This window comes from Salvelinus sp. IW2-2015, unplaced genomic scaffold (assembly GCF_002910315.2).
Source record: "Salvelinus sp. IW2-2015 unplaced genomic scaffold, ASM291031v2 Un_scaffold2770, whole genome shotgun sequence".
Taxonomy (NCBI): domain Eukaryota; kingdom Metazoa; phylum Chordata; class Actinopteri; order Salmoniformes; family Salmonidae; genus Salvelinus; species Salvelinus sp. IW2-2015.
Genome location: NW_019944072.1, coordinates 38931 through 93783, shown reverse-complemented (window position 1 = coordinate 93783; position 54853 = coordinate 38931). Strand labels below are relative to the sequence as shown.

Below are 54853 nucleotides of genomic sequence, written 5' to 3'. Positions count from 1 at the left end.
GAGCGAATAATTTACAATTTAGCAGATTAACACTGGGGTGATAATCATCAGATGATCATGTGCAAATAGAGATACTGGTGTGCAAAAGAGCAGAAAAGTAAATAAATAAAAACAGTAGGGATGAGGTAGGTAAATTGGGTGGGCAGTTTACAGATGGACTATGTACAGGTGCAGCGATCGGTTAGTGCTCGAGATAGCAGATTTTTAAAGTTGTTGAGGGAGATAAAAGTCTCCAACTTCAGAGATTTTTGCAATTCGTTCCAGTCGCAGGCAGCAGAGAACTGGAAGGAAAGGCGGCCAAATAGAGTTTTGGCTCAGGGATGATCAGTGAGATACACTGCTGGACGGCGTGCTACGGGTGGTGTTGCCATCGTGACCAGTGAACTGAGATAAGGCGGCGCTTACTGCATAGCCTTGTAGATGACCTGGAGCCAGTGGGTCTGAGACGAACATGCAGCGAGGCCAGCCGACTAGTGCATACAGGTCGCAGTGGTGGGTGGAATAGGTGCTTTAGTACAAAACGGATGGCATGTGATAAACTGCATCGAGTTGCTGAGTAGAGTATTGGAAGCTATTTTGTAGATGATCGCCGAAGTCAGGATCGGTCGGATAGTCAGTTTTACGAGGGTTAGTTTGGCGGCATGAGTGAAGGAGGCTTTGTTGCGAAATAGAAAGCCGCTCCTAGTCATTAGTGTTAGGTCTTCAGTCTCCTGGTTTCTCCTCTCCTAGGTCATTAGTGTTAGGTCTTCAGTTCCTGTTTCTCAGCAGCAGTGGCTGTATTGGGGGAGTGTTTCTCTCTAGGTCATTAGTGTTAGGTCTTCAGTCTCCTGGTTTCTCCTCTCCTAGGTCATTAGTGTTAGGTCTTCAGTATCCTGGTTCTCAGCAGCATGGGCTGTATTGGAGGGAGTGGTTCTCCTCCTAGGTCATTAGTGTTACGTCTTCAGTCTCCTGGTTTCTCCTCCTCTAGGTCAGTAGTGTTAAGTCTTCAGTATCCTGGTTTCTCACAGCGTGGCTGTATTGGGGGGAGTGGTTTCTCCCTACTAGGTCATTAGTTTAGGTCTTCAGTCTCCTGGTTTCTCCTCTCCTAGGTCATTAGTGTTAGGTCTTCAGTATCCTGGTTTCTCAGCAGCAGTGGCTGTATTGGGGGGAGTGGTTTCTCCTCTCCTAGGTCATTAGTGTTAGGTCTTCAGTATCCCGGTTGCTCATCAGCAGTGGCTGTATTGGTGGAGTGGTTTCTCCTCTCCTAGGTCATTAGTGTTAGGTCTTCAGTATCCGGTTTCTCAGCAGCGGTGCCTGTATTGAGGGGAGTGGTTTCTCCTCTATTTGATAATTAGTTATGTCTTCAGTCTCCTGGTTCTCCTCTCCTAGGTCATTAGTGTTAGATCTTCAGTATCCTGGTTTCTCAGCAGCAGTGGCTGTATTGGGGGGAGTGGTTTCTCCTCCTAGGTCATTAGGGTTAGGTCTTCAGTCTCCTGGTTTCTCCTCTCGAAGTCATTAGTGTTAGGTCTCAGTCTCCTGGTTTCTCACCATCAGTGGCTGTATTGTGGGAGTGGTTTCTCCTCTCCTAGGTCATTAGTTTAGGTTTATAGTTGTTTTCCTCTCCTAGGTCAGTAGTGTAGGTTTTCATATGGTTTCTCAGCAGCGGTGGTTGTATTGGGGGGTGGTTTCTCCTCTAAGGTCATTAGTTTTAGTCTTCACTCTCTGGTTTCTCCTCTCCTAAGTCATTAGTTTTAGGTCTTCAGTATCTGGTTTCTCAGCAGCGGTGGCTGTATTGAGGGGAGTGTTTCCTCTCCTAGTCATTAGTGTTAGGTCTTCAGTATCCTGGTTCTCAGCAGTCAGTGCAGTATTGGGGGGGTGGTTTCTCTCTATTGGTAATTAGTGTTAGGTCTTAAGTTCTGGTTTCTCCTCTCCTAGGTCATTAGTGTATAGGTTTCAGTCTCCTGGTTTCTCCTCTCCTCGGTCATTAGTGTTGGTCTTCAGTCTCATGGTTTCTCAGCAGCAGTGGCTGTATTGGGGGATGGTTTCTCCTTCTAGGTCATTAGTGTTAGGTCTTCAGTATCATGGTTTCTCAAGCAGCAGTGGTTGCATTGGGGGAGTGGTTTCTCTTAGGTAATTAGTGTTAGGTTTCAGTCTCCTGTTTTCTCTCTCCTCGTCATTAGTGTTTAGATTATATATGTTTCTCAGCAGCAGTGGTATTGGGGGGAGTGGTTTCTCCTCCTAGGTCATCAGTGTTAGGTCTTCAGTCTCCTGTTCTCCTCTCCTAGGTCATTAGTGTAGGTTCCAGTCTGCTGGTTTCTCACCAGAGTGGCTGTATGGGGGAGTGGTTTCTCCTCCTAGGTCATTAGTGTTAGGTCTTCAGTATCCTGTTTCTCAGCAGATGGCGTGTATGGGAGGGAGTGGTTTCTCCTCCTAGGTCATTAGTGTTACGTCTTCAGTCTCCTGGTTTCTCCTCTCCTAGGTCAGTAGTGTTAATCTTCAGTAATCCTGGTTCTCAGCAGAGGTGCTGTATTGGGGGAGTGGTTTCTCCTCTACTAGGTCATTAGTTTTAGGTCTTCAGTCTCTGGTTTCTCTCTCCTAGGTCATTAGTGTTAGGTCTTCAGTATCCTGTTTCTCAGCAGCAGTGGCTGTATTGGGGGAGTGTTTTCCCTCCTAGGTCATTAGTGTTAGGTCTTCAGTATCCCGTTTCCATCAGCAGTGGATGTATTGTGAGTGGTTTCTCCTCTCCTAGGTCATAGTGTTAGTTCAGTATCCTGGTTTCTCAGCAGCGGTGCTGTATTGAGGGGAGTGGTTTCTCTCTCTTGAATAATTAGTGTTAGGTCTTCAGTCTCCTTGTTCTCCTCTCCTAGGTCATTAGTGTTAGGTCTTCAGTCTCCTGGTTCTCAGCAGCAGTGGCTGTATTGGGGGGAGTGGTTTCTCTCCTAGGTCATCAGAGTTAGGTCTTCAGTCTCCTGGTTCTCCTCTCCGAAGTCATTGTGTTAGTCTTCAGTCTCCTGGTTTCTCACCATCAGTGGCTGTATTGTGGGAGTGGTTTCTCCTCTCCTAGTAATTAGTTGTTAGTCTTCAGTCTCCTGGTTTCTCCTCTCCTAGGTCATTAGTGTTAAGTCTTCAGTATCCTGGTTTTCAGCAGCAGTGGCTGTATTGGGGAGTGGTTTCTCCTCTACTAGTCATTAGTTTTAGTCTTCAGTCTCCTGGTTTCCCTCTCCTAGGTCATTAGTGTTAGGTCTTCAGTATCCCGGTTTCTCATCAGCAGTGGCTGTATTGGTGGAGTGGTTTCTCCTCTCCTAGGTCATTAGTGTTTAGTCTTCAGTATCCTGGTTTCTCAGCAGCGTGGTGTATTGAGGGGGAGTGGTTTCTCCTCTACTTGATAATTAGTGTAGTCTTCAGTCTCCTGGTTTTCCTCTCCTAGGTCATTATTAGATTCAGTATCCTGTTCTCAGCAGCAGTGCTGTATTGGGGGAGTGTTTCTCCTCTAGGTCATCAGTGTTAGTCTTCAGTCTCCTGGTTTCTCCCTCCGAGTCATTAGTGTTAGGTATTCAGTCTCCTGTTTCTCACCATCAGTGGCTGTATGTGGGAGTGTTCTCCTCTCCTAGGTCATTAGTGTTAGGTTCTTCAGTCTCCTGTGTTTCTCCTCTCCGAAGTCATTAGTTAGGTCTTCAGTTCTCCTGGTTTTCCAGCAGCAGTGGTTGCATTGGGGGAGTGGTTCTCCTACTTGTAATTAGTGTTAGGTCTTCAGTCTCCTGGTTTCTCCTCTCCTAGTCAGTAGTGTTAGGTTTCAGTATCCTGGTTCTCAGCAGCGGTGGCTGTATTGGGGGAGTGGTTTCTCCTCTACTAGGTCATTATTTTAGGTCTTCACTCTCCTGGTTTCTCCTCTCTCTAGTCATTAGTTTTAGTCTTCAGTATCCTGGTTTCTCAGCAGCAGTGCTGTATTGTGGAGTGGTTTTTCTCTAGGTCATTAGTGTTACGTCTTCAGTCTCCTGGTTTCTCCTCTCCTAGGTATTAGTGTTAGGTTTCAGTCTCCTGGTTTCTCCTCTCCTCGGTATTAGTGTTAGATCTTCAGTATCCTGGTTTCTCAGCAGCAGTGGCTGTATTGGGGGGGAGTGGTTTCTCCTCCTAGGTCATCAGTGTTAGGTCTTCAGTCTCCTGGTTTCTCCTCTCCTAGGTCATTAGTGTTAGGTCTTCAGTCTCCTGGTTTCTCACAGCAGTGGCTGTATTGGGGGAGTGGTTCTCTCCTAGGTCATTAGTGTTAGGTCTTTCAGTATCCTGGTTTCTCAGCAGCAGTGCTGTATTGGAGGAGTGGTTTCTCCTCCTAGGTCATTAGTGTTACGTCTTCAGTCTCCTGTTTCTCCTCTCTAGTGTCAGTAATGTTACTCTTCAGTATCCGGTTTCTCAGCACGGTGGCTGTATTGGGGAGTGGTTTTCCTCTACTAGGTCATTAGTTTTAGGTCTTCAGTCTCCTGGTTCTCCTTCCTAGGTCATTAGTGTTAGGTCTTCAGTCTCCTGTTTCTCCTCCTAGGTCATTAGTGTTAGGTCTTCAGTCTCCTTGTTTCTCAGCAGCAGTGGCTGCATTGGGGGAGTGGTTTCTCCTCTACTTGATAATTAGTGTTAGGTCTTCATCTCCTGGTTTCTCCTCTCCTAGGTCAGTAGTGTAGGTTTCAGTATCCGGTTTCTCAGCAGCGGTGGCTGTATCTGGGGGGAGTGGTGTCTCCTCTACTAGGTCATTAGTTTAGGTCTTCAGTCTCCTGGTTTCTCTACTCCCAGGTCATTAGTGTTAGGTCTTCAGTATCCGGTTTCTCAGCAGCATGGCGTATTGGTGGAGTGGTTTCTCCTCTCCTAGGTCATTAGTGTTAGGGTTCAGTCTCCTGGTTCTCAGCCAGTGGCTGTACTGGGGTGTGGTTTCTCCTCCTAGGTCATTAGTGTTAGGTCTTCAGTATCCTGGTCTCAGCAGCAGTGGTGTATTGGGGGAGTGTTCTCCTCCTAGGTCATTAGTGTTAGTTCTTAGTCTCCTGGTTTGTCAGCAGCAGTGGCTGTATGGGGGGGAGTGTTCTCCTCTACTTGGTAATTAGAGTTTAGGTCTTCAGTCTCCTGGTTTCTCCTCTACTAGTCATTAGGTTAGGTGTTCAGTCTCCTGGTTTCTCACCACATTGGCTGTATTGGGGAGTGGTTTCTCCTCCTAGGTCATTAGTGTTAGGTCTTCAGTCTCCTGGTTTCTACTCTCCTAGGTATTAGTGTTAGATATTCAGTATCCTGGTTTCTCAGCAGCAGTGGCTGTATTTTGGGGAGTGGTTTCTCCTCTCCTTGGTAATTAGTGTTAGGTGTTCAGTCTCCTGGTTTCTCCTCTCTAGGTCAGTAGTGTTAAGTCTTCAGTATCCTGGTTTCTCAGCAGCGGTGGCTGTATTGGGGGAGTGGTTTCTCCTCTCCTAGGTCATTAGTTTTAGGTCTTCAGTCTCCTGGTTTCTCCTCTCCTAGGTCATTAGTGTAGGTCTTCAGTATCCTGGTTCTCAGCAGCAGTGGCTGTATTGGTGAGTGGTTCTCCTCTCCTAGGTCATTAGTGTTAGGTCTTCAGTATCCTGGTTTCTCAGCAGCGGTGGCTGTATTGGGGGGAGTGGTTTCTCTCTACTTGGTAATTAGTGTTAGGTCTTAAGTCTCCTGATTTCTCCTCTACGAGTCATTTGAGTTAGGTCTTCAGTCTCCTGGTTTCTCACCAGCAGTGGCTGTATTGGAGGGAGTGGTTTCTCCTCCTAGGTCATTAGTGTTACCGTCTTCAGTCTCCTGGTTTCTCCTCTCCTAGGTATTAGTGTTAGGTCTTCAGTACCTGGTTTCTCAGCAGCAGTGCTGTATTGGGGAGTGGTTTCTCTCTTAGTCATTAGTGTTAGGTCTTCAGTCTCCTGGTTTCTCTCTCCTAGGTCATTAGTGTTAGATGTTCAGTATCCTGGTTTCTCAGCAGCAGTGCTGTATTGTGGGGAGTGGTTTCTCCTCTAGGTCATCAGTGTTAGGTCTTCAGTCTCCTGGTTTCTCCTCTCTAGGTCATTAGTGTTAGGTCTTCAGTCTCCTGTTTCTCACCAGCAGTGGCTGTATTGGAGGGGTGGTTTCTCCTCCTAGGTCATTAGTGTATCGTCTTCAGTCTCCTGGTTTCTCCTTCTCCTAGTCATTAGTGTTAGGTCTTCAGTCTCCTGGTTTCTCAGCAGCAGTGGCTGTACTGGGGGTAGTGTTTCTCTCTACTAGGTCATTATGTTAGGTCTTCAGTATCCTGGTTCTCAGCAGCAGTGGCTGTATTGGGGAGTTGGTTTCCTCCCTCTAGGTCATTAGTGTTAGGTCTTCAGTCTCCTGGTTCTCAGCAGCAGTGCTGTATTGGGGGGAGTGTTTCTCATCTCCTATGTCATTAGTGTTAGTTCTTCAGTCTACTGGTTTGTCAGCAGCAGTGCTGTTTGGGGGGAGTGGTTCTCCTCTACTTGGTAATTAGAGTTAGGTTCTTCAGTCTCCTGTTTCTCCTCTACTAGGTCATTAGTGTAGGTTCAGTCTCCTGGTTTCTCCTCTCCTAGGTCATTAGTGTTAGATCTTCAGTATCTGTTTTCTCAGCAGCAGTGGCTGTATTGTGGGGAGTGGTTTCTCCTCCTAGGTCATCAGTGTTAGGTCTCAGTCTCCTGTTTCTCCTCTCCTAGGTCATTAGTGTTAGGTCTTCAGTCTCCTGGTTTCTCACCAGCAGTGGGCTGTATTGGGGGGAGTGGTATCTCCTCCTAGGTCATTAGTGTTAGGTCTTCAGTATCCTGGTTTTCAGCAGCAGTGGCTGTATTGGGGAGTGGTTTCTCTCCTATGTTATTAGTGTTACGTCTTCAGTCTCCTGGTTTTCCTCTCCTAGTCATTAGTTTAGGTTCTTCAGTCTCCTGGTTTCTCACCAGCAGTGGCTGTATTGAGGGAGTGGTTTCTCCTCCTAGGTCATTAGTGTTACGTCTTCAGTCTCCTGGTTTCTCCTCTCCTAGGTCATTATGTTAGGTCTTCAGTCATCCTGGTTTCTCCACTAACTTGGTAATTAGTGAAAGGTCTTCAGTCTCCTGGTTTCTCCTCTACTGTGCTAATTAGTGTTAGTCTTCAGTCTCCTGGTTTCTCTCTCTCTAGGTCATTTAGTGGTTAGTCTTCAGTATCCTGGTTCTCAGCAGCAGTGCTGTATTGGGGAGTGGTTTCTCCTCCTAGTCATTAGTGTTAGTCTTCAGTCTCCTGGTTTCTCAGCAGCAGTGGCTGTATTGGGGGGAGTTTTTCTCATCTCCTATGTCATGATGTTTAGTTATTCAGTTACTGGTTTGTCAGCAGTCAGTGGCTTATTGGGGGGGAGTGTTTCTCCTTACTTGGTAATTAGAGTTAGGTCTTCCAGTCTCCTGGTTCTTCTCCTACTAGGTCATAGTGTTAGGTCTTCAGTCTTCCTGGTTTCTCAGCAGCATGGCTGTATTGGGGGGGGGATGGTTCTCTCTCTAGGTCATTATGTTAGGTCTTCAGTCCTCCTGAGTTTCTTCTCTCCCTAGTCATTGTGTTTAGTCTCAGTCTCCTGGTTTCTCACCAGCATTGGCTGTATATGGGGATGCGTTTCCCTCTCCTAGGTCCATTAGTGTCTAGGTCTTCAGTCTCCTGGTTTCTCCTCTTAGTCATAGTGTACGTATTCGTATCCGGGTTTCTCAGCAGCAGTGGCTGTATTGGGAATGTGGTTTCCTCCTAGGTCATCAGTGTTAGTTTCAGTCTTCTGGTTTCTACTCTCTAGTCATTAGTGTTATGTCTTCAGTCTCTGTTTCTCAGCAGCAGTGTTGCATTGGGGAGTGTGTCTCTCTACTAGGTCATTAGTTTGTCGTATTCAGTCTCCTGGTTTCTCTCTCCTAGGTCATTAGTGTAGTCTTCTGTATCCTGGTTCTCAGCACAGTGGCTTATTGGTGAGTGTGTTCTCCTCTCCTAAGGTCATTAGTGTTAGGTCTTCAGTCACTGGTTTTCAGCAGCGGTGCGGTATGTGAGGGGAGTGTTTCTCTCTTCCAGTCATTAGTTGTGAGGTCTTCCATCTCCTGTTTCTCAGCAGCAGGTGCAGTATTGGGGGAGTAGTTCTCCTTACATTGGTAATTAGTGTAGTTAAGTTTTCCCTGATTTCTCCTCTACGAGGTCATTTGAGTTGAGTCTTCATCTCTGGTTTCTCCTCTACTAGGTCTATTAGTGTCTAGGTCTTCATCTCCTTGGTTTCATAGCAGCAAGTGGCTGTATTGGAGGACTGGTTTTCCTCCTTAGTCATTAGTTTAAGTCTTCAGTTCCTGGTTTCTCCTTCCTAGGTCATTAGTGTTATCTCTTCAGCTATCCCTGGTTTCTCAGCAGCATTGGCTGTATTGGAGGGAGTGGTTTCTCATCCTAGGTCATTATGTTAGGTCTTCAGTCTCCTTGTTTCTCCTCTCTAGGTCATTAGTGTGAGCTATTCAGTATCCTGGTTTCTCAGCAAGTGCTGTATTTGGGGGAATGGTTTTCTCTCCTAGGTCATCAGTTTAGGTCTTAGTTCTGGTCTCTCTCTACTGTCATTAGTGTTAGTTCAGTCTCGGTTCTCAGCCAGCAGTGTTGCTTGGGGAGTGGTTTCTCCTTACTAGGTATTAGTTTTAGTCTTTCAGTCTCCTGGTTCTCTCCCTAGTCATTAGTGTTAGGTCTTCAGGTCTCCTGGTTTCTCGAGCAGTGGCTGTATTGGGGGGAGTGGTTTCTCTCTAGGTATTAGTGTTAGTCTTTCAGTCTCCTGTTTGTTCTCTCCTAGGTCATTAGTGTTAGATCTTCAGTATCTGGTTTCTCAGCAAAGTGTGTGATTGTGGGGTGGTTTCTCCTAGGTATCAGTTGTTAGGTTTCAGTCTCCTGGTTTTCTACCTCTAGGCTTAGTGTTAGGTCTTTCGTCTCTGGTTTGCTCACCAGCAGTGGCTGTATTGGGGGGAGTGGTTTTCCTCTATGGCCTATTTATTGCCTACCTCCTCATGCCTTTTGCACACATTGTATATAGATTCTTTTTTTTTTCTTTTTTTTCCTACCATTTTATTGACTTGTTTATTGTTTACTCCATGTGTAACTCTGTGTTGTTGTCTGTTCACACTGCTATGCTTTATCTTGGCCAGGTTGCAGTTGCAAATGAGAACTTGTTCTCAACTAGCCTACCTGGTTAAATAAAGGTGAAATAAAAAATAAAATAAAAAATAAAAAAAGGAGAGGATAAACGATTCTCAACAAAACAGCCACTGATTACCAAAACAAGTCACAAATTGCCCTCCCCCTTTATCCTGGTTGTCTACAAGTTAAGAGCAGTTCATATAACAAGTAGACTATTGGGAGGACTTCAAGTACAAGTCAAGAACCAGTCAAATGTTTGGACGCACCGACTCATTCAAGGGTTTTTCTTTATGTTTACTATTTTCTACGTTCTAGAATAATGGTGAAGACTTCGAAACTATGAAATAACACATATGGAATCATGTAGTAGCCCAAAAAGTGTTAAACAAATCAGAATGTATTTTATATTTGAGATTCTTCAAAGTAACCACCCTTTGTCAGCTTAGCATACTCTTGGCATTCTCTCAACCAGCTTCACCTGGAGATCCATTCACCTACTCTGCGTCTCACAAAGACAGGGCAGTTGGAACCAATAATCTCAATTTCGGACTCATCAGACCAAAGGACAGATTTCCACTGGTCTAATGTCCATTGCTCGTGTTTCTTGGCCCAATCAAGTCTCTTTTTCTTATTGGTGTCCTTTAGTAGTGGTTTCTTTGCAGCAATTCGACCATGAAGACCTTATTCACGAAGTCGCCTCTGAACAGTTGATGTTGTCTTTCTTGAACTCTGTAAAGAATTTATTTGGGCTGCAATTTCTGAGGCTGGTAACTCTAATGAACGTATCCTCTATAGCAGAGGTAACTCTGGGTCTTCCTTTCCTGTGGCGGTCCTCATGAGAGCCAGTTTCATCATAGCACTTGATGGTTTTGGAGACTGCACTGAAACTTTCAAAGTTCTAGAAATGTTCGAGATTGACTGACCTTCATGTCTTTATTAAGTAATGATGGACTGTTGTTTCTCTTTGCTTATTTGAGCTGTTCTTGCCATAATATGGACTTGACCAAATAGGGCTCTCTCTGTATACCACCCCTATCTTGTCACAATACAACTGATTCACTTAAACGCATTAAAAAGGAAATAAGTTAACTTTTAAGAAGGCAAACCTGTTAATTGAAATGCATTCCAGGTGACTACCTAATGAAGATGGTTAAGAGAATGCCAAGAGTGTCCAAAGTGTCATCAAGGCAAAGGGTGGCTATTTTGAATAATCTCAAATGTTTTTTCTTGGTTACTACATGATTCCTTATGTGTTATTTCATAGTTTTTATGTCTTCACTCTTATTCTACAATGTAGAAGGTAGTAAAAAAAAAACTTGAATGAGTAGGTGTGTCAACTTTTGACTGGTACTGCAGATGACTCTAGCTATCAAAAAAACATTACTAGTCAACAAAAGATAAAGACAAAAATTATACTTATTACTCCTGGAGATATCAGGAGACCTCTAGCTATAGAATCACTCCTGGAGATATCAGGAGATATCAGGAGTCCTCTAGCTCTAGAATCACTCCTGGAGATATCAGGAGTCCTCTAGCTCTAGAATCACTCCTGAAGAAATCAGGAGTCCTCTAGCTTATCGAATCACTCCTACAGGAGATATCAGGAGTCCTCTAGCTCTAGAATCACTCCTGGAAATATCAGGAGTCCTTCTAGCTATCGAATCACTCCTGGAGATTATCAGGAGATACAGGACCTCTAGCTATAGAATCACTTCCTGGAGATATCAGGAGTCCTCTACCTATAGAATCATCTCCTGGAGATATCAGGAGTCCCTCTAGCTATAGAATCACTCCTGGAGATATCAGGAGTCTCTAGCTCTAGAATTCACTCCTAGAGAATATCAGGAGTCCTCTAGCTCTAGAATCACTCCTGGAGATTCAGGAGTCCTCTAGCTCTAGAATCACTCCTAGAGATATCAGGAGTCCTCTAGCTCTAGAATCACTCCTGGAGATATCAGGAGTCCTCTAGCTCTAGAATCACTCTAAGATATCAGAGTCCTCTAGCTCAAGAACCACTCCTGGAGATATCAGGAGTCCTCTAGCTATAGATCACTCCTGGAGATATCAGGAGTCCTCTAGCTCTAGAATCACTCTTGGAGATATCAGGAGTCCTCTAGCTCTAGAATCACTCTTGGAGATATCAGGAGTCCTTTAGCTATCGAATCACTCCTGGAGATATCAGGAGTCCTCTAGCTCTAGAATCACTCCTGGAGATATCAGGAGTCCTCTAGCTCTAGTATCACTCCTGGAGATATCAGGAGTCCTCTAGCTATATATCACTCCTGAGATATCAGGAGATATCAGGAGTACTCTAGCTCTAGAATCACTCCTAGAGATATCAGGAGTCCTCTAGCTCTAGAATCACTCCTGGAGATATCAGGAGTCCTCTAGCTCTAGAATCAATCCTGGAGATATCAGGAGTCCTCTAGTTCTAGAATCACTCCTGGTGATATCAGCAGATATCAGGAGTCCTCTGCTCTAGAATCACTCCTGGAGATATCAGGAGATATCAGGAGTCTCTAGCTCTAGAATCACTCCTGGAGATATCAGGACACCTCTAGTTCTAGAATCACTCCTGGAGATATCAGAGTCCTCTAGTTCTAGAATACTCCTGGAGATATCAGGAGTCCTCTAGCTATAGAATCACTCCTGGAGATATCAGGAGTCCTCTAGCTATAGAATCACTCCTGGAGAATATCAGAGTCCTCTAGCTATAGAATCACCCCTGGAGATATCAGGAGTCATCTAGCTATAGAATCACTCCTGGAGATATCAGGAGTCCTCTAGCTAATAGAATCACTCCTGGAGATATCAGGAGTCCTCTAGCTATAGAATCACCCTGGAGATATCAGGAGTCCTCTAGTTCTAGAACCACTCCTGGAGATATCAGGAGTCCTCTAGCTATAGAATCACTCCTGGAGATATCAGGAGTCCCTAGCTATAGAATCACCCCTGGAGATATCAGGAGTCCCTAGTTCTAGAACCACTCCTGGAGATATCAGGAGTCCTCTAGCTCAGAATCACTCCTGGAGATATCAGGAGTCCTCTAGCTCTAGAATCACTCCTGGAGATATCAGAGATATCAGGAGTCCTCTAGCTCTAGAATCACTCCTGGAGATATCAGGACACCTCTAGTTCTAGAATCACTCCTGGAGATATCAGGAGTCCTCTAGTTCTAGAATCACTCCTGGAGATATCAGGAGTCCTCTAGCTCTAGAATCACTCCTGGAGATATCAGGAGTCCTCTAGCTATAGAATCACTCCTGGAGAATATCAGGAGTCCTCTAGCTATGAATCACCCCTGGAGATATCAGGAGTCCTCTAGTTCTAGAATCACTCCTGGAGATATCAGGAGATATCAGGAGTCCTCTAGCTATAGAATCAACTCCTGGAGATATCAGGAGTCCTCTAGTTCTAGAACCACTCCTGGAGATATCAGGAGTCTCTAGCTCTAGAATCACTCCTGGAGATATCAGGAGTCCTCTAGCTCTAGAATCACTCCTGGAGATATCAGGAGATATCAGGAGTCCTCTACTCTAGAATCACTCCTGGAGATATCAGGAGTCCTTTATCTATTAGAATCACTCCTGGAGATATCAGGAGTCATCTAGTTCTAGAATCACTCCTGGAGATATCAGGAACCTCTAGCTATAGAATCACTCCTGGAGATATAAGGAGTCCCTCTAGCTCTAGAATCATCCTGTGAGAAATCAGGAGTCCTCTAGCTATAGAATCACTCCTGGAGATATCAGGAGATATCAGGAGTACTCTAGCTATAGAATCACTCCTGGAGATATCAGGAGTCCTCTAGCTATAGAATCACTCCTGGAGATATCAGGAGTCCTCTAGCTATAGAATCACTCCTGGAGATATCAGGAGTCCTCTAGTTCTAGAATCACTCCTGGAGATATCAGGAGACCTCTAGCTATAGAATCACTCCTGGAGATATCAGGATCCTCTAGCTATAGAATCACTCCTGAGATATCAGGAGTCCTCTAGCTATAGAATCACTCCTGGAGATATCAAGTACTCTAGTTCTAGAACCACTCCTGGGAATATCAGGAGTCCTCTAGCTATAGAATCACTCCTGGAGATATCAGGAGTCCTCTAGCTCTAGAATCACTCCTGGAGATATCAGGAGATATCAGGAGTCCTCTAGCTATAGAATCACTCCGTTAGGAAACAGGATTCCTCTAGTTATAGAATCACTCCTGGAGGAAAACAGGAGTCCTCTAGCTATAGAATCACTCCTGGAGTTATCAGGAGTCCTCTAGCTCTAGAATCACTCCTGGAGATATCAGGAGTCCTCTAGCTATAGAACCACTCCTGGAGATATCAGGAGTCCTCTAGCTCATAGAATCACTCCTGGAGATATCAGGAGTCCCTCTAGCTCTAGAAATCACTCCTGGAGATATCAGGAGTCCTCTAGCTATAGAACCACTCCTGGAGATATCAGCAGCCTCTAGCTATAGAAACTCCTGGAGGATATCAGCAGCCCTCTAGCAGTAGAACCACTCCTGGCTGCTGATATCCTGGAGATATAGATTGAAGCATTTTCACTATTTCAGGGAAACATTTTGTCCAGTTAGTTGTCTAAAAGGGATTGAATGTGTCGTTGGCTAATTGTTTTCTGGTAGGTTTCTACTTTCCTTCCAACTACAGTATAGCATTTCTTAATAGTATGCAGTATGTTGGGCTTCAATCACTCATGATTGAGGCCTCATAGCCGAGAACTCATGGCCGAGGCCCCATGGTCGATCCGTCATTGTCTATGCCCTCATGGTTGATTCCAGGGTTCTTCGGTTTGTCCAAAAAGGGTGCCAGGTATCTAGAACCCTTTATGTAGGGTTCTTCAAGGAAAAATCCCTGGTTTTGGTTCTACCTAGAACCCTCTATGAAGGTTCCACTGGCCTTATTAGCCTTTAAAATGTAATTATTTATGACAATATATGCTGTATATCATAAGGCTTTTCTTAGAGGGCCTAGTTATACCCTAACACAGTGTAGTTAGGAAAACTCCTGGTTTACAGGCCACATCAGGCCTGCAAGCCACATTATGCAAAGTGTAAATCCTAATGGAATCCAGCCAGAGTTAGGATATCCAAGTGGAATTGTTAATTACCTGCATTCAGAATGACTGCCAGGGAAGGTTGAATACCACACTTATCTAAACAGGAACAAACATCTCAATAAATAAATCCAACTATTGATTAGATTGATTATATATGGTTCTATGTAGAATGTTTCTTGCCTTTCAAAGAACCCTTCTTTCCAAAAATGGTTCTTAGGATGTTAAAGATTCTAGGTAGAACCCTTTGTCTTATTAATTAACCCCCTAGAGTCTATTGACGCACCGGTACGCCCGTCTAATTAAAATCGAAATCTGTCAGTTTAATAGAGATCAGTTTTTTTGCATGGGCATGTGTCTCAATCCATCACATCTGCAGCTTTCCGCATCACGAAGATCTCATGAAAACGTCTGTAGCATCTGAAAGGTTGTAGGTTGTGAAAGGTTGCTACTACTACCTACTCATTCAAGGGTTTTTCTTTTCTACATTTTCTACATTGTAGAATAATAGTGAAGACATCAAAACTATTCAAAGATCATCATGATGGTCTCTGAGACTCATCTGAAGGTAGCCGGTAACGGTTTTAAAAATGAATGCAAGGATGGAGGTAGTTTTGTGCATATCCCCCCCAAAAAATATTATAAAAATTGAAATGTATATATATTTATATATATTTTCTACTAGATACACAGTAGGAGACACTTCAAAACCTTATGCTTTTTATGGGAGCCATTTACGAATGTGTTATACAATGAATTTCTATGGGCTATATAGTACTGTATTATTGACTATGTTTCTGTAAGGCGTCAAGGTATAGCAGGTAAGGCTGAGTCAGGCGCAGGACACAGAGATGAGGAATTCACGTAACTTTACTCAAAACAACAAATATTCCAAGAAGGAAAATAATCAAGCTCACAAACAGACCAACTTACAAATGAACAAACACACACAAAACCAGAGGGTTAAATAAGGAACATATACAGTGGGGCAAAAAAGTATTTAGTCAGCCACCAATTGTGCAAGTTCTCCCACTTAAAAAGATGAGAGGCCTGTCATTTTCATCATAGGTACACTTCAACTATGACAGACAAAATGAGAGAAAAAAAATCCAGAAAATCACATTGTAGGACTTTTAATGAATGTATTTGCAAATTATGGTGGAAAATAAGTATTTGGTCTCCTACAAACAAGCAAGATTTCTGGCTCTCACAGACCTGTAACTTCTTAACCTTTCATTGATACCCATCCCGGATCCGGGAGCATCCTCATCAAAAAAGCTGACTAGCATAGCCTAGCCTAACGCGGCAGGGATATCATATAATATAATTTCATGAAATCACAAGTCCAATACAGCAAATGAAAGATAAACATCTTGTGAATCCAGCCATCATTTCCGATTTTTAAAATGTTTTACAGCGAAAACACTATTTATTTCTATTAGTTAACCACAATAGCCAAACACACAACCGCATATTTTCACCATGTTTCCACCGCATAGGTAGCTTTCACAAAACCAACAAAATAGAGATAAAATTAATCACTCACCTTGGTGACAATTGTTTTGAAAAATTGAAAAAAGTCACAATTGGTGGCTGACTAAATACTTTTTTGCCCCACTGTAATTATGGGAATGGAAACCAATGGAAACCAGGTGTGTACAATGAAGACAAAACAAATGGAAAATTAAAAGTGGATCGGTGGCATCGACCACCGAACGCCGCCCGAACAAGGAGAGGAACCAACTTCGGCGGAAGTCGTGTCAGTACTCCCCCTCCCTTGACGCACGGCTCCAGCAGTGCGCCGACACCGGTTTCGGGGACGACCCGGAGGACGAGGTGCAGGGCGATCCGGGTGGAGATGATGAAACTCCCGCAGAAATGAAGGATCCAGGATGTCCTCCACCGACACCCAGCATCTCTCCTCCGGACCGTACCCCACTCCACGAGGTACTGAAGGTCTCTCGCCCAACGCCTTGAGTCCATGATGGCTCGAACAGCAAATGCCGGGGCCCCGTCAATGTCCAGAGGGGGCGGAAGAACCTCCCGCACCTCAGATTCCTGAAGTGGACCACCACCGGCCTGAGGATAGACACATGGAATGAGGAGTTAATACGGTAATCAGGGGGGAGTTGTAACCTGTAACAAACCTTGTTCAGTCTCCTCAGGACTTTAAATGGCCCCACAAACCGCAGACCCAGCTTCCGGCAGGGCAGGCGGAGGGGCAGGTTTCGGGTCGAGAGCCAGACCCGGTCCCCCGGTGCACACACTGTGGTGGCGGTCAGCGCTCGCCTTATCCATTGCACACGGACGGCGTTCCAGATCTCAGAGCGTCTAAACCATTCATCCACCGCGATCTGGCTCTGATGCCATGTTGCCAGAACCGGCTGATAACCTAGTATGCACTGGAAGGGATATTTGGACCATCTCTGCCCAGGAGATGAAAGCTGCCCACTCCCGCGGCCGGTCCTGGAAATTTGACCACAGAACCCTACCCACATCCTGGTTAACTCTTTCCACCTGCCCGTTACTCTCGGGTTGAAAACCTGAGGTGAGGCTGACCGAGACCCCCAGACGTTCCATGAACGCCCTCCAGACCCTGGACGTGAATTGGGGACCCGGATCAGAAACGATGTCCTCAGGCACCCCGTAGTGCCGGAAGACGTCGGTGAACAGGGCCTCCACAGTCTGTAGGGCCGTAGGGAGACCGGGCAAAGGAAGGAGACTGCAGGACTTAGAAAATCGATCCACAACGACCAGGTTCATGGGGTTTTCCTGTGAAGGAGGAAGATCCGTCAAGAAATCCCCCAACAGGTGTGACCACGGGCGTTGTGGAATGGGTAGGGGTTGTACTTTCCCTCTGGGCAGGTGTCTAGGTGCCTTGCACTGGGCGCACACCGAGCAGGAGGAAACATAAACCCTCACGTCCTTGGCCAAGGTGGACCACCAGTACTTCCCACTAAGACGGCGCACTGTCCGACCGATGCCAGGATGACAGAGCAGGGTGACGTGTGGGCCCAATAGATCAAACGGTCGCGGACAGCAGACAGAACGTACAGACGCCCAGCTGGACACTGGGTGGGAGTGGGCAATATACGTAACGCCTGCACGATGCCCGCATCCACACCACCGGTGCCACCAGGCAAGAGGCCGTGGGCCACTCCTCTGTGTCATACAGCCGGGACAGTGCGTCTGCCTTAGTGTTCTGGGAACCTGGTCTGAAGGATAGGGTGAAAACAAAACGGGTGAAAAACATGGCCCACCTTGCCTGGCGAGGGTTCAGTCTCCCTGCCGCCCGGATGTACTCCCGATTGCGGTGGTCAGTCCAGGTGTGAAAAGGGTGTCCCCCTCAAGCCAATGCCTCCACGCCTACAGAGCCAACAGCTCCTGGTCCCCCACATTATAGTTTTGCTCCGTCGAGCTGAGCCTCTTCGAAAAGGCACAGGGGCGGAGCTTTGTTGGCGTACCCAAGTGCTGAGACAGCACAGCGCCTATCCCAGCCGCGGACGCGTCCACCTCCATTGTGAATGCTAAGGAGGGATCCGGGTGAGCCAGCACGGGAGCCAAGGTAAACAGAGCCCTCAGGTGACCAAAAGCCCTGTCCGCCTCAGCTGACCACTGCAGTCGCACCGGTCCCCCCTTCAGCAGTGAGGTAATGGGAGCTGCTACCTGTCCAAAAATAATAATAAACCTCCGGTAGTAGTTGGCAAACCCTAAGAACCGATGCACCTCCTTTACCACGGCTGAAGTGCGGCCACTTTCCATCTCCACCCCTGACATGGATATGCGGCACCCTAGGAAGGAGACGGACTGTTGGAAGAACAGTCATGCGCCATCAGTCAACCAAGCACCTTGCGCACCAAGGACACGTGTAGAGGAGTATATCAGATTGTCGTCAATATACACCACTGCACCCTGCCCGTGCAGGTCCCGGAAAAGGCACGGTGATCATATTGAATATCAATAGATATAATAATTATAATAATATTATATAATTATAATATAATAATAATCAATAGACAATCAATTTTTCTTCTTCACAAAAAAGAAATATGTTTCCATAGCCGCTGTCTCCTCCTGTGGGGATACTCCAGAAGTGCTGCATCTACCAGGAGATTTATCGCACAATCCCCGTCGATGGGGTTTCATCTTACAGAAGGTGAGAGCCAAATCGAGATATTCAGAGGTCTGACCTGGTCTCCACCGTAGTCGCACCGATGGAAACACCTACACACCTCCCTGAGCACTTTCGTGTCCACTCTGTTGCCACGAAATTGTGGGGTCATGATAGGCCAACCAAGGTAGGCCCAGCACCACGGGAAACGCAGGAGAATCAATAAGGAAGATTCTCTCCTCATGATCCTCCTGCATAACCATGCATAGCGGAGTGGTGGCCTCCCTAATTAGCCCTGAACCTAATGGTCGACTATCTAGGGCGTGCACAGGGAAGGGCATATCAACAGGAACAATTGGGATCCCTAAACTATGGGCAAATGAACGGTCAATAAAGTTCCCAGCTGCGCCTGAATCTACTAGCACCTTATGCTGGGAATGCGGGGAAAACTAAGGAAATTCTATAAACACAAACATGTGAGCAGGGGGTTCTGGGTGAGTCTGGTGCATACTCACCGGGGGTGACACAACAGTGCTGCTCTTAGGGTGACCAGAGGGGGGGCCATTCCTTGCACCATCTGTGGCCGCAGAGGGCACACTGCTGGTCGGCTTCCTGAGGAACCGTCCCAGCACCGACCAGCAGTATGCAGCCACAGATGGTGCAAGGAATGGCCCCCCCTCTGGTCACCCTAAGAGCAGCACCTCCAAACTCCATGGGTGTCGGAGCGGAGGTGCTGGGGGATGGAACTGACGGACCCCGATCTGGACGTCCGCGGGAGGCCAACAGGTTATCTAGCCGGATGGACAGGTCCACCAGCTGGTCGAATGTAATGGTAGTGTCCTTGCAGGCCAGCTCCCGACGGACAGACTGCACAGATGGTGCAAGGAATGGCCCCCCCTCTGGTCACCCTAAGAGCATGAGGGCCCTGTCAATGGTCGATGAGGGCCCTGTCATTCCATCCCGCGTTGGCGGCCAGGGTTCGGAAGTCCAAAGCAAAGTCCTGTGCGCTCCTCGTCCTAGGTGAAACAAGCGTTCCCCCACCGCTCTACCCTCAGGCGGATGGTCGAAAACCACCCGGAAGCGGCGGGTGTGTACAATGAAGAAAAAAAATAGGAAAATTAAAAGTGGATCGGTGGCGGCTAGAAAACCGGTGACGTCGACCGCCGAACGTCGCCCGAACAAGGAGAGGGACCAACTTCGGCGGAAGTCGTGACAGTTTGTTTATTCCATGTGTAACTCTGTGTTGTTGTATGTGTCGATCTTCTTTACTTTATCTTGGCCAGGTTGCAGTTGTAAATGAGAACTTGTTCTCAAATAGCCTACCTGGTTAAATAAAGATTAAATAAAAAAATAAAGGAAAAATTCAATATTTTATTTAAAAAAATTCTAATTATATTTTTGATAGAATCCCTGGCAGTAAGAATCCTTCCAGAATAATTCCCTGTTATATGTCCTTGTAAAAAAAAATGGAAGTTTATCTAACTCTAAAACTATATTTTTGTAAAAAAATGCTGAAAGATTCAGGAGCTCATCTTCTCATGACCTCTCTATCGTTGCTTTATATAAACGTTATGTAATTTATTTATATAATCACATTTTATCTCTCCCTTCTCTCTCGCTATCTCAGATCACTCTCGTCCAGCCTCTCTGAGTGTCAGTCCTGACAGATCTCAGTTCTTTGAATATGAGTCTGTCTCTCTGAGCTGTTGAGGTTCAGGGGAACTCTGCTGGATGGAGAGTGGTGAGGAACACAGAGCAAGGAAAGCTTTCAGAGTGTCTTACTGACTGGGGAAAACAACAAGGGTCTTCATGCATCGTGTCACTAATACCATCAGACAGTGGAGTGTACTGGTGTGAGTCTGGGTCTGGAGAACACAGCAATGCTGTCAACATCACAGTACATGGTATGTCCACAAACACCATCTACTAACATTATAGTGTTTAGTGGTTCATCTGGTTTCAGATAGCTGATGTTATGTTTATATATGATGTTTATATATTATATACAGCTGGAGCTGTGATCCTGGAGAGACCTGTTTATATATGATGTTTATATATTATATATACAGCTGGAGCTGTGATCCTGGAGAGACCTGTTTATATATGATGATTATATATTATATACAGATGGAGCTGTGATCCTGGAGAGACCTGTTTATATATGATGTTTATATATATTATACAGCTGGAGCTGTGATCCTGAAGAGCCCTGTTTATATTATGATGATTATATATTATATACAGATGGAGCTGTGGTCCTGGAGAGACCTGTTTATATATGATGATTATATATTATATACAGATGGAGCTGTGATCCTGGAGAGACCTGTTTATATATTATATACAGCTGGAGCTGTGATCCTGGAGAGACCTGTTTATATATGATGTTTATATATGATATACAGCTGGAGCTGTGATCCTGGAGAGACCTGTTTATATATGATGTTATATATTATATACAGCTGGAGCTGTGATCCTGGAGAGACCTGTTTATATATTATATACAGCTGGAGCTGTGATCCTGGAGAGACCTGTTTATATATGATGTTTATATATTATATACAGCTGGTTGCTGTGATCCTGGAGAGACCTGTTTATATATGATGTTTATATATTATATAACAGCTGGAGCTGTGATCCTGGAGAGACCTGTTTATATATTATATACAGCTGGAGCTGTGATCCTGGAGAGACCTGTTTATATATGATGTTTTATATTATATACAGCTGGAGCTGTGATCCTGGAGAACCTGTTTATATATGATGTTTATATATAATATACAGATGGAGCTGTGATCCTGGAGAGACTGTTTATATATGATGTTTATATATTATATACAGCTGGAGCTGTGATCCTGGAGAGACCTGTTTATATATGATGTTTATATATAATATACAGATGGAGCTGTGATCCTGGAGAGACCTGTTTATATATGATGTTTATATATTATATACAGCTGGAGCTGTGATCCTGGAGAGACCTGTTTATATATGATGTTTTATATTATATACAGCTGGAGCTGTGATCCTGGAGAGACCTGTTTATATATTATATACGGCTGGAGCTGTGATCCTGGAGAGACCTGTTTATATATGATGTTTATATATTATATACAGCTGGAGCTGTGATCCTGGAGAGACCTGTTATATATGATGTTTATATATTATATACAGCTGGAGCTGTGATCCTGGAGAGACCTGTTTATATATTATATACGGCTGGAGCTGTGATCCTGGAGAGACCTGTTTATATATGATGTTTATATATTATATACAGATGGAGCTGTGATCCTGGAGAGACCTTTTATATATGATGTTTTATATATTATATACAGCTGGAGCTGTGATCCTGGAGAGACCTGTTTATATATGATGTTTATATATTATATACAGATGGAGCTGTGATCCTGGAGAGACCTGTTTATATATGATGTTTATATATTATATACAGCTGGAGCTGTGATCCTGGAGAGACCTGTTTATATATGATGTTATATATTATATACAGATGGAGCTGTGATCCTGGAGAGACCTGTTTATATATTTATATACATCAGGAGCTGTGATCCTGGAGAGACCTGTTTATATATGATGTTTTATATATTATATATAGTTGAAGCTGTGATCCTGGAGAGACCTGTTTATATATGATGTTTATATATTATATACAGCTGGAGGTGTGATCCTGGAGAGACCTGTTTATATGAATGTTTATATATTATATACACCTGGAGCTGTGATCCTGGAGTCAGAAACAATATTGTGTCAAAGGGTCTCATATTGAATCTGGTGTAGACTGGTAGAACACATCAAAGGGTCTCATATTGAATCTGGTGTAGACTGGTAGAACACATCAAAAGGGTCTCATATTGAATCTGGTGTAGACTGGTAGAACACATCAAAGGGTTTCATATTGAATCTGGTGTAGACTGGTAGACACATCAAAGGTCTCATATTGAATCTGGTGTAGACTGGTAGAACACATCAAAGGGTCTCATATTGAATCTGGTGTAGACTGGTAGAACACATCAAAGGGCTCATATTGAATCTGGTGTAGACTGGTAGAACACATCAAAGGTTTCATATTGAATCTGGTGTAGACTGGTAGAACACATCAAAGGGTTTCATATTGAATCTGGTGTAGACTGGTAGAACACATCAAAGGGTCTCATATTGAATCTGGTGTAGACTGGTAGAAACATCAAAGGGTCTCATATTGAATCTGGTGTAGACTGGTAGAACACATCAAAGGGTCTCATATTGAATCTGGTGTAGACTGGTAGAACACATCAAATTGTCTCATATTGAATCTGGTGTAGACTGGTTGAACACATCAAAGGGTCTCATTTTGAATCTGGTGTAATCAGGATAGGAACACATCAAAGGGTCTCATATTGAATCTGGTTAGACTGGTAGAACACATCAAAGGGTCTCATATTGAATCTGGTGTAGACTGGTAGAACACATCAAAGGTCTCATATTGAATCTGGTGTAGTCTGGTAGAACACATCAAAGGGTCTCATATTGAATCTGGTGTAGACTGGTAGAAAACATCAAAGTCTCATATTGAATCTGGTGTAGACTGGTAGATTCAAATCAAAGGGTCTCATATTGAATCTGGTGTAGACTGGTAGAACACATCAAAGGGTCTCATATTGAATCTGGTGTAGACTGGTAGAAAAATCAAGGTAGAATCACATTTTATCTCTCCCTTCTCTCTCGCCATCTCTCAGATCCTCTCCTCAGCCTCTCTGAGTGTCAGTCCTGACAGATCTCAGTTCTTTGAATATGAGTCTGTCTCTCTGAGCGTTGGGTTCAGGGGAACTCTACTGGATGGAGAGTGGTAGAGGAACACAGAGAGGAATCCTTTCAGAGTGTCTTACTGACTGGGGAAAACAACAAGGGTCTTCATGCATCGTGTCACTAATAATCATCAGACAGTGGAGTGTACTGGTGTGAGTCTGGGTCTGGAAACACAGCAATGCTGTCAACATCACAGTACATGGTATGTCACAAACACCATCTACTAACATTATAGTGTTTAGTGGTTCATCTGGTTTCAGATAGCTGATGTTATGTTTATATATGAATGATATAATTATATACAGATGGAGCTGTGATCCTGGAGAGACCTGTTTATATATGATGTTTATATATTATATACAGCTGGAGCTGTGATCCTGAGAGACCTGTTATATATGATGTTTATATATTATATACAGCTGGAGCTGTGATCCTGGAGTGACCTGTTTATATATTATATACAGATGGGAGCTGTGATCCTGGAGAGACGTTTATATATGATGTTTATATATTATATACAGCTGGAGCTGTGATCCTGGAGAGACCTGTTTATATATGATGTTTATTAATACAGCTGGAGCTGTGATCCTGGAGAGACCTGTTTAATATGATGTTTATATATTATATACAGCTGGAGCTGTGATCCTGGAGAGACCTGTTTATATATGATGTTTATATATTATATACAGCTGGAGCTGGATCCTGGAAGACCTTTTATTATGATGTTTTATATATTATATACAGCTGGAAGCTGTGATCCTGGAGAGACCTGTTTATATATTATTTACAGCTGGAGCTGTGATCCTGGAGAGACCTGTTTATATATGATGTTATATATTATATACAGCTGGAGCGTGATCCTGGAGAGACCTGTTTATATATTATAATACAGCTGGAGCTGTGATCCTGGAGAGTCCTGTTTATATATTATATACAGCTGGAGCTGTGATCCTGGAGAGACCTGTTTATATATGATGTTTATATTATATACAGCTGGAGCTGTGATCCTGGAGAGACCTGTTTATATATTGATGTTTATATATTATATACAGCTGGAGCTGTGATCCTGGGGAGACCTGTTTATATATTATATACAGCTGGAGCTGTGATCCTGGAGAGACCTGTTTATATATGACGTTTATATATTATATACCCTCTGGAGCTGTGATCCTGGAGAGACCTGTTTATATATTGATGTTTATATATTATATACAGTTGGAGCTGTGATCCTGGAGAGACCTGTTTATATATGATGTTTATATATTATATACAGCTGGAGCTTTGATCCTGGAGAGACCTGTTATATATTATATACAGCTGGAGCTGTGATCCTGGAGAGACCTGTTTATATATGATGTATATATTATATACAGCTGGAGCTGTGATCCTGGAGAGACCTGTTTATATATTATATACAGCTGGAGCTGTGATCCTGGAGAGACCTGTTTATATATTATATACAGATGGAGCTGTGATCCTGGAGAGCCCTGCCCTTCCTGTGACTGAGGGAGATTCTGTGACTCTGCGCTGCAGATATCAGGGAACTCCCTCTGACCTCACAGCTGATTTCTACAAAGATGGATCCCTCATCAGGACTGAGACTACAGGAGAGATGCCCATCCCTGCATATCCAAGTCAGATGAAGGACTCTACAAGTGTACCAACTCTGAAGGAGAATCACCAGAGAGCTGGATGACTGTGACAGGTGAGAAATGACAAACCTTGACATTCAGATTATTCTGGTTCTTCTTTACACTGTTAAGTGGTGTGAAACCTGCATTATAAACTGGGTGGTTCTTCTTTACACTGTTAAGTGGTGCTGAAACCTGCATTATAAACTGGTGGTTCTTCTTTACACTGTTAAGTGGTGCTGAAACCTGCATTATAAACTGGGTGGTTCTTCTTTACACTGTTAAGTGGTGCTGAAACCTGCATTATAAACTGGGTGGTCCTTCTTTACACTGTTAAGTGGTGCTAAACCTGCATTATAACTGGGTGGTTCTTCTTTACACTGTTAAGTGGTGCTGAAACCGCATTATAAACTGGGTGGTCCTTCTTTACACTGTTAAGTGGTGCTGAAACCTGCATTATAAACTGGGTGGTTCTTCTTTACACTGTTAAGTGGTGCTGAAACCTGCATTATAAACTGGGTGGTCCTTCTTTACACTGTTAAGTGGTGCTGAAACCTGCATTATAAACTGGGGTGTTCTTCTTTACACTGTTAAGTGGTGCTGAAACCTGCATTATAAACTGGGTGGTTCTTCTTTACACTGTTAAGTGGTGCTGAAACCTGCATTATAAACTGGGTGTTCTTCTTTACACTGTTAAGTGGTGCTGAAACCTGCATTATAAACTGGGTGGTCTTCTTTACACTGTTAAGTGGTGCTGAAACCTGCATTATAAACTGGGTGGTTCTTCTTTACACTGTTAAGTGGTGCTGAAACCTGCATTATAAACTGGGTGTTCTTCTTTATACTGTTAAGTGGTGCTGAAACCTGCATTATAAACTGGGTGGTTCTTCTTTACACTGTTAAGTGGTGCTGAAACCTGCATTATAAACTGGTGGTTCTTCTTACACTGTTAAGTGGTGCTGAAACCTGCATTATAAACTGGGTGGTTTTCTTTACACTGTTAAGTGGTGTGAAACCTGCATTATTAAACTGGGTGGTTCTTCTTTACACTGTTAAGTGGTGCTGAAACCTGCATTATAAACTGGGTGGTTCTTCTTTACACTGTTAAGTGGTGCTGAAACCTGCATTATAAACTGGGTGGTTCTTCTTTACACTGTTAATTGGTGCTGAAACCTGCATTATATACTGGGTGGTCCTTCCTTACACTGTTAAGTGGTGCTGAAACCTGCTTATAAACTGGGTGGTTCTTCTTTACACTGTTAAGTGGTGTTGAAACCTGGATTATAAACTGGGTGGTTCTTCTTTACACTGTTAAGTGGTGCTGAAACCTGCATTTATAAACTGGGTGGTTCTTCTTTACACTGTTAAGTGGTGCTGAAACCTGCATTATAAACTGGTGGTTTCTCTTTACACTGTAAGTGGTGCTGAAACCTGCATTATAAACTGGGTGGTTCTTCTTACACTGTTAAGTGGTGCTGAAACCTGCATTATAAACTGGGTGGTTCTTCTTTACACTGTTAATTGGTGCTGAAACCTGCATTATAAACTGGGTGGTTCTTCCTTACACTGTTAAGTGGTGCTGAAACCTGCATTATAAACTGGGTGGTTCTTCTTTACACTGTTAAGTGGTGCTGAAACCTGCATTATAACTGGGTGGTTCTTCTTTACACTGTTAAGTGGTGCTGAAACCTGCATTATAAACTGGGTGGTTCTTCTTTACACTGTTAAGTGGTGCTGAAAACCTGCATTATAAACTGGGTGGTTCTCTTTACACTGTTAAGTGGTGCTGAAACCTGCATTATAAACTGGGTGGTTCTTCTTTACACTGTTAATGTGGCTGAAAACCTGCATTATAAACTGGGTGTTCTTCTTTACACTGCTTAAAGTGGTGCTGAAACCTGCATTATAAACTGGGTGGTTCTTCTTTACACTGTTAAGTGGTGCTGAAACCTGCATTATAAACTGGGTGGTTCTTCTTTACACTGTTAAGAGGTGTTAAAACCTGCATTATAAACTGGGTGTTTACAGACCTGAATGCTGAAAGCCGTGGGTATCAACATTTATTTTTACACTGAAAGATTCAGGAGCTCATCGCTCTCATCTTTCAGATAAACAAAAGTGAAGTAAACTACAATGAACAGTGAATATTACACTCACAGAAGTGCCAAAAGAATAAAGACATTTCAAATGTCATATGTCTATATACAGTGTTGTAATGATGTGCAAATAGTTAAACATAAATATGCGTTGTATTTACAATGGTGTTTGTTCTTCCCTGATTGCATTTCAACCAATAGATATGGGAGTTTATCACATTTTTGGGGTTCTGTGTAATCTGAGGAAAATATATTTTTTCTATATATATATATATTTATTTATATATTAATTTTTTATATATATTTATATATTTCTATCTATATTTTCTATATACATTTCGCAGGAGGTTTTGAAGTGCAGTTCCCACCTCATTTTGTGGGCTGTGTCTTCTCTTGAGAGCCAGGTCCGCTGTAGGCAGCTTTTCTCAATACCAACTCACTGAGTCTGTATAGTCAAAGCTTCCCTTGATTTTGGGTCTTTCACAGTGGTCTGGTGTTCTGCCACTGTACTCTCTGTTTAGGGCAAAATAGCATTCTAGTTTGCTTTGTTTTTTTGCTAGTACTTTCCAATGTGCCTAGTAAATCTTTGAATTCTCACGATTTGGTTGGGTCTAATTGTGTTGCTGTCCTGGGGCTCTGTGGGGTCTGTTTGCGTTTGTGAACAGAGCCCCAGGACCACCTTGCTTCTTCTCCAGGTTCATCTCTCTGTAGATCTTGACTCTCCTTTGTTCAAAGGTGCCGGATCAGCTGACAGATAGAGAGAGAGATTATCTCTCTCCTGGGGGAGTTGGCCTGGTTTCATGACTTAACAACCGGGTTGTAAATACCTTGCAGAAACTCTCCCTTTTGGCTCTGCAGTATTGGGAAATAAATATTTTGTGTTACAGAAGAGTTACTCCCTATACCACAACCCCCACCTGTGGATGTCGGGCCCTCATACCACCCTCATGGAGTCTGTTTCTGACCGTTTGAGCAGACACATGCACATTTGTGGCCTGCTGTAGGTAATTTTGCAGGGCTCTGGCAGTGCTCCTCCTGCTCAAAGGCGGAGGTAGCGGTCCTGCTGCTGGGTTGTTGCCCTCCTACGGCCTCCTCCACGTCTCCTGATGTACTGGCCTGTCTCCTGGTAGTGCCTCCATGCTCTGGACAAATGTTTGTTTCTCAAATGCCACACGGTAAAACCATTGCTAGATAGGTGGGGATCACCAACATCAATAAGGAGGAGTGTCTGTAAATAAATAAAATAAAGTAGTACAACTTTTGATCAAATTAACCAGCTATTGGCATGGGAAACCATCAAATTAACCAGCTCAGCATGACAAGGAACAGACAAGTGTCCCAGCAGAGTATCCAAACTACCCAGAGACTGAATTCTTTAACCGTCCTTCTAGGAGACCATCTGGACTAAGCAACGCCCCGAACTCATCAAAATAACAGGTTGTGTCCCCTGCAGGCAAGACTGAGGCAATAGAGGATGGGATGGAAGGCTTCAACAACTTCACATGACAGAGCTGTATAGCCTTTTTCCTTTGAGGAGTTGCAACCACGTAGTTCAACTCCGAAACCCGATGTACCACTGTATATGGCCCACCAACAATAGGTAACAGAGCAAGGACTTGGTCACCAGGACTGAAGTGGCAGCGCTCAGCTCGGTTAAACAGTCGCTTCATCTTTACACTGAGAAGATGTTAACTTTTCCTCCCCAGCTGCATACTGAAGGCATTTACATAAGATAACAGATTCTTAGGGAGCTCTGTAGAAAAAATGACTTGCGTACGAAAACTAGGTCGTCAGGGCTAAATCCTGTAAAACCTCTCTAGCTGCAAGCATCAACCCCTGCTCCCAGTCTTGGTCGAACTCAGTGCAGTAAGCATGCAACAACGACTTCAAGGTCTGATGGAACCGCTTCAGGACTCCCTGACTGTCCATTTCCTCACCAACAACTGATCCTGTACTAATCAAAACAAATCTATTTATTTAGCCCTTCTTACATCAGCTGATCTCTCAAAGTGCTGTACAGAAACCCAGCCTAAAACAGCAAGCATTGCAGGTGTAGAAGCACGGTGGCAAGGAAAAACTCCCTAAAAAAACTACACCTGGAACATCAGCCAGGAGGACCTGCTCAAAACAATCCTTTCAGAGTAGGATTCGCTGTTCTGCTATCAGGTCACTTCAGGTAACAGAAGGTCAGGCACAGAAGTTACAGAATAGTCCACCACCTCGCTGGTCCCTACACCAGACTCAGGAATCAGCACCACTCATTGCATAAGCAGGAAACACTTTGGGGAAATACTGAGCACTTTCATTCGGCACCTCTGAGATGGGCCAAAGGCATGGAACCACGGGAGGGGGTGATAAATCAATCCAGACACGCCCACCAGCAAGGTCATTTCTTAGAATCACCTCCACTCCTTCGACAATGAGGGACGCACTCCTATGATGAACTCACCTTGTACCAGATCTGTGGACAAGCTTGTGTAAAGGGACAGACACAGCAAAACTATCCCTCAGATCAAGACACAGTGTATCTGTCTCTGGAGAAAAAGGGAGCACTGACTGCAGAATGAAAGACTAAAGCATCAGTGTCTCACAGGACTGTAACTGGGACCCTCTCTTGTTTACTAGGGATACGTGACCCTCCGTAATGAACGGTGAATAGATGGATGCACTGTCAACCATCCCCAATGGTTCTTTTAACTGGTCCTGAAGTGGAACAATTTAATCCCTAAACTTAGAAGCAGGTGCCGCTAATGCCATAGGCTTTACGGGCGCATTAACCCCAGAAGGCCTAGCTTTAACTCTAAGGACAGGGCATTCATTTTTCCAATAACATTTACCATGGCAGTAATTGCAGATTTTGCCATGATCTAATTTCACATGGGAACCACAGTCAAGATCAGACCCAATAGAAAATTATTTAGTCCAAATACTCTCCCTGCGACCTGCGACCGTCACTGTGAAGTCAGTGACCTTTTTATGCGTCAGCACATATTAATCAGCGAACACGGCAGCCTCTGAGGCGGTCTGCACCTTACACTCATTTATGTATGTAGCAAGGTGGTCAGAGAATCTTTGAACTGCTCCAGCAAAACTAAACTGCACAACTGCTCGTAGGTTGTAACATCCAATGAAGTGCACCATCGGTTTAACTGGGTGTGCAAATCCCGTGCACTCAACATAAGTCTGTCCAGCTTTTTTTTCATCAGGTTCTAAACTGCTGGCGTTACGCTTCAGGAACTAACTCATAGGCAACATAGCAGCTTTAACTTTGTCATAGATTTGGCTGTCAGCAACATTAAGAGCCTCTTGTGCTTTCCCAGTTAGCACACATTGCAACAACATATTGTCGGTGTCAGGCCAATTCCTGGAATCTGCTACCCTATCAAACAGTGAAAAAATAACTCTGGTTCCTTTTCACTGAATTTCAGCAAGAGGTTCAAGTTTTACGTCGAAGTAAGGCTGAGCACGACCTCTGGAAAAATCATCATTAAGGCCATCTCTGAAATGGCGTCAGTTTCGCCATTTCTTGTTTAAGCCTTTCAACATACAACTCCTCTTCCAAGGCTTGTTGCTGTTTCAGCCTTATGTCGTAGCAACAGTTCCCTGTTCAAAAGATAAGACTGGATTAGGGGTGTTTGTAGTGGACCGAAATGTAGCCGGATTCGATCAAGTTGGCATTTGGTATGGACTTAACCGTCTCTTTCAGACGTTTATCATCAATCTCAATGTTATGTCGCAATTCACAACAATTGGTAGTTAGTATACCCAGAAGCTCCTCCCTAGGGACTTTGAAGAATTCCACAATGTTAGTCAGTCAACCAACTATGGATGAACAACAACAAATTAATTATTTGGGTAAATGACCTCATCAGCTGGTTGCTCTCAGCCCAAACCAGACTAAAACAGAAGCACACAGGAACAAAACTAATGGATCTTCCCCAGACTTATTACTAGTTCAACCCTAGACTTCATGCAGTTACTGGCAGTGAGTATTTATGCACATTAGCTGTCAAAGAAAAAGCTCCCAGCAAGCTGGTTACCTCTCCGGGCCAGAGCTGTGCTCTCGAGACAACTGCTCCAGCCACGGTCACCACACAAAAAAGAAAGAGCTAACACTTCCCAATGTGTATTAAAATGGACTTTGCTAAACCTACCAGGGGAGAAGACGAGTCCAGGTTGCCAATCCGCTCTATCCTAAAATTCTCACTGCTAACACCGCACAAACACTAACCTGATGTCCCATCAATGAGCAAAGCAGGATCTTCAACCAGAGATAAACCACTGCAGCACAAACCAACACTACTTCCACACCAACCAAAGAATGTAGCAACAGGCAGTAGCAAAATGTCACAAATACTTTGTACGTGTACCTCAGTATTTAACTCCCAATCAAAGTACAAAAAAACCCATAGACAGAAGGGTTAGCCAAACAAACAGTCACAAATCCCTTTAGTTTGAAATTACCACAGTAACCAGTTAACAGATTCTACCAAATAATTGCAATTCCAGGGAGATCCCAGATTAGCCCTCACTTGTTACAACCGGTCACGATCGTCGTAGTGAGGAGACCAAAGCGCAGCGTGATGTGAATACATCTTATTTAATGACAACAAAAGAACAAACTATTACAAACTATACAAAATAACAAACGACCGTGACGCTAATAATAACGAATGCAGACATGCAACAACATAGACAATCACCCACAAACCAAACTGGAAAATGGCAACCTAAATAGGATCCCCAATCAGAGACAACGATAAACAGCTGCCTCTGATTGGGAACCAATCCAGGCCACCATAGACCTACGTATGCCTAGACTACACACACAACCTAGATATACAAAACCCTAGACCAGACAAAAACACACATACCACCTTCGTCACACCCTGACCTAACCAAATAATAAAGAAAACAAAGATAAGATAGGTCAGGGCGTGACACAACCTGGCTCAAGATTGTCACAAACAATGAGTAGAGGAATATCAAAATGAATTTTTTCCATAAATAAAGTAAACACTCACAACAATAACCAGATGAGGCATGAAGGTCAGTAAATTAGGTGTCAACTACCAAAACAATCAAAGGTTTACATAGAGAGGAATCTCTTGCTGAATTGGGAAACAGTGGCTTTATGCCACAGCTGCGCTTTCACAGATGTGCCCCATCAACACTGACGACCCTCCCAGCTCCGCCCACCTCTCCTACTCCGCCCACCAATCTCCTGCTGGAAGTAAGCACAGCAAAACCCAATAGACAGAGCAGGGAGGGGCTGTCACACTGTATATGTCAGATTCACATCTAAATGTTATAAAGCTAATATGATTAAATACGAAACTATTAGTGAAAAGATAGCAATGTGATTTTAGCCTTCTAAATAAGAATTGTTTTTTCTTGCAAAACTTGTGTCAGTCAAAATCAAATAATTTGTGTATCGCTGATTCAATCATTTAGATTTACGGAGTCAACGACGTTCGGAATGAGACTGATATGAGGAAATTATTGATTGATGACTGGTATGGTATCGATATATATTCCGGAGTTAATTTGGGAAACGGTAAGTCGTTGAATAAACCTTACCCGTGGTGCCCCAAATTAATAATTAGTTAATTATTACATGACTAATTTACTCAAGTAGTAATTAAACGTAGTAGGTAATTATTTGATGAAAAGCAGTCATCACATTAATGATAGTCACATCACAACACTTTGTTATGGAAGGTTTGGGAATCACTTCCTTTTGTAGAATTTATTGTCTCTTTTCTGTATTTTGATAATTAGCGGGTATCTGCCAAATTCTACTCTGCATGCATTATTTGGTGTTTTATGTTGTACATGGAGGACATTTTTGCAGAATTCTGCATGCAGAGTCTTAATGTGGTGTTTGTCCCATTTTGTGAATTCTTGGTGAGTGGATATAAATATATCCATAAAGGGCAGTGGGTTGTATAACTGATTCAAGTATTTTTAGCCAGATCCTAATTTGTATGTCAAATGTTATGTTCCTTTTGATGGCATAGAAGGCCCTTCTTGCCTTGTCTCTAAGATTTTTCACAGCTTTGTGGAAGTTACCTGTGGCGCTGATGTTTAGGCTGAGGTAAGTGTCGTTTTTGTGTACTCTAGAGCAACGGTGTCTAGATGGAATTTGTATTTGTGGTCCTGGTAACTGGAATTTTTTGGGAATACCATTATGTTTGTCTTACTGAGATTTACTGTCAGAGCCCAGGTCTGACAGAATCTGTGCAGAAGATCTATAGTAGGTGCTGCCCTCCTTGGTTGGTGACAGAAGCACCAGCAAAACAGGAGATATTTGACTTTAGATTCTAGTAGGGTGAGGCTGGGTGCTGAACACTTTTCTAGTGCCAATTCATTGATGTTTTGAAGAGGGTGGGGTTCAAGCTGCATCCCTGTCTCACCCAACGGCTCTGTGGAAAGAAATGTGTTTTTTGCCAATTTTAACACTTGTTTGTTTTACATGGATTTTATAATGTTGTGTGTTTTTCACCTAACACCACTTTGTATCAATTTGTATAGCAGACCCTTATTCCAAACTGAGTCAAAAGTTTTTTTTGAAGTCAACAAAAGCATGACTTTGCCTTTATTTTGGTTTGTTTATTAGTCATTTAGGGTGTGCAGGGTGGATACGTGGTCTGGTGTACAATAATTTGAAATTAGGGAGGGAATGCTGTCACCTCTAGGTAGGTGTTTGCCCCCATGTGTGCTGAGGGTTTCAGGTTCTTGTCCGGTTCTGGCATTTAGGTCACCACAGACTAGTACATGTCCCTGGGGCTGGAAATGATTGATTTCCCCCTCTAGGATGGAGAAGCGGTCTACATTAAAGTATGGGGATTCTATTGGGGGGATATATGTACCACACAGGAGGACATTTGTCTCTGAGTCAATTTCCTTATTAATTTCTAGCCAGATGTAAAATTTCACACCTGGTAGTTTGGTGGATGGGACCAGCTCTCTGTAACCTAGGGGCAAAACCAGTGGATCCATCTCCTCTATACAATCCATCTCCTCTATACCTTGGCCTATAAAGGGATTGGCCAAGGTTTGTTTTGGGTGGTCTTAGCTGTTTGGGGTGTGGCTGGTGAGGCTGTGATCTGGGTGTAGGGCCTCTTGGCATGGGTTCTCTCAGTGCAGGTCCTTCGGGAGGGGGTCTTGCAGGTCTCGTTGGTCTGGGCAGGGTGTCTTTTGCTCCTGTGTGAGGTGCTAGGGCTACGGGTAGACATTAGGTTTTGACGCACAGTCCCTGGAAATGCTTGCATTCACCTGCTGTACAGTGGCAGTGGGAAAAGGAGGGTCTTAGTTAGCTGTGCTAAGCTAGCTGTGTGTACAGTGGCAGTGGGAAAAGGAGGGTCTTAGTTAGCTGTGCTAAGCTAGCTGTGTGTACAGTGGCAGTGGGAAAGTATTTTCATGGTAGCAGGTCGGAGATAACAACTTGTGTGTTGAGGAAAGTGGAAGAAGCTTTTAAAAATCACTCCCCTTGTGTTCTGTGGACACCCTTTCCTGCTGGGCCCTCAGGTTGTTTGTACCCGTATAAAATTATGATGTGGCTGGGGGACCCTAGTCTGTCCTCTGACAACAGTTCCAGGGGCCTAGTGTTTGGGCACCAGAGTTTAGCCACCTTGTGTTTGGGAAAAAGTTTATTCCCTTGAATGTATTTTCCATTTGAGTCAATGAGGAGCACATACTCTGGCTTTTGTGTTTACTCAGTGGATGTGTGGGGGTTATTATCGGGATGTGTGGGGGTTGTTATCAGGATGTGTGGGGGTTGTTATCGGGATGTGTGGGGGTTGTTATCGGGGGAGCTGACAGGGGGAGACGGTGGGGTCTATTTTGTTGGTGGGTCATGTGTTTGTGTGGTGTTGTGGTCCGGGTCTGAGGTGTTCTTCTCTGGAGGAGTGTTCTGCTCTGTCAGCTTTCTCACCTCTTCCTTCAGTGCTGTTAGTTGGGCTGTGTTCCTCTGTTAGCTGGGCTGTGTGTTCCTCTGTTAGCTGGGCTGTGTGTTCCTCTGAAAGCTGGGCTGTGTGTTCCTCTGTTAGCTGGGCTGTGTTTTCCACTGTTAGCTGGGCCGTGTGTTCTTCTCCTCCTTCACTGATGTTAGCTGTTCCATGTGTTTCTCTCTCTCCTCAAGTTCTCTCACCTCTAGAGACTAGAGCAGCTAGCTCTCAGACAGCCGTCCATCTCCATCTTCTGCCCTCCGGGTCTTGTTGGGGGATGGTGTTGTTGTGCTGGTCTGTTTTGTGGGTCTGCTGTTTGGATTGTGTGGACTAGCTCTCTGAGCTCCACCATGTCTCTCTCCTGCTCTGTGAATTTATCCCTCTCAATGATGGAGGAGCTGTTGTGGGACCTGGGTATGTTCAGTGCTGGGTAGGGTGATCCGACTCAGGATGGGGAGTCATCACAGAGAGAGAGCTTTTTTTGCTGTGTATACACTTTGATCCCATAAAAGTCCTGGAACTGCTTGAGGATGCACTGCACCATTACTTTTCTACTTATTCCGTGCAGTGTTATTTTTAATACCCAAGGGGTACTGTACTGTGATGACATCTGCACAGGGATAAACCATGGGGGCTTCAAAGGCCTCTGCATTTGGGAGGCTTTGAAACTCTCCATTGTTAAGCTCAAGAGTTTTCTCACTTCACACTTCAGTGCTAATTGAAGTTGCAGGCAGGTCTGCTTTGTCCTAGCAGCTTGATAGCATAGTATACTTATTTACTACGCTTTATATAACAAAATTACCTAGAGATTATTGTATTTTACTTTTATCCTTCAGAAGTATCTTCAGACTGAACATTACTCACTCAGTTTTGTGTTGGATGGTATTTACAGGTTCCGCTGTGTTTCTTATGCAAGTTTTGGTTTGTTAGAAGGTTTTTCTTGATAGTCCTTAGTAATAATCCATTCTGATAATTTTGTCCAAAATCAACGTTTTATGGAATTTGATTTGGTTTTGATGTGGAAGGTATTATTATATATATAATTCCTTGTGCAGAAAATCTGTTTATCTGCATTTATCCAACTATAATTCTAATTTTGCAGATGAACTCAATCTCTCTCTCTCTCTCTCCCGCTCCTCTCTTTATCAGATCTCTCTCTTCCAGCCTCTCTGATTGTCAGTCCTGACAGATATCAGTTCTTTGAATATGAGTCTGTCTCTCTGAGCTGTGAGGTTCAGGGGAACTCTGCTGGATGGAGAGTGGTGAGGAACACAGAGAGAGGAAACCTTTCAGAGTGTAATACTGACTGGGGAAAACAACAAGGGTCTTCATGCATCGTGTCACTAATACRATCAGACAGTGGAGTGTACTGGTGTGAGTCTGGGTCTGGAGAACACAGCAATGCTGTCAACATCACAGTACATGGTATGTCCACAAACACTATCAACAAACTCAGCAAAAATAGAAACGTCCTCTCACTGTCAACTGCATTTATTTTCAGCAAACTTAACGTGTAAATATTTGTATGAACATAACAAGATTCAACAACTGAGACATAAACTGAACAAGTTCCACCGACATGTGACTAACAGAAATGGAATAATGTCTCCCTGAACAAAGGGGTCAAAATCAAAAGTAACAGTCAGTATCTGATGTGGCCACCAGCTGCATTAAGTACTGCAGTGCATCTCCTCCTCATGGACTGCACCACATTTGCCAGTTCTTTCTGTGAGATGTTACCCCATTCTTCCACCAAGGCACCTGCAAGTTCCCAGACATTTCTGGGGGGAATGGCCCTAGCCCTCACCCTCCGATCCAACAGCTCCCAGACGTGCTCAATGGGATTGAGAGCCGGGATCTTTGCTGGCCATGGCAGAACACTGACATTCCTGTCTTGCAGGAAATCATGCACAGAACGAGCAGTATTGCTGGTGGCTGTGTCATGCTGGAGGGTCATGTCAGGATGAGCCTGCAGGAAGGGTACCACATGAGGGAGGAGGATGTTCTCCCTGTAACGCACAGCGTTGAGATTGCCTGCAATGACAACAAGCTCAGTCCGATGATGCTGTGACACACCGCCCCAGACCATGACGGACCCTCCACCTCCAAATGGATCCCACTCCAGAGTACAGGCCTCGTTGTAACGCTCATTCCTTCAAAGATAAACGCGAATCCGACCATCACCCCTGGTGAGACAAACCCGCGACTTGTCAGTGAAGAGCACTTTTTTTCCTGTCTGGTCCAGCGGTGGTGGGTTTGTGCCCATAGGCGACGTTGGTGGCGGTGATGTCTGGTGAGGACCTACCTTACAAGAGGCCTACAAGCCCTCAGTCCAGCCTCTCTCAGCCTATTGCGGACAGTCTGAGCACTGATGGAGGGATTGTGCATTCCTGGTGTAACTTGGGCAGTTGTTGCCATCCTGTACCGATATGTTGTCCACATAACACACCCCCTCATATTGCTTCAATATGTACTGAAGTGGTAGTAACATTTCTGTAACTAAACATGCAAATATACTGAACGTTTTACATGTATGAACAGAATTCAAAATGTGTGTGTGTGTATGTTTGTGTGTTTGTGTGTGTGTGTGTGTGTGTGTGTGTGTGTGTGTGTGTGGTGTTGTGTGTGTGTGTGTGTGTGTGTGTGTGTGTGTGTGTGTATATTTTCTTTGTCATTTCATGTCTCTCTCAGGTGTCATTCTTCTTCCAGATGCAGTTCCAACTCCATTCCATCTCCAGCAGTCAGTGTTGTCATGTCTCTACCCAGGCTGCTGTGTAGTCTACTGGTGGGGTCTTCCCTACCTGCTGGTGACATCATACTGCTGGTGAAATGCTGCAGGAGCAGGACTCAATGTGAGAACCTGAGTTTATACAGGATCACTCATCCAACAGAATACCTGTTGTAAATCAGAAATAATATCACAACGACTGACAATCTGTGGGTGTGAATGTATCTCTCATTGAACTCTGTTTGTAAATGTTGATAACTGTATCTCTGATTGAACCATGTTTAAAGTGTAGATAACTGTATCTCTTGATTGAACATGTTGTGTAAGTGTTGATAATGTATCTCTGATTGAACCATGTTTAAAGTGTTAAGATAGACTGTAATCTTCTGATTGAACATGTTGTAAAGTGTTGATAACTGTAGTTCTGATTGAATGTTGTTAGAAGTGTTGATAACTGTAGTTGCTGATTGAACATGTTGTAAGTGTTGATACTGTATCTCTGATTGAACCATGTTTAAGTGTTGATAACTGGTATTCTACTTGACACCATGTTGTGAAAGTGTTGATACTGTATCTCTGATTGAACCATGTTGTAAAGTGTTGAAACTGTATCTCTGATTGAACATGTTTTAAAGTGTTGATAACTGTTGCTCTGATTGAACCATGTTGTAAAGTGTTGATAACTGTATCTCTGATTGAACGCATGTTGTAAAAGTGTTTGATAACGTATCTCTGATTGAAGCATGTTGTAAAGTGTTGATAACTGTATCTCTGATTGAACCATGTTGTAAAGTGTTGATAAATGTAACTGCTGATTGAACCATGTTGTAAAGTGTTTTGAATAACTGTATCTTTGATTGAACCATGTTGTAAAGTGTTGATAACTGTATTCTGATTGACCATGTTGTAAAGTGTTGATAACTGTATTCTGATTGAACCTGTTGTAAAGTGTTGATAACTGTATCTCTGATTGAACCATGTTGTAAAGTGTTGATAACTGTATTCTGATTAGAACGATGTTGTAAAGTGTTGATACTGTACTCTGATTGATCAGTTGTAAAGTGTTGATAACTGTAGCTCTGATTGAACATGTTGTAAAGTGGTTGATAACTTGTATCTCTGATTGACCAGTGTTTTAACGTGTTGATAATGTCTGTTTAGGTGAAACCAGAGTACCAGGAAGACACACCAAGACAATTAGGTGAGTTTCTACCTTACATAACCAGCTGCAGGGTCACAATATGGTATTCTGACACAGTGGTCTACTATTTTATTACCTCGTTAGTAGAAGTAGATAGTAGGACGGATTAGAGTCAACTAACAAAATATGGTGTTCTGAACACAGTGTGTACTATATTATATTACTCCTAGTAGAAGTAGATAGTAGGATGGATTAGAGTCACTACACAATATGGTATTCTGATCACAGCGTGTACTATATTATATTACCTCTTTAGTAGAAGTAGATAGTAGGATGGATTAGAGTCAACTACCACAATATGGTATTCTGAACACAGTGTGTACTATATTATGTTACCTCTTAGTAGAAGTAGAAAATAGGATGGATTAGAGTCCACTACCAATATATGTCACTGATATGAATACATGCATTTAAGAGTAAATAGCTTGGGTATTGATAAGGATTAAATAGCCCAAGTGTTGATGAGGAGTTTGAGCTTCTACTTTCTAAAAATCCACCTTTCCAGAAACAAGTCTCTCACCGTTGCCAATTGTTATAGACCACCCTCTGCCCCCAGCTGTGCCCTCGCCACCATATGTGAACTGATTGCCCCCCATTTATCTTCTGAGCTCGTGCTGCTAGGTGACCTAAACTGGGACATGCTTAACACCCCGGCCATCCTACAATCTAAGCTTAATGCCCTCAATCTCACACAAATTATCAATGAACCTACCAGGTACAACCCCAAATCCATAAACACGGGCACCCTCATAGATATCATCCTAACCAACTTGCCCTCCAAATACACCTCTGCTGTTTTCAACCAAGATCTCAGCTATCACTGCCTCATTGCCTGCATCCGTAATGGGTCTGCGGTCAAACGACCTCCACTCATCACTGTCAAACGCTCCCTGAAACACTTCAGCGAGCAGGCCTTTCTAATCGACCGGGCCGGGGTATCCTGGAATGACATTGACCTCATCCCGTCAGTAGATGATGCCTGGTTATTCTTTAAAAGTGCCTTACCATCTTAAATAAGCATGCTCCATTCAGAAAATGTAGAACCAGGAACAGATATATAGCCCTTGGTTCACTCCAGACCTGACTGCCCACAAAAAAATCCTGTGACGTTCTGCATTAGCATCGAATAGCCCGCGCGATATGCAACTTTTCAGGGAAGTTAGGAACCAATATACACATTCAGTTAGGAAAGCTAAGGCTAGCTTTTTCAAACAGAAATGTGCATCCTGTAGCACAAACTCAAAAAGGTTCTGGGACACTGTAAAGTCCATGGAGAATAAGAGCACCTCCTCCCAGCTGCCCACTGCTCTGAGTCTAGGAAACACTGTTACCGCTAATATAGCCAATACACTATCATTGAGAATTTCAATTAGCATTTCTCTACGGCTGGTCATGCTTTCCACCTGGCTACCCCGGTCAACTGCCCGGCACCCCCCACAGCAACCCGCCCAAGCCCCCACCATTTCTCCTTCACCCAAATCCAGATAGCTGATGTTCTGAAAGAGCTGCAAAATCTGGACACCTACAAATGAGCCGGGCTAGACAATCTGGACCCTGGCGAGCTTCAATGCCATACAACTCTCCTTCCGTGGCCACCAATTGCTCTTAAATACAAGTAAAACTAAATGCATGCTATTCAACCGATCGCTGCCCGCCCCTGCCTGCCCGTCCAGCATCACTACTCTGACTTAGAATATGTGGATAACTACAAATACCTAGGTGTATGGTTAAACTGTAAACTCTCCTTCCTCCAATCCAAAATTAAATCTAGAATTGGCTTCCTATTTCGCAACTAAGCATCCTTCACTCATGCTGCCCAACATACCCTCGTAAAACTGACCGTCCTACCGATCCTCGACTTTGGCGATGTCATCTATAAAATAGCCTCCAACACTACTCAGCAAATTGGATGCAGTCTATCACAGTGCCATCCGTTTTGTCACCAAAGCCCCATATACTACCCACCACTGCAACTTGTATGTTCTCGTTGGCTGGCCCTCGTTTCATATTCGTCGCCAAACCCACTGGCTTCAGGTCAACTATAAGTCTCTGCTCGGTAAAGCCCCGCCTTATCTCAGCTCACTGGTCACCATAGCAGCACCCACCCGTAGCATGCGCTCCAGCAGGTATATCTCACTGGTCACCCAGAAAGCCAATTCTTCCTTTGGCCGCCTCTCCTTCCAGTTCTCTGCTGCCAATGACTGGAACGAATTGCAAAAATTGCTGAAGCTGGAGACTCATATCTCCCTCTCTAACTTTAAGCATCAGCTGTCAAAGCAGTTTACCGATCATTGCACCTGTACACAGCCCATCTGTAAATCTAATCTAATGTAATCTGGCCAATTACCTCATCCCCATATAGATTATTTTTTCTCCTTTGCACCCCAGTATCTCTAGTTGCACATTCATCTTCCACACATCCCTCCAGTGTTTATTGGCTAAATTGTAATTATTTCGCCATTATGGCCTATTTATTGCCTTACCTCCCTTATCTTACTACATTTGCACACAGTGTACATAGACTTCTCTATTGTGTTATTGACTGTACGTTTGTTTATTCCATGTGTAACTCTGTGTTGTTTGTGTCGCACTGCTTTGCTTTATCTTGGCTATGTCGCAGTTGTAAATGAGAACTTTTTCTCAACTGGCCTACCTGGTTAAGTTAAGGTGAAATAAAAAATAAAATAAAAAAGTAGCCCAGGTATTGATAAGGAGTAAATAGCCCTGGTATTGATAAGGGAGAACTGGACATAAGCAGGAGCCTCATTGGAAGTAATTTGATATGATTCTAAGTAGCACAGTGTTGACTAGTAAATCATCTGATATGATTTACATTTATAAGTGGTTCTGTATTGGATTAGTAAATACATGGCCACACTGATGAACTACTTCTGTGTTGAACAGGTGATCGTGTTGAAGAAGAGTGAGGCTGAGATCACCTGATCACCATAACAACCATCAGAATGGAACTCATGGAATTCTAATATAGAACTGTGAGTCACAATGCTGTATGTTGTTACATTGTAGCTCCACCTGCTGGAACAATAGTGGCATTTGATCAAATGTGATCTATTAACTGATACATGTATTATTCTGATTGGAATGTGTTTTAATATAATGTGTGTTGTATTATTCATTCAGCAGCTTTAACATCAGTCATATACTGGTCATATACTGTATAGCATTATGGTTGATACATTGTAAATGCCTTAACTTTTCAAACAGATCAACTGATAGGTGTTGTGGTTCAGGCATTATTGTTACAGGTTCAGTATAATGTTATACCGTTACATGTTACAGAGTTAGAAAACTTACAGGAGAGGAGAATTCAATTATTATAATTATTTACTTCATTTTCCCATGTTGGTCTCTATATTAGTTCAGTATTATTTGATTTAAACATGAAACCAATGTTGTCCTTTTATTTTATTGTGGTTGTTTTGTGCAAAACCATTTTGTCTATTAATCATCCTGGTAAGATATTGCTTTTGTCTTTGTAGCATATAGAATTAAATAAATTACTTTCCTCAATCATGTAGTCTGTTTTTAATCTGTTCTGAATGACATCACAACCACTTCGTTTTTAATTTCACTCACTTCCCTTTAAGTATCTACTAAATGCTCCATTCCAGGTTCCCCCTACAGTCCCCAGGGCCTTGAGTATCTTCTAAATACTCCATTCCAGGTTTCCCCTACAGCCCCCAGGGCCTTGAGTATCTTCTAATGACTCCATTCCAGGTTTCCCTACAGCCCCAGGGCCTTGAGTATCTTCTAAACTACCACTTCCAGGTTTCCCTACAGCCCCCAGGGCCTTGAGTATCTTCTAAATCTCCATTCCAGGTTTCCCCTACAGCCCCAGGGCCTTGAGTATCTTCTAAATGCTCCATTCCAGGTTTCCCTACAGCCCCAGGGCCTTGAGTAATCTTCTAAATCTCATTCCAGGTTTCCCCTACAGCCCCCAGGGCCTTGAGTATCTTCTAAATACTCCATTCACGGTTTTCCCCCTACAGCCCCCAGGGCCTTGAGTATCTTCTAAATACTCCATTCCAGGTTTCCCTACAGCCCCAGGGCCTGAAGTATTTCTAAATACTCCATTCCAGGTTTCCCCTACAGCCCCCAGGGCCTTGAGTATCTTCTAAATGCTCCATTCCAGGTTCCCCCTACAGCCCCCAGGGACTTGAGTATCTTCTAAATACTCCATTCCAGGTTCCCCCTACAGCCCCCAGGGACTCGGCCCCCAGTGCATTTGGAAAGTATTCACTTTTTTCACATTTTGTTAAGTTACAACCTGTATTTCTAAAATTGAAAAAATCTGAAAATCTGACAAAGCAAAAACAGGTTTTTAGACCTTTGCAAAAAAAAAAAAACTACAACCTTTTTTTTACCTAAGTATTCAGACCCTTTGCTATGAGACTGGAAATTGAGCTCAGGTGCATCCTGTTTCCATTGATCATCCTTGAGATGTTTCTACAACTTGATTGGAGTCCACCTGTGGTAAATTCATTTTATTGGACACAGGCACACACCTGTCTATATAAGGTCCCGAAGTTGACAGTGCACGTCAGAGCAAAAACCAAGCAATGAGGTCGACGGTATTGTTCTCAGTGCTGCGAGACAGGATTGTGTAGAGTCAATGATCTGGGGAATGGGACCAATCAATTTCTCCAGCAATGAAGGTCCCCAAGAACACAGTGGCCTCCATCATTCTTAAATGGAAGAAGTTTGGAACCACCAAGACTCTTCCTAGTGCTCGCCGCCCGGCTAAACTGAGAAATCGGGGCAAAAGGGCCTTGGTCAGGGAGGTAAACAAAAACCCGATGGTTACTCTGACAGAGCTCCAGAGTTCCTCTGTGGAGAAGGGAGAACCTTCCAGAAGGACAACCATCTCTGCAGCACCACCAATCAGCTGGTTACAGACTCATTTTCAGCAGGTTACTTTTTCCACTTCATATTACCTACACTACTTCTCATTTAAAAGTTTAAATTAAATTAATTTGCCTTTATGGTAGAGTGGCCAGACAGAAGACACTCCTCAGTAATAGACACATGACAATCCGCTTGGAGTTTGCCAAAAAGGCAACTAAAGACTCTCAGACCATGAGAAACAAGATTATTCTCTGGTCTGATGAAACCAAGTTGAACTCCTTGGCCTGAATGCCAAGTGTCACGTCTGGAGGAAACCTGGCACCATCCCTACTGTGAAGCATGGTGGTGGCAGCATCATGCTGTGGAGATGTTTTTTAGTGGCAGGTACAGAGAGACTAGTCAGGATCGAGGGAAAGATGAACGGAGCAAAGTACAGAGTGATCCTTGCTGAAAACCGGCTCCAGGACAACCTTCCAACAGGACAACGACCTTAAGCACACAGCCAAGGAAACGCTGGAGTGGCTTCGGGACAAGTCTTTGAATGTCCTTGTGTGGCCCAGCCAGAGCCCGGATTTGAACCTGATCAAAAATGTCCGGAGAGACCTGAAAATAGCTGTTCAGCAACGCTCACCATTCAACCTGTCAGAGCTTGAGAGGATCTGCAGAAATTAATTGGAGAAACTCCCCAAATACAGGTGTTCCAAGCTTGTAGCGCCATACCCAAGAAGACTAGAAGCTGTAATCGCTGCCAAAGGTGCTTCAACAAAGTAATGAGTAAAGGGTCTGAATACTTATGTAAATGTGATATTGCAGTTTTTTTATATGCATTTGCAAAATAAAAAATACACGTTTTTTGCTTTGTCATTATGGGGTATTGTGTGCAGTATTGTGACTAATGAGTGGAAAACATTATTTAATTCATTTTAGAATAACTTCTTCAGGCTGCAAGCCCGACACCGGTACACTTATGACAAACATCCAGCTCAAGTGCAGGGCGCGAAATTCAAAATATATTTTTTAGAAATATTTAACTTTCACACATTAACAAGTCCAATACAGCATTTGAAAGATAAACATCTTGTGAATCCAGCCAACATGTCCGATTTTTAAAATGTTTTACAGCGAAAACACCACGTATATTTATGTTAGCTCACCACCAAATACAAAAAAGGACAGACATTTTTCACAGCACAGGTAGCATGCACAAAGCCAACCTAACTAACCAAGATCCAACCAAACTAACCAAGAAACAACTTCCATAGATGAAAGTCCTATAACATGTTTACACAATAAATCTATGTTTTGTTCGAAAAATGTGCATATTTGAGGTATAAATCAGTTTTACATTACTGCTACCATCACAGCTACAGTCAGAAATAGCACCGAAGAAGAGTAATTACAGACACCAACGTCAAATACCTAATTACTCATCATAAAACATTTCTGAAAAATATATGGTGTATAGCAAATGAAAGACAAAGATCTTGTGAATACAGCCAATATTTCCGATTTTTTAAGTGTTTTACAGCGAAAACACAATATAGCGTTATATTAGCTTACTACAATAGCTAACACACAACAGCATTGATTCCAGGTAAACGGTAGCGATAGCACAGTTCGACAGATATATGAAATAGCATCCCAAAATGGGTCCTACTTTTGGTGATCTTCCATCAGAATGTTGTACAAGGGGTCCTTTGTCCAGAACCGTRGTTGTTTGGATTCAGAACGACCTCTTTCCCTCTTGAATTAGCAAGCACACTGGCCTAAGCTCTCCTTCGTGAACAAAGTCAAACAACGCAACACGCCTAACGTCCCGAATAAATTTCAATAATCTAATAAAACTATATTGAAAAAACATACTTTACGAGGATATTGTAACATGTATCAAATAAAATCAAAGCCGGAGATAGTATTCGCCTATAACGACAGCTTTCCAGAAGGCGATTCCAGGTTCATCTTCGTGCTTTCGAAAAAACAGGAAATGGCGGACACGTCATTCCAAGAGGATTTATTCCACCTCAGACCAAGATAATCAACTAATTTCTTCTCTCACTTCCTCTTGACATCTAGGGGAAGGTGTATGACGTGCTTGTATACCAATACGTATCATGCCCATTTATAGGCAAGCCCTTGAACAGAGACCTCGAGTTCAGAAATCTCACTTCCTGATAGGAAGTGGGCTGCAGAATGAGTTCTGTTTCACTAAGAGAAATAATTCAAACAGTTTTAGAAACTAGAGAGTGTTTTCTATCCAATAGTAATAATAATATGAATATTGTACGAGCAAGAATTGAGTACGAGGCCGTTTGAAATGGGCACCTTTTTCCAAGTTACTCAATACTGCGTTGGGAACCACACGTGGAGATCATCCGTTCACCTACTCTGCATCTCACAAAGACACGCGGTTGGAACCAAAAATAAAAAATTTCGACTCATCAGAACAAAGGACAGATTTCCACTGGTCTAATGTCCATTGCTCGTGTTTCTTGGCCCAAGCAATTCTCTTCTTCTTATTGGTTTCCTTTAGTAGTTTCCTTGCATCAATTCGACCATGAAGACCTGATTCACGCAGTCTCCTCTGAACAGGTGATGTTGAGATGTGTCTGTTACTTGAACTCTGTGAAGCATTTATTTGGACTGCAATCTGAGGTAATCAGCAATCTGAGGTACAGTTAACTCTAATGAACTTATCATGTCTAAAAGTAGTGATGGACTGTTGTTTCTCTTTGCATATTTGAGCTGTTCTTTCTGGTTGTGCTGCTGCTCCAGTTTCAACTGTTCTGCCTGCAGCTATGGAACCCTGGACGTGCTACCTGGACATGCTACCCTGTCCCAGACAAGGTGTTTTCGACCCTCTCTCTACTGCACCTGCTGTCTCTAAATCTGAATGATCGGCTATGAAAAGCCAACTGACATTTACTCCTGATGTGCTGACCTGTTGCACCCTCTACAACCACTGTGATTATTATTATTTGACCCTGCTGGTCATCTATGAACATTTGAACATCTTGGCCATGTTCTGTTATAATCTCCACCCGGCACAGCCAGAAGAGGACTGGCCACCCCTCATAGCCTGGTTCCTCTCTAGGTTTTTTCCTAGGTTTTGGTCTTTTCTAGGGAGATTTTCCTAGGCATCGTGCTTCTTCATCTGCATTGCTTGCTGTTTGGTGTTTTAGGCTGGGTTTTTGTATAGCACTTTGTGACATCGGCTGATGTAAAAAGGGCTTTATAAATACATTTGATTGATTATTACCCACTCAGATTCTCTCTCCCAACCTCCAGCTAGCTATCTCCCCCCTTCTCTCAATCTTTCTATTTTCCAATCCCTCCACCTCTCTCCTCTATCTCCCCATCCATCTCTTTTCCTCTCTTCTTTCTCTCAATTTCTCTATTTTCTTTTCTTCTCCCTTCCATCTCTCTTTTTTCCTCTCGTCCATCTTCCCATCTCTCTTTCTATCTCTCCCTCAAGATAAACCAACCAACCCGTCGTGGAACTCTAGCCTTTCCTCTCCGCCACAGAGCGCCAAAGCTGTATACATAAATACATATGTATCATAAAAATAACGTGGGTTTGACGTAGTTGAAACACAAAGGACAGATTAAAGGACCAGTGTGTTACCCCTCTCTACTGCACTCTAACATGCCAACTACTTCCTAATTCAATTACAACTTGAAAGCTGCAAAGCATCAAGGACACTGACAAACACTCTCAAAAGAGATCATCCATTGCCAAACTTAGGCTGGTGTTGTGGAGATGGTTTGCATGATGAGGGACCTTAACTGGGACTTGAAAACGAATTTGTTGACATTAAAATTAACTTGGTCTTTTACCTAATAGGGCTATCTTCTGTGTACCACGCCACAACACAACTGATTAGCTCAGACGCATTAAGGAAAGAAATCCCACAAATTAACTTTGAACAAGGCACACCTGTTATTTGAAACACATTCCAGGTGACAACGTCATGAACCTGGTTAAGAGAATGCCAAGAGTGTTCAAAGCTGTCATCAAGGCAAAGGTTGATGATATATTTTGATTTGTAGAAAATAAAGAAAAAGAAAAAGCCTGAGTGTCCAAACTTTTTGACTGGTACTGTATGTCGATCCTGGAGCAAACATCAATTATTCCGGAGCTAGCCAGCTGAAGAGTTCCATCAGCCACTCCTGGGCTACAATCACCTATCCGGACCCGTTTTACTGCCAATGCGGAGCCCCACCGGGCCTTCACGACTGACTACCAACGTTATCTGTCCGAGGAAGTTATCCAATTGGCACCTCCGTCGCGACGTTACCTGAACGCTCATCTGGGGCCCGCTAATCGTTAGCTGTCTTATCGGCTGCTATCTGAATAAGTCTATCGGACAATTTTTCTTGGGTCACTATAACTATATCTATTTTGCCAATTGGATTGATCCCCTCTACCACACGGAACCCCACTAATCTACCGACGGAAACGCACAAGGCGGCTAAAAACAGACCTCCATCCTCTGCCAGCTTGCTACCGATGGCCCGGCTTGCTGTCTGAATCGCCGTTACCCCAACCAACCTCACTACTCACTGGACCCTTATGATCACTCGGCTAAGCATGCCTCTCCTTAATGTCAACATGCCTTGTCCATTGCTGTTCTGGTTAGTGTTTATTGGCTTATTTCACTGTAGAGCCTCTAGCCCTGCTCACTATACCATATCCAACCTTTCAGTTCCACCACCCACATATGCGATGACATCACCTGGTTTCAATGAAGTTTCTAGAGACAATATCTCTCTCATCATCACTCAATACCTAGGTTTACCTCCACTGTATTCACGTCCTACCATACCTTTGTCTGTACATTATTCCTTGAAGCTATTTTATCGCCCCCAGAAACGTCCTTTTACTCTCTGTTCTAGACTTTCTAGACGACCAATTCTCATAGCTTTTAGCCGTACCCTTATCCTACTCCTCCTCTGTTCCTCTGGTGATGTAGAGGTGAATCCAGGCCCTGCAGTGCCTAGCTCCACTCCTATTCCCCAGGCGCTCTCTTTTGATGATTTCTGTAACGGTAATAGCCTTGGTTTCATGCATGTTAACCTCTAATTCCTCCCAAACCCGGATCCGGGAGTACCCCCATCAGTAAAAAAGCTGACTAGCATAGCCTAGCATAGCGTCACAAGTAAATACTAGCATCTAAATATCATTAAATCATAAGTCCAAGACACCAGATGAAAGATACACATCTTGTGAATCCAGCCATCATTTCTGATTTTTTAAATGTTTTACAGGGAAGACACAATATGTAAATCTATTAGCTAACCACGTTAGCAAAAGACACCACTTTTTTTACTCCACCAGTTTTTTACTCCATCAGTAGCTATCACAAATTCGACCAAATAAAGATATAAATAGCCACTAACCAAGAAACAACTTCATCAAATGACAGTCTGATAACATATTTATTGTATGGCATATGTTTTGTTAGAAAAATGTGCATATTTCAGGTATAAATCACAGTTCTACATTGCAGCTGCAATCTGAAATAGCGTCGATGCAGCCAGAATAATTACAGAGACCAACGTCAAATACCTAATTACTCATCATAAATCATTTCTGAAAAATACACAGCGTACAGCAAATGAAAGCCCTACATCTTGTGAATCCAGCCAATATGTCAGATTTTTTAAGTGTTTTACAGCGAAAACACAATATATCATTATATTAGTTTACCACAATAGCCAGAAACACAACCGCATTTACCAGCAGCAAATGTTAGCGATCGTAACAATCCAGCAAAAGATATATAATTGGACTAACCTTGATAAACTTCATCAGATGACAGTCCTGTAACATCATATTACACAATGCATATAGGTTTTGTTCGAAAATGTGCATATTTAGCGCCACAAATCGTGGTTATACAATGTGAACAGTAGCAGCATTTCATGCATTCTGGCCGGCGCCATCTTGGAGAGGCACCTAATCTAATCGATAAATAATCGTAAACTTGACTAAAAAATACAGGTTGGACAGCAATTGAAAGATGCATTAGTTATTAATGCAACCGCTGTGTTAGATTTTTTTAAATTAACGTTACTAGACATACAGTGTGCGTTACAGCCAGACCAGTGCCGCAATAATGGCGGACAAATCCTTTTACATTTTTCCACATAAATACGGAATAACATCATAAATAGCTCTTACTTTTGGACAAGCTTCCATCAGAATCTTGGGCAAGTGGTCCTTTGTCCATCGTTGCTCGGTTGTAGATTGCCGTCTTCAACTTAGGAATTAGCAGCAAACATTAGCCATGTGGCGAAGACGTGCCCAAATGTTCAAAACGCAATACTAAGGAAATTCCGAAAATTGCAATATACTCGCATAAACTGATATAACTCGGTTTAAAATAACTTCGTTATGATGTTTCTAACACCTATAACGAATTAAATTACAGACGGATATATCTAAGGCCGATAACTGAGCGTTTCAAAATGCCATCCGTGACCGGTCTTGCTTTGCGTCATGACGAACGTCAAAAAGAGAGCTCCCTCCGTTCCTTGCGGCTTTATAAGGTCTGAGATCTACGTAGAAAACTCCATTCCAATTCTCATTGGTTACTGACATCCAGGGGAAGGCGCGTGCAGTTCATGTCGACCCATAGGATACATACAGAGCTTTAAACTGATCTGAGAACAGAGCCTCGTTTTCAGACCTTCGCAGTTCCTGTCATGATTTCGCCTGGCAGAAAGAGTTCTGTTTCACCCACAGACATAATTTCAAACGGTTTTAGAAACTAGAGATTGTTTTTCTATCCAATAGTAATAATATATGCATATTGTACGAGCAGAATTGAGTACGAGGCAGTTTAAATTTGGGAACGATAAATGTCAGATTGAAACAAGCACCCCTATAGTGGCAAGAGTTAACATTAGAAGCCTCCTCCCTAAGTTTGGTTTTATTCACTGCTTTAGCACACTCTGCCAACCGGGTTTTAGCCGTGTCTGAATCCTGGCTTAGGAAGACCACCAAAAAATTCTGACATTTTCATCCCTAACTACAAACATTTGAGACAAGATAGAACGGCCAAAGGGGGCGGTGTTGCAATCTACTGCAAGAGTATATCTGCAGAGTTTGTCCTACTATCCAGGTCTGTTCCCAAACAATTTGAACTTCTACTTTTAAAAATCCACCTCTCTAAAAACAGTCTCTCACCGTTGTCGCCTGCTATAGACCACCCTCTGCCCCCAGCTGTGCTCTGGACACCATATAGTGAACTGATTGCCCCCATCTATCTTCAGAGCTCGTGCTGCTAGGCGACCTAAACTGGAACATGCTTAACACCCCAGCCATCCTACAATCTAAGCTTGATGCCCTCAATCTCACACAAATTATCAATGAACCTACCAGGTACCACCCCAAAGCCGTAAAACACGGCACCCTCATAGATATCATCCTACACAACTCCCCCAAAATACACCTCTGCTGTTTTCAACCAAGATCTCAGCGATAACTGCCTCATTGCCTGCACCGTAATGGTCACGGTCAAACCACCTCCACTCATCACTGTCAAACGCTCCCTGAAACACTTCAGCGAGCAGACATTTCTAATCGACCTGCCGGGGTATCCTGGAGAGGATATTGATCTCATCCGCGTCAGTAGAGATCCTGGTATATTTTTTTTAATCGCTTCCTCACCATTTTAAATAAGCATGCCCCATTCAAGAAATTTAGAACCAGGAAACGATATAGCCCTTGGTTCTCTCCAGAACGACTGCTCCCTTAACCAACACAAAAACATTCTATATGGCGTTCTGCATTGAATCGAACAGCCCCCGTGATATGCAACTTTTCAGGGAAAGCTAAAACCAATATACACAGGCGTTTAGAAAAGCTAAGGCTAGCTTTTTCAAGCAGAAATTTGCTTCCTGCACACAACCTCAAAAAGTTCTGGGACACTGTAAAGTCCATCGAGAATAAGAACATTTCCTCCCAGCTGCCCACTGCACTGAAGATAGGAAACACTGTCACCACCGACAAATCCACTATAATTGAGAATTTCAATAAGCATTTTTCTACGGCTGGCCATGCTTTCCACCTGGCTACCCCTACCCCTGTCAACAGCACAGCACCCCCCACAGCTACTCGCCCAAGCCTTCCCCATTTCTCCTTCTCCCAAATCCAGTCAGCTGATGTTCTGAAAGAGCTGCAAAATCTGGACCCCTACAAATCAGCCGGGATAGATAATCTGGACCTTTTCTTTCAAAAATGATCTGCTGAAATTGTTGCCACCACTATTACTAGCCTGTTCAACCTCTCTTTCGTGTCATCTGAGATTCCCAAAGATTGGAAAGCAGCTGCGGTCATCCCCCTCTTCAAAGGGGGGGTACACTCTTGACCCAAACTGCTACAGACCTATATCTATCCTACCCTGCCTTTCTAAGGTCTTTCTAAGGTCTTCGAAAGCCAAGTCAACAACAGATTACCGACCATTTCGAATCCCACCATACCTTCTCCGCTATGCAATCTGGTTTCAGAGCTGGTCATGGGTGCACCTCAGCCAAGCTCAAGGTCCTAAACGATATCTTAACCGCCATCAATAAGAAACAATACTGTGCAGACGTATTCATTGACCTGGCCAAGGCTTTCGACTCTGTCAATCACCACATCCTCATCGGCAGACTCGACAGCCTTGGTTTCTCAAATGATTGCCTCGCCTGGTTCACCAACTACTTCTCTGATAGAGTTCAGTGTGTTAAATCGGAGGGTCTGTTGTCCGGGCCTCTGGCAGTCTCTATGGGGGTGCCACAGGGTTCAATTCTTGGACCGACTCTCTTCTCTGTAAACATCAATGATGTCGCTCTTGCTGCTGTTGAGTCTCTGATCCACCTCAACGCAGACGACACCATTCTGTATACTTCTGGCCCTTCTTTGGACACTGTGTTAATAACTTCTTATGGCTGCAAGCCCGACGTCGGGCTCAATATGACAACCGCCAGGCCAAGTGCAGGGCGCCAAATTCAAAAGATATTTTTTAGAAATATTTAACTTTCACACATTAACAAGTCCAATACAGCAAATGAAAGATAAACATCTTGTGAATCCAGCCAACATGTCCGATTTTTTAAATGTTTTACAGCGAAAACACCACGTATATTTATGTTAGCTCACCACCAAACACAAAAAAAGCACAGACATTTTTCACAGCACACACACGACATCTCCTCTCCTCAGCACGCACCATGTGGCCTCCTGCACAAACCAACCACCAACTCACAAGAACAACCAAACCTAACCAAGAACCCACACCTCCATCACATCGACCAGCTCTTACTACACCATGCTTATACCAATCCCCAACCCACCCTCACCTCACCTGCCTCTCTTCGCTTCTGCACACAACTGCTCGGAGCACAAAATCGCTCGCGACATACCCTCTTCGACGCCCCGCTACTAAATCAACGTTCTTACATTGCAGCTACCGTCACAACCATCCTGCACGTGCGAAGCAGGAGCAGTACATTAAGGACACACAACGCTGCACACACCTACCTCAAACTCTCATCCATAAAACCACTCTCTATCGGCAACACCTCACACATGGTGTCACCCACGTCCCACACCATGAAGACAAACACTCTCCCCCTGTGAATCCACGCATAATTCAGCATTTCTTTCAACGCTGTTTTACACAGCAGAAAAACACAACTATCACGCCCTGCATACCCTCCACCTCCCTACGCTCTCTACCCCCATACGACCAAATACAACAAACAACCATTCTCATCAGCGAAAAGTTTAGCGATCGTAACATCAGACCAGCCAACACAGACTATCCAACTTCCCTTTCCACACTACCATCGCGATAAGCTTACACTCAGATGACATTCTCATCAATAGGTTATACATACCACTTATGTCTCTCTGCCCTCTCACGCCAAATCCCTGCAAACTCACTCTCCCTCGCCCCCCGCTCCCGACCACCTCACCGCCCTCGCCGCTCCCTATCCACATTGTGAACAGGTAGCAACTTTTTTCCCGAATCTTTGGATATATTTCTGACACTCACCTATTCTGACCAAATACATCATAAATAACATTACAAAAAAATAAATGTTGGACAGCAAATTAAAGATACATTAGTTCTTAATGCAATCGCGGTAGAATTCTAAGAATAACTTTTATTACGACATACAGCTTACGTTATAGCGAGACAGCGCCTGCAATGAGGGCGGAAAATAACTAAGCATTTTCGACAGAAATACGAAATAACATCATAAATGGGTCCTACTTTTTGATGAGCTTCCATCAGAATCTTGTACAAGGGGTCCTTTGTCCAGAACAATCGTTGTTTTGGCTTTAGAATGTCCTTTCTCCTGTAGAAATAGCAACCAATGCTAGCCAAGTGGCACGAAGCTGTCCAACGTCACCAAACGCAGAGAACGGAAACCTCCAAAACTCCCGATAAACGTTCAATAATCTGATAACTATATTGAAAAAACATACTTTACGATGATATTGTCACATTTATCAAGTAAAATCAAAGCCGGAGATATTACACGTCTATACCGAACGCTTTTCAGAAGGCAATTCAGGGTTGCTTCCCGCGCCTTGCTGCACAAAGAAAATATGTGGTCACGTCATTCCAAACGCTCTTGTTCGGTCTCAGATCAAGCGAGACACCCCATTTCACCGCTCACAGCCTATTGACATCTAGTGGAAGGCGTATGAAGTGCATGTCTATCCATAGATTTCAAGGCAATTAATAGGCAGGCCCTAGAACAGAGCCAGATTTTTCACTTCCTGACAGGAAGTTTGCTGCAGAATGAATTCTGTTTTACTCACAGTATAATTCAAACGGTTTTAGAAACTTGAGAGTGTTTTCTATCCAATAGTAATAATAATATGCATATTGTACGAGCAAGAATTGAGTACGAGGCCGTTTGAAATGGGCACCTTTCATCCAAGCTACTCAATACTGCCCCTGCAGCCATAAAAAGTTAACACCCCTCCAGGCGAGCTTCAATGCCATATAACTCTCCTTCGGTGACCTCCAATTCCTCTTAAATACAAGTAAAACTAAATGCATGCTCTTCAACCGATTGCTGCCTGACCTGCCGCGCCGTCCAGCACCACTACTCTGGACGGCTCTGACTTAGAATATGTGGACAACTACAAATACCTAGGTTGTCTGGTTAGACTGTAAACTCTCCTTCCAGACTCAATCAAACATCTCCAATCCACTCATGCTGCCAAACATACCCTTGTAAAACTGACCATCCTACCAATCCTCGACTTCGGTGATGTCATTTACAAAATAGCCT

The 54853-nt window shown here is 43.4% G+C and overlaps 2 long non-coding RNA genes and 1 pseudogene across 2 annotated transcripts; 1 reads left to right on the top strand and 2 right to left on the bottom strand.

The window, feature by feature from the left end:
* The first annotated feature begins 18948 nt into the window (after positions 1 to 18948).
* LOC112074704 (high affinity immunoglobulin gamma Fc receptor I-like) lies at positions 18949 to 37605 on the top strand (annotated as a pseudogene).
* LOC139025492 (uncharacterized) lies at positions 20580 to 21150 on the bottom strand. The gene is made up of 4 exons (XR_011477081.1): positions 21032 to 21150; positions 20931 to 20975; positions 20768 to 20812; positions 20580 to 20652 (listed from the first exon to the last, which is right to left on the bottom strand). It is a non-coding gene; the product is annotated as an uncharacterized lncRNA (long non-coding RNA).
* LOC139025493 (uncharacterized) lies at positions 24143 to 24534 on the bottom strand. The gene is made up of 3 exons (XR_011477082.1): positions 24482 to 24534; positions 24324 to 24381; positions 24143 to 24205 (listed from the first exon to the last, which is right to left on the bottom strand). It is a non-coding gene; the product is annotated as an uncharacterized lncRNA (long non-coding RNA).
* Positions 37606 to 54853: the final 17248 nt, after the last annotated feature.